General features: G+C 32.0%; 1 protein-coding gene across 1 annotated transcript; it reads left to right on the forward strand.

Annotated features, from left to right (window-relative positions):
• The first annotated feature begins 2733 nt into the window (after nucleotides 1-2733).
• On the forward strand, nucleotides 2734-51631 carry LOC121126142 (uncharacterized). The gene is made up of 9 exons (XM_040721443.2): nucleotides 2734-4789; nucleotides 7033-7345; nucleotides 7408-7686; nucleotides 18941-19079; nucleotides 39940-40039; nucleotides 46428-46795; nucleotides 46856-47247; nucleotides 48094-48323; nucleotides 49457-51631. The coding sequence occupies exons 1-9, from the start codon at nucleotides 3120-3122 to the stop codon at nucleotides 51333-51335; spliced, it is 5370 nt and encodes a 1789-aa protein (XP_040577377.1). The 5' UTR covers nucleotides 2734-3119; the 3' UTR covers nucleotides 51336-51631.
• Nucleotides 51632-72089: the final 20458 nt, after the last annotated feature.

Raw genomic sequence — 72089 nt, forward strand, 5'->3', positions numbered from 1 at the left:
AAATTACTTTCAACGCTGATTTTCAGAGTACAATTTAACAATTTGTACACGTTATTGTGGCGTATATCTTTCCATGAAGAATTGTAAAACAATACTGAGTCAAAAAGACGTATGAATTTGACACAACTTGCGCGCACTTGTCAAAAAATCCCTACTGGAAATAATCGTTCGTTTTGAATCCCCTTTATATTACTAGAATGTACCGTACTATTGATCTTATTACGAATTATTTTATTAATACATACTAAGGCAAACTCGCTAATGATCTTCGTAAATCCTTTTTTAATACGTATTAAATATATTTACTAGTGTTCAGACTAGTTCCTTAACCGAATTTTTTCTTAGGTTCATTCTTAAGTGATTTTTTTGAGACCAATTTGGAAGAATTTTTCGGTCCAGACTGTGGAACTATTTTTTTTTGTCTCACGTTATTTATTAATGTTTTGGTCTCAATTGATGGACCTATTTTTTTCGGTTTCCTTTATTCTGACAGACGGATTTATTTTTTGTTGATCAACTGTCATTCATTTTTTTCAAACAGAAATTCTCAATTATACAAGTTCTAGTTCAAATAATGTATACATATAAGAGATGGCCGGATCAAAATTAACACGAACTATCTCTGTTTAAACTTCGTATAACGTAATTCTACTTAATTAAAATAGATGACGTTTTAATAAATAGAAATAATCTGTAAAATCGGTCTAGACCGATTTTTTTGGGCTGAACTAGATCAAACTTTTCCTTTATACTGATTCAGACCAAATTTTTATATGAGACCGGCCCAGACCGAGCTCTTTTGTTGGACCGATTGGATTCTTGAGGAGGAAATATCTAAGTATTGAGTGAGTCTGTACGTGTGAGCGTGCTCATGAAAAACAGAGAGGAACACCATGGGTGTGTTAGGGATGTAATCTTCTATATTATTAAAGCAAAATTTGTATGTTTGTACACGCCTCATAACTCCGGGCAATGTCGGGAACTACTGATACTGATTAAGAATGAAAATAACGTACTTTTGCAAAGCACTGAATCAAATATTATAATAAACAAAGAAACTAAAACAGTCAAGGTTAACGAAATGAAAGAAAAGATGAAGAGCTGCGCTGTCCTGTTTTTAGATGTTCTTGTCCAGGGATACACATAGAGCCATTTAAAATTGTCGTTCTTTTATTGATGAAACACTCTCATAAACATTACGAATCGCCTTCAATTACAATGAGAAGCAGTGTAAGAAATGAAAGCAAAAAATGGAATTGTTATAATAAAATATTTAATAAGACATACAATTCAGCTTGCTTTAGTCAAGTTACGAGAGCAGTATATTAGTTTTATATACTTATATATTTAAGAGCGAATATGTAGAGTGAAGATTTAACATGTTTTGTATATGAAAAAGGGCTCAAAGATCCTCTCTTGCATTTAAAAAAAAAACAAAAACATAAAATCCATAATTTTTTTATATTTTTATTTCAAATAAAAAATAAGTCATTGTAGGGCATGTGTTTTGGAGCAATTATGTGCCCTCAGCCTCAATATGGGAGCAAACTTTGATGAAACATGGTCATGGATGCAAAGAGCTCCTTGATGGTCAAGGGCGTCCGCAGGATTATATACATATATATTTTTTTCGGAGTGGAAAAAATATCATTTTTTGAAAATAAATTTCCAAAATCCTATAGAAATTTACGAAAAATTTAAAAAATTATATTTTTTGGAAAAATAAATAATTAAACTTCCAATATAACATTTAAAAAAAAAAAAAAAAATCACAAATCCATAGCTCTTTACAATAAATTAAATTTTTTGTAAAAAATTTCAAAACACCGAGCTGTTTACAAAAACCTTTAATTGTGTGGGAAAATTTAAAAAAATCCATAGCTATTGACAGAAAATTAAATTTTTTGGGAAAAAATTTTCATAAATGGACCTTAAGATATAAAATTTTATGAAAAAAAAAAAAAATTCTAAAATCTATCGCTATTCGCAAAAAATTATTTTTTTTTCTAAAAATATATTTCTTGCTCTGCTACATTATTTGCCCGAATAAACAATTTAAACCCCCCTGCCCCCCTCCAATATCCAAATTTACAAAAATTAAATTTTCAAATTATTTTTTTTCCAAAAAGTTTAATTTCCTGTGAATAGCTATGGATTTAAAAAATTTTTTTTACAAATTTAACTTTTGTTTACAGTTGTGAATTTTGATTTTTTTTTTTTGTGAAAAGCTATTGATTTTTGAAATTTTGTTAACAAAATGTTAATTTTTGTTTATTTTTATTTTAAAAATCCAAAAAGCCTCTAAAAAATATATGTTCCCACGGATGCCCTTGAATATTTCACAATTGTACCCTTCAGAATTTGCCTTCTCTGCAAAATTATTCCGTGTGTTACAACGTTATTACAATTTAAATAAAAAACAGTGATATATTTGAAAAAAGTAATAACAATAAACTATTATGAGTCATTTTATCTTTAATTCAATTTGAAAAATGGGAAAAAGTATTTTTCCTATTAAATCTCACACTTCTATTTTTGCAAATGAAATAATAATACCCTCACACACTGCTTGAATCAAAGGTAGACTCACAGAACAACAGGGCATGACGGGAAGGAGAAGAAGGAACTACTTACAAGAACACATACTATCGACGACGTCTCTTTAAAATGAATTCCGCGTGTTGTGGAAAGGGGGTGAGCGCAAGAAGAAGTTTGTAAGGCGTGCGCTTTATTATTCTATTTCAAGTTCAGTCACGATTCAGTCATCGTCGTAGTCATTTGGGGAACGGTCAACGCATTGCCGTGTGACCGATTTTAATAAAATTATAGCTATCATACTAATTGCTAAATTTGTATGTAGAGTATAGAGACGATAGTCAATTTGTTAGCCATTGAAAATGAGTGAATGTTAATAGAAAGTGTGTCCGTAATTAGTGTGTTGTTCCTTTTGTGAATTAAATGTGACCTTTTTCAATATATAAATATATATTTTTTGAAGACCTGCATATGTATTTATAGAAACATAGATTAGAAACGAACGAACGTTCAAACGAACAAACATATCATTGTGATGATTGTATGAATGAAGATATGAAGAAACTGCCGCGTAGAATCTAATTATGATTTCCTTATTTTATTTGTTACTATTATTTTTCTTACCTCTTTCCACTCTCGGGGGCTTTAATTCCCCTTGCTCTTGGCTGCCTCATTCCTTAGAAAATGACATTGGCCCAACGTTAAAATGCATTCTGACCCTCGAAAACACGGAGCTTCTGAATCCTCGAATCTTTTCTCCCTTAGTCAAAGAAAAGAGACCTTCACTTCTTCTTAAATGTAAGCGATCCTCCAACTCTCGATCCAGGAATGAAGAAGAAGAAGACTTCCCACGACGTGTGGGAAAGGCTCTCAGCATCCTTAAAAAAATGAGGCCAACGGCCTCTGTGAGAGATGTTCTCATAGTGAATTGCAATCTACGTCGTATTCCTCCAGCCTCTGTTCTCCCAACGACTCTACATGGTCTTGCAGTTCGTCAATCCACAGGTATCAACTTCACACCGGATGATCTTGTTCCTCTCCAGTATTTAAAAACCTTTGATTTGTCGGATAATGCTCTCGGATCTATTCCGTCAGGAGCTGTCTGTCCAATTAAGGAGACTCTCTTACATCTCAATCTTGCTGGGAACCGTTTCTCTCGACTTGAGGACTCTGGTGTCGTTGGCAACAAAACGGAATGTAATTTAGATCATTTGATTACTCTTCAACTCTCCGGTAATCGCCTGCAAGAACTACCCTACAAATCCTTCAAAATGGCTGGACATGATCTGCGAACACTCAAATTGGATCATAATCAAGTCAACACTGTCACAGAGGATGCATTTGAGGGACTTGATAAACTAAGACTCCTGGATCTGTCTTACAATCGACTTAATCTCCTATCTGAAGGTTCCTTTGAAAGTTTACACAATTTGAGAGAGCTTAATCTGCAATACAATCGGCTTGCAGTCCTCAATTCTGGTCACTTTCGAGGACTTGATAACCTTTTACTTCTCAATTTGAGTTATAATGCCCTCGGAAGTAGTCGTGTTTTTGGATCTGGCGATTCCCTTGGAGGAGGTGGATGGGTTATAGGAGCTGGCGGTGGAGGCTCTGGAGGAGCATCCGGTGGAGGAGCTCAAGGAGGAGCTGTCGGTGGCGGTGGATGGATAATGGGAGCTGGCCAAGGATCATATAATGGCCAAGGAGTTGGCCATGGTCAGGGATCATCTGGAGGTAGTGGGCAAGGTGGAGGATTTGGGAGTGGTCAAGGATCTTACGGAGGTCATGGGCAAGGTGGAGGGTTTGGAGATGGCCATGGAGGTCATGGTCAAGGTGGAGGTGGTCAAGGGGTAGGAGGTGGACAAGGTGGAGGATATGGACATGGATCTTATGGAGGTGGCCAAGGGGCTGCTGGTGGATACTATGGGCAAGGTGGTTTTGTGTCTGGAAGCGGAGAGTTTAGCTTCTCCGCCTTTGATCATCTTCATCATCTGAGTACCCTGGATCTATCACATAATCACATTCAAACCATTCAATTGAGTGAAAAAACTAACATCACATCCCTCAAACATCTAGATTTATCCTATAATCGACTCTACAATCTTCCAGATGGAGTTTTTCGTCAATTACCTAACTTAGTCACTCTGATTCTCTCTGGAAACAATATGCATACAGTTTCTGCAGGCGCATTCTACGGTCTCAATCATTTAAATACACTCGTTATGAGCCATAATCAACTCAAAATCCTACCAAGGTAAGACATATGTCCATTTAATATTACTTCATGCCCCTCTCTCCTTCTTTCCTGCTCATATTTACGTAATGAACAATATACCTACATATTTGCAATAGGTTGCCCTTATAAGCAATCTTCATTTGCTGTAGTAGAACTGAGTCACAACCAAAAAATAGAAAAACTAGTTTTAAATCCATTTATAGGAAAAGAAAAAAAAAAGACAATATCCAATAAAAAAGTAGTTTGAATTGAAATGAAATATAGTTTCTACGTGGTGAGGACTAACTTCCTCTCATTGAGGGACAAGTGTTTTTGACACAATACACATGTAGATATCACTAATGATATGTAAATATAATTTGCCAACACATTGAACCTCTCTGCTAAATTGTACACAGGGAAACACATATGATACATAGACATCTGTAACTTATATAATGATGAGTAATTGGGGTGTAGAAAATACTCAAATTCCATTACAAAATCATTAAATATTTTTTGAAAAGATAATTGCTTTTTATTCGCGTCGCAATGTACATTAAGGCTTATGTAACAACCATATTTTGATCCTTTAAAGAATTAATGTCCCTTTTTAGAGAGCTCTAGATGGAGTAACATTTTGTATATGATTAATTTACATACAAAAAATATCATTTAAATTAGCGAGACACGTGATGCATGCGTGTAACTAATTATAATGCGGGTAACGAACTTTAGACGTGTATTTATAAAGGGGTTTCTATTATTGTGGGGTGACCTGTAAATTTGTGGCCTACATTTTTGCCGACGGTAATTTTGTCTCAATGATATATTCGCCGAAATTTTATGTTTTTCATATTATCGGTTAAAATTATAACCTTGCCCTCCGCTAATCCTGGTTTTTGGACTCGAGAAAAAATCCAGCTTAAATGAAATTCACAACTTTTTTTCTTCTAAAACCGTAAAATAGATGGAATTATTTTTCCACGTCCACTTTTTACTATTTTTAATTAGTTTTTTTTTTTTAAAGCATGGTTAGCACATTTTAAACATTTTAGTAATTGTAAATTATTTGAAATAATGTATGGCAGACAAGACACTTGCAAAATAATTGTAAAATTTAATCATAGTCGATACTTTACCTAATTTTTTTATAGGGTCAATTCAAAATTATATACTTTTGTGATATAAATACGTAAGCATGGTATGAACAAACTCATCAACAACTGCTGAAATTTTCAATATATAGTTTTTACCCAAACACCCAGATATACAAAATCTACAGTGTTTGAAACCGCTTTATGCGGGAGCCTCCTGTATCTCGATATGATTAATTATATAGCTAAGAAAAGAAGAAGGAAAAAAAACTAATGATGAAATTATTAATAACTAATAATAAAATAGGAAGACTCAATGAATTATAACTTCTAATACTATTTAGAGGAGAGCACATCACGTAAACTTCTGTAGTGAAAAACAGGATTTCTGACGAGAAATTCATATTAGTCAACAACTCGTATGAACTTTGTACAATTATAAAGGAATAATAATTGTCTTAGTTGTAATTTTATATAAGATCACACGGTACTTTAAGAAGCTCTAATATTTTGGGATATTATTTAAAATCAATCTCAAAAAATAAGGGATCTACAATATGTATACAATTCAAAATATAAAAAGAACGGCCAACTATTAAATTCATTGATATTTTCTGTTTTTTTTTTCTTAATTATCTTTTCAAATAAGTGGAAATGAAGCAACAATTTCATTTGTTCCTTGTCAATTATTGGAAAAAGACAGTCTACAGAAATATTTAGTCCACGCATTAAATGACCTAAAAATATCTTAGTTTTATTTTGTTTTTACAATTGTACTTAGTTTTTCTTACACCTTAGCACGATAACGTGGATATGATTTCCCCCTCTTTCAGTGTTATTAATATATGGAACAATAATAACTAATAATGGTATAATAGATTATCAAAAATTGTCCTATTTAATCATAAAGCAATTTATTTTATGGGAAATGAAGAGGAATACATAAATACATGTTATATTCAAACACAAATGTTATTGTTTTTCTTCCTGCTAAGAACTTTTTGGTTTGAAAGAGGACATACAGAGAGCCATTATATGCTTTAAACGTCTATGTTGTCCAATATGCATATCTTATTGAACAAAAATAGAATGACTCATTTAAAAATACTTTATCCATTTCAAGTCAAATAACTCAAATTCCCAAAGTAATACTTCAATTATCTACATAAAATTTTCCCTTTTCAGAGATTGTTTTGGATATGCTCCACGTCTTCAAGAACTTGAACTGGATTACAACTTATTCGAGTCCATTTCTGAGCTAAGAGCTCTGAATGAGCTCCGAACACTCAACTACAATCACAACCGAATTCGTTCTCTCAAACGTGAAAACTTTTTGCATATGCCGAATCTCCGTGGTCTCAAATTGTCACACAATTTGCTCACGGTTCTTCGTAATGATACCTTTACGGCTGTACCTAAGCTCAAGATGCTGAATCTCTCACATAATCAAATTGCGTCAATTCATCAATCCACGTTTGAGCTCCTCGTTAAATTAATGGTCAGTTTGCAAAATAAATTATTGATATCTCCAGGATTTTTAACTATTCATTATTATTTCAGTATTTGAGGTTAGATTCTAATAAATTAGACGAAATCAATGGATTACTCACGACTCAGCATCATTTGCAATGGCTTAATGTATCATCTAATCAGCTTCTATGGTTTGACTATGCCTTTATTCCTAAGAGTCTAGAATACTTGGACTTGTCGAATAATCGCGTGGAGGAAATCGGGAATTTCTATGATATGCAGACTGGCTATCATTTGAAAACATTGGATGCTTCTAACAACCATCTCCAAAAGTTGGATCGCCTTGGACTTCAGGGATCTCTTGAGGAGGTAAGTGAAATAACTATCTATCTAGATGTGAAATATGTTGAAATAGAACAACGAAAATACTTATGAAAAACTTATAGATAAAAAAACACAAACATTCACCCCAGTAAAATCCGTCAAATTCTCTGAATGCTTCTTCATTATTTTTAGTTGAAAAGTATTTTTAGATATTCACATTTAAACGCTGATAATAATACCTAATGCCCTTTGATATTGTGTCTATCAATATGTTTATTTATGTATGTTCTATATCTACCTATTTTCTTAGTGAGACATTGTTTTATGTCTTACAAAAACAAACAATCAACTATCAAACTTCTTTATTGATATATTATTCTATAAGTTCATAAGTCTTATCCTCTCCCTATATGTTCATCATCAGTTTTTTGCAAAAACTATTGATAGATTACTTATAATTATTGCATAACTTCGAAAAAAAAACCAAAAAAATCCAACTATTAAATAAACAACATTGGAAAGGTTGCGTGATTTTATAAAAATATCGATATGTACTTTTTATACTGGATACACTGATAAGAGATGTAACAGCCAAAATAAACATTAGTCATCTCAGTTAAAGTATTTTTAAAATTTGGAGCACTTTTCGAGAAATGAAATCAATAGTAATGAGGTTTAAATTTTTAACCAATAATTAAATATGAAAGATGATAATGAATTGGGAAAATTATATTACATGAAAATATATATTATCAAATAATATTAAACTTATCTTTAATAACTATACTAATGCAATGCACAATTAAATATTGATATATTTCTTAAATCAGAACTACAAATCTTTCTTATCTAAGATTTTCCGCTAGTTACATTGCCGAACATGATTAAATTTTGTCTGTAACAAAATTTACTATGAATACAGGCAATATTTTACAAGAAATAATATTTGCTTTGTTACGTAAACTATGACCAAATTAACCAGTGTTCTTTGATGTTATAATAATTATTTAGTATTCAAACTCTGTTTACTCAGTTATACTAGTAGAAAATAAGGATTAATTCCTAACCGAATTTTAATTAATTTTGGAAGGATATCTTTTTTCGAAATTTGGTCTTTGAAATTGCTTACAAATTAAAGCTACTATAGATTATATTTTTAATAGTGCAGAGGGACGTAATTAGATTTGATTTTTTAAAGAATTCAACATTGAAGGTTCCTTGGTATTTCAAGGATTAGTCTAATCGGCCGTAACTATTTTGATGTTTTTTATTCAATTTTTCTTCCATTGAGATTCGATGGGAACTAATGTAACCATAGTATACTAAACCGTTTAGTAAATTACGCGGATGACCTGTTTTATATCTCGGCCAATATAACACTATTACAAAAAAAAAAAAATACATTGTAAGATTGAAACTGCTCTTAAAAATAACTTATTACCTGATCCATTCATAGTACATTCCAAGAGACCATATTAAGTGATTGAATTCTAGATACAGGCAAGTCTACTCATGTCATTTTGATTGCCTTTTTTTCCCATTGAGTCATTGATCCTTCTTTTTATAGATACTTTATTGACTTATAGTACTGTGTGCTTAATTTGTATTCGGTTACATTTTACGTGTGTAATTATTTGAGAATAATATATCGAACAATATCTTTAATAGGTTTTTACTTAAAGTTATCAAAAGGAAAAAAAAACTCGAAATTATTGTTAAGATTAAAATTTGTGAATGAAAATTTTAAGAGGGAGACCAATCCTTGTAGAAAATTTTAGTTTGCATTTAAAAAAACGTTAACTATAATATATTAGTACCTTAATCCATAAGCTGAAATGGGCTGTGCTTAACTTATAGATGACAATATTTTTTTCAATTAGTACTAATTTTTAAAAGATTGCTCTCAAAATTGCATTTCCTTTACTTTGTAAGTTATTGTTCAAAGTCTGACTCAACTGCTGTTATTTCACAAACAATGAATCAAAAAACAATTTGGTGTTTTAATTTTAAACTACTCCTTGAAACTTTTTTGAACGTTTAGACCAAAATACAAAGTCTCCTTACTTTTTGAACACACCTCGAATAAGACAAAATGACTCTTTTGGGAAATGACAAAATGCTGTCCTTGTTCAAGGTATGCAGAGTGCCATGATTAAGTTATAGATTTTAGATAAGTAAAGTTGTGACGACTAATGTATAGCACGCAGAAAAATGTTTTTATACTTTTCTTTTATAATCCATGATAGTCTTTTATCCATTAGAAAGATCAAAAACTACAAAAAACAATCCAACAAGATTTCTGTCTGTTTCAGTCACGAATGTTTTGTTTAAAAAAAAAAAAAAAAAAAAAAGGATGTATTTTTTATTTATTTTTTGTCCGATTGAATAATAAAAAACAATAATAAAAAGATTTGGAAAGCAAGAAACTGTAGGAAATCGTTTTTTTTCTTCTTATAACTTTGTATATATCTATACTTCCATGCGTAGATATATACAAAATACATAATTTATGAGAGTGGTATTTTTCTCCAATTCCTGCGTCGATGGACAGAAATCACTTATATATCATTTAGCCAGAGAAGCAATGATCTAAAAAAAAAATGTCAGGGCATTTCATATTAATAAATAAAATAAACTTTGACTCTATATAATTAATTATAATATATAATTAATAATAATTTTAAAGTGTATAAGTCCACAATTCGAATCCACTATTTACAGGGTGCATGGACAAATCTGCCGCTTAAAAAAACAACAACAACTTCAATCTTATTTTATAATATTTATTGATAAAATAAGGACAAATATCTTTATTAGGATATAGAGAGTGGAGCTAACACAATCTTGCATCCCTAATTATATATATGGGCTTGAAAGACAATTCTTATGTCAGATGGAGGAATTGTCATATTATAATGTTTACATATATTGAATTGATGCAATTGATGCAATTCTATCTGACCAATTGATGGAACATTTAACCAGAAAACCAACTTATTATCAGTTGTTCTTGTTGCTGAAAAAGCAAATGGGCTAAAAAGTCCCTGCCTTAACAAAGAAAATTCAAGTTGGGCTTTTTTTAAATAATTATTTTTATTGATTTATTTTATTTATAGAGTAGAGTACCTATAAGGCCTTTCAAGTCATTACTTTAAAGGTATTTTTCCCGTTAGGGTGCAGTGTAAGATATAGCCACTAAACTTTTTTTGATCCATTGTTTTAGAAATAGCCAAAGCAGCGTCTCATTTAGAACAATAACTCACAAATTAAAGAACAGATTGTCATTATATTTTGGTAGTTGTCTTTTCAAGGTTGGCTCTTACTGACAATAAGAGAAAAAAATTAATTATAAAAAATATCGTGAATTTCCGTACTTGCAAGACTATGTTCTAGACGTCCTCAGGGGAAGGGCTGGAGGGCCTGTTGCCAACCCCAAATTAAGGATTTATGTTTCTTACTAGAAAATTTAATATTGGAAATATTTTTTACTAAAAATTTAACATTTGAAATATTTTCTTCAAAATATGTAATTTTGTGTGAATAGCTGTTGATTTTGAAAACTTTTTTACAATAAATATGATTATTGGAAAGTTTTGAATTTTTGAAATTCTTTTCCAAAAAATTTTATCTTTGTAATTTGATTATTAAAATTTTTTCAAAAAAATCTAATTTTTTGTCAATAGTTCTTTATTTTGAAATTTTTTCCAAAAAATCTAATTTTTTGTGAATAGTTCTTTATTTTTGACATTTTTTTGGCAAAAATTTTAATTTTTTGTGAATAATTCTTTATTTTTAACATTTTTTGGCAAAAATTTTAATATTTGAACTGTTTTTTTCAAAAAATTTATTTTTATGCAAATATATCTGGATTTTTGACAAAAAGAAAAATTCAAAAAATATAATTTTACTTTTTTTTCCAAAATGCTTTTAATTTTTGGATATTTTTAAATCCCCCCTTCTCCCATTTAAATTCTGCAGACGCCTCTGATGTTTTCATATATAGTTTATCAATTTCATAACCATTTTCCTGATTCATATGATTTTTTTTCTTTTTTGAAATATATAAAATATAATACTGTCAGGTAACTGTACAAAGTACATTCATATATTTATTCAAAGAAATATATACATACAAATATTGAATCGACTAATGTTTTTGACAGATATGATTTTGGTTTATTTTTCATTTTTAACTTTGATCGTTGAAATATGAAAGGGCTCCTCATACATCCATTCGTAGAAAAACTTTAAATATATATTTTAAGAATAAATTACCTTGTCTATGAAAGTAACAACCAATCAAAAAGTATTTTTTTCATGCAAGGATTTATAGATTGGTAGGTAGATTGGTTTGGTTACAAAAAATGCATTTAATTTCTTCCCTATTATTAATACATGTTAAATTATTTTTTTTAACTATATGTATGGATATTAAAAGATAATGTAAATACCTTCAGCAAAAACTGTCAAAAATGAAATTGTTATAGAAACCAAAGTGACAAGAAAATTATTTATTTGAATAGGCTAGTTATTTTGTAATAGTCTTTGCATGTTGGGAAAAATATATAAATATATTAATAATGTAATCTATGACCGTGTATCTGATAAATTTTTATAATTACTAGTTCAAAAATATCTTAAATATGCAAGAACTCTGCCTTGTAATTATTGCACTGTATAAATATGTAACACTGGACGTCTGCAGAATGTTGACTGGAGAGGCTGTAATCAACCCCCAGATAGACAAATTTTCAAAAAAAAAAAAAAAAAATTAACAATAATTCTCTAAATTTCCCCCAAAAAATGTAATATTTTAATTTTTTTTCGTTTCTTTATTCCCTTTTAAAATATGGCAATATATACATTTACTTTCTATATAATTAAAATAAAAACAATTTGTAATCGAAATCAATTTAAAACTATAAAATATAGTAAAAAATGATTTAATAAGTCAAACAAGAATCATTTGAAATAATTATTTTTTGGTATAACATTTCGTGTGAATAACTTTGTTTTCATTAATTTTTTTTCATCTACAACTGATAATTAAAAAAAATATTTTTTTTTCAGTATTTTTAAATCTTTTTCTAAAAAAATTTACATTTTTGTGAATAGATGTGGGTGTATAATTTTTTTTTTTTCCTCAAAATATGTAATATTTTTAATAATTGTCAACAGCTGATAATATGAAACTTAAAAAAAAAATTTTTTTTAAGAATAGCAAAGGAGTTTTGAAATTTTTTTCCAAAAATTTACATTTTGTAAAAAAATCTGTAGAATTTTTTTTTTGAAAATTTGGCTAGTTGAAGGTGGGATACAGCCCTTCCAGACAAACTTTGCCAAAAAAATAATATTTTAAATTTTTTATCAACAGCTGATAACTTTTGCGTAAAAATAAAGTAATAATTTTTGGAGAATTGCCATAGATTTTAAAATTTTTTTACAAAAAATTTACATTTTTGTGAATAGCTGTGGTTGTATAATTTTTTTTTTGAAAAAACATAAAATTTGATTTTTTTTCTCAAAAAATTTAATATTCAAATTGTTTGTCAACTGCTGATTATATGAGAATTTTTTTGAGAATAACAATAGATTTTTAAATTGTTTTCCAAAAAATTTACACTTTTGTGAATAGCTGTTGCCTTATTATTTTTTTGAAAAACATGACATTTGAATTTTTTTTTGCAATATATTTTAAATATAACTTTGTAAACCACCCTGGCGTGCTTAACGCACTTTACTCTCCATGTTTTTTAATTGAAAAAAAAAAGATTCTGAAAGATCTTTTTTTACGAAAAATTAATTTATTTTCCATTTAATAAGGATATAAAAAAAAGTCCCGAATTTCATTTGTATATACTTTATACATATGTGTATTTATATATCTTTCGAGTAGTTTTTTAAGAGCAGGGAAAACTGAAATGAAATTGGCATGTATTCATATATTATTGTTTTACATATATATTTTGAAGCTCAATGAAGAAACTACCGGGTTTTTATTGTTGAAACACATATAAATATAAAAAAGATGTAATAGAATATACAGAAAAAGTGTTCAAGCAATATTAAGAATAGAAAGAAAAAAAACTTAAAAAAAATTCTCATATATAACTATGGTGTTCTTGTTTTATTCCATTAGTTTACAGGGTGAGGATTTGAAATCCGGAATGAATTTGTACCTCAATAACTTGGCAACTCTGACATCCTTGTTTGTGGAAGTTTGCTCAACCGATTCATCTGATAAAATTGTATAAGGAAAAATACAAAATCCTTAAGATGTCTTTTGAATACAGACGCCGTACGGGGTTTATTGTTTCCCCCCCATACAAGGGCATGACAAGGAGCCAAATAACTCTTTAGATGATGATGCTAGAGAGCTCAAATTGATATTAACAGATGCGCCGTTATGCTAGATCCTTAGATCGGTGCAGTTTGTCCAAATTGGGTCATTAGCACCGGATTTATTCTGGAAACCCCCATTTTTGTAAGACGTTTATCATCTCTTGGGCAAAGGAAATGTGCCCTCTTACCTTCCCATATCTGACCCCAAGGGATTAACTACACTGTATGAGGGTCTTGGAAAAAGGTAGTGCTATAAACGTGCAAAATAAACTGTTGACTCCATGCAGGAGTCCATTGTCGGAGTAGTGATATAAATGTAGATGGATCGGAAAGTTCCTCAATGAAGACTCACTTTCGTTCTGAAAGCAAAAAATGCACTCCAGACTTCCTGAAGGCCCTGCAGCACATGCTCAAACGTAGCCTCATATCTACTCGGATCTGAAGCCTTTGTACTATCCTGTGAGGGGTATCTTGGAGAGAAATTCCAATAATCAAGCAATTAAGACTTTTGAATCCTTGTAGGCTTCCATTTTTGAGGCAGGGGGCAACATAGACAAATAGTTCTTCATCAAGGGCTGTGCCAGGCTCAGAACCATGCTGTGTTGCGCCCATTATTTTGTGCCGCGTGCACATCCAAGGAGATGTTAATGAAGCAGCCCAAATCAAATGTTAACGATGTTGCCAAGGCTTTCAAGGAGTCTGATGGCTTGGGAACACTTCCAAGAAGGACTCATGATAGTTCTGAAAGTAAAAAAAAAAACCAAAACACTCCAAACTTACTAAAAGAACTGCAGAACATGATTGAATGTGACCTTCTAACTAGCCGGATCTGATCCCTTTTGCCTACTGCTTGAGGCGTCTTGAATAGAGAGTCCAATCAACGTGCACATAATACTTTTGACTCTTTGGAGGCTTCCATTGTAAGGCACTGACCAACATGGACAACAAGTTCCTCACCAAGGCTACTACAAATATTCAGGGCTATGTTGAAGGCTGTGATTGAAGCTGAAAGTATTTGGTTTGAGTGATTCACTTACCTATGGATTAGTGAATTACTGAATTAATTTTGGGAAATAAGTTGTGCAGTACATAAGCCTTCAATTTTTCGGATTTAACATCACCACCCTGTATGTATACATATAGTTCTACTCTAAATAATATTACTTTATGAAAATGTTGAAAAATGATGGGTTTTTTCAGAATTTCATTTTCTATTTATTTTTAGCTATTTCGTTTTCATTTATATATATATTTTGAAAGCTTCAAAATGTTTGTTAGTTTTTTTTACCCCTCATATAAAACAATCTTTTCCTCTTAGAAATGACATCATTAGTTCCCTTCAAATCCTAAAACGAATACGTCTAATAGATATTTGAGTCATATAAAACTGTACTTTAAACTTTGTTTCTTTGTAACATGGATATCTACTACAGAGTGCGTGCAGCAAAATAAATCCCTTTTTTAAACCGCGTAGCAATTCAGCTGTTGAAGTAGTAGGGGTTTCGTTATAAAGGCAAGATTCTAAATTTTTCTTGAAAATGAATTATAGTCAGTCCAGGTCATCTGTTGGAGTATTGATGAACGTGCGTTTGCAATTATATATAAATACTGCCAAAAATTGGTTTGACTGATTATATCATAAGTTTAAATTGCAAGTTTTATTAGTGCGATTAATGAAAATCCGTTAATGGTTTTAATTTTTAATATACAACATACAATATTTTCACTATTTGAAATGTTTAAAATTATTTGATCGCAAATAACTCCACAGATAATGATACTAAAATAACTACAATGTGTGTAATCGAATTTGAGGTTTTGCAAGGAATCTTAATTGCTGCAATTTGTTCAAATCATGTAATTTAAAAGGGATTTATTTAGGAAAAACCATCATTTCCTAATTACTTAATCTGCTAATCATCCCTAACTATTAAATAAGATATGCTTGCAATTAAATTGTACATCTTTCTGTACAGCATTATCATCCTGTAAAACCGCGTAAGTTGGTCTATAAACAATGAGGGACGTCACCTATCTGATATGATATTCAAAAGTTCTAAAAACATAACTTTCAATGTGTGTTATCAATATATAAACAAAAAACCATTTTTTTATTCATATTGCATAACTCCATGACCACTAAGAAAAAATATCTACAACGAACCCCTGTATACACGGTCGATGCTTCATGCTGAAAGCCTGCGATACTTCATCAATATAACTATATTGTTAATTCTGAAATTAAAAAAATGGTGCACCCGTATCTCCTCAAGGTCACAGGCCTGTTTGACTTAAATTTTTATATGTTCATTTGTAATATATCATAAGCATCTACAATAATTTTTTAGAAATGCCTTCGATTCCACTTAATTACTACATGCAAAATACCAAGTATATATATAGCCAAAAATCGAGTATAATATTTAGTAGATATATTCAGAAATTTGCTCTACGGAAGCACACATTTTTATCATAAGTATTTAAGTGGAATTAAGAAGGAAAAAAAATGAAGATGGTGCTTTTTTTGAGTGATTAATTTGGCTTGAAATGACCCATACGTCTTTGGTGGTGTATACATATCCCAAGGAGGTAACAAAGTGTTGTTTCAGCCTCAAAGAAATAAAAATAGTGTATTTTTAAAGCAGATACTTAGGAATGCATCTCTTTGTCTTTTGTACCAATTAAATGCTTCATTAAGAAACATTTTACATCTGAAAAATATGTATCTTTTTCTGTGTATCTAAAAGCTTAAAACAGACCGTTTATTACTTCTACTTACATGGAGGTTTTTAAACGACAGACAAAGAAAAGGATTGTCAATGATTTTAAAGAGTTTTTTTTTTTTGTACATTACTTCCTCAAAATCAATTACTAAGTAGTCGTATTAATGCACATCGTTCACTTGTATGTAGGTGCCTATGTAGAGGTATACTTAGGTATAATACAACTAATCTGTTTACCTTTAAACATCTCTTGACATTTACTCAAATAAGTAATGAACGATTTTCTGTATGAGTCATATAATTTATATGTTGTATACAACATCGTTATAAAGAGTGGCCCATGAAACTTTTTTTTTTTTTGATATTGCTATAAAAAAAAAGACGGATGGATATTTTTCAATAGTTTTTTTTATTCGAAAGCCTCAACATTCCGGTTAATGATGGAATAACACTTCATTCATATGACGTTCGTGGCTGGCCTTACAGTAGCCCATTGTTTCGACCCACTTTTTCAATACATTTTCGATTGTGTGAGCTTCAATAGCTGCAATGGCGACTCCAATTTCGTGTTTCAAATCGTCAATCGTCTCTGGATGGTTGGCGTAACATTTATCCTTGACGGTTCCCAACAAAAAATAGTCCAACATAGTCAAATTGCAGCTACGAGGTGGCCAGTTGACGTTGCCGTTTCGGCTTATGATGTGATTGTTGAAGACGCAAAAGACCCACTGTAACGTTGGCTGTGTGGCATATAGACCCATCTTGTTGGAACCAAATGTCGTTGATGTCTTCTTTTTCCATTTGGGGAAACAAAAAATCTTCCAACAAGGCCCGACAACGCTCATTATTGACCGTAACAGCAGCTCCTTGCTTGTTTTCTCGTTTTTCCGCTTTCAGAAACAGGAGCAATGTTTTCGATTGAGTGCACTAGAACAACACAGGAACGCGTTGTTTTATCCATTAAAGAACCAGTTTTGTGGACACGCTTCACAAATTTATCCACAAACTGCCTGGAAGGCCCTTTATTTCGACCGACGTAATTTTTTTGCAGTTTCGTTTGAAGACTCTCCATTTTGGAAGTAAGTCTTCAGTATTTCCCAATTTTCTTCGAGCGTAAACTTAACCATTTCGAAAACCGGAGACCTTTTACAAAATATTAGACACAATAAGAATCTTACTACAGGTGTAGGATGTCGAAAAAGTGGTGTGAATAATGCAACCGCTAGATGGTCCCCCTGTACATATCTTACCCAAAGTTATACAGTGGTAAAACGCACCTGTTAGCTAGGAGAGATTTCCTTTGCCACAAACCAACTCTTTTTCTCGCGCAAGATGTCACTTTTAAGATACTACAGATTACGTTACTTTATCATCTCCCATGGTTACGTGCAAGGCATTAATGTCAAATCGGTGCTTACGTACACCTGGGATTTTGTTATGCTGCTTTGGCAGTCTTTATTTATTCGGCCCAGTCTAGTCTTAGGACCCTCGGTCCTTAATTTTTTTCCTAAAATGTGGATGGTTTTTTAAGACAAATAAGATAAATTTAATGGGATGAACGGACTTTAAGTCATCTATTTGCATAAAAAAACACATTCAAATTTTATATTCATCTTTCCATGAAAGGTGTTGTTGGGGTCATTCATTGTCCAGCAATATATTTTAAGGGTCAAACTCAAAAAAAGTTTGGGAACAACAACCTTACCATACCTAGACTTTCCTCACCTCTTGTTCAATTTTCCCATTCCTTTTTGATATCAAGTGGACAGAAAGAGGTTAGTATTGTGTAGCCCTTATTTAGGGATGAAGAGTCCAGTCCCAAAAATCAGTCCCGAAACTGATAAAGTTCGACTTTTGATGAAGTCACTCAACTTTATTTATTGATTTTTTATCAGTTTTAGTAGTACCAGTCCGAAGGACCGGTCTCAATGACTGATACACTACGACTGAACTGAATAAACAAGGATTGATACATGATTAATGGAGTTTATTTATAGGGTAATATTTATGGCAGTGCCCTTAACGCATAAAAACAAATATTGTGCACAAGTAAATTCGAAAAAAAACTTTTCCACGCAGTTACTGTTTCACAACGTGGTCTTAAAGCTTAGATTTTATTTATCTATTTCATTTAGATATATTTTTTTGTTAGTTTTTGATGTTTTTATTCTTTTAAATATATAAAAATTCTCTATGATAATATGAAATGTACTAATCCTTAAATAATTTTTCAGGTTAATTTCCAAAATAATGCCATCAATCAGATTGCACCCAACACATTCTCGGATCTAAACAACTTGACCAACGCGGATTTGAGTAATAATCAAATATCAAAAATGGCTATCAATTCTATGGCTCTCAAATTAAATGCAGGTAAGAACAGGTTTCTTTGTTACGTACATAGTTTGTGCTTTTATGGCAAAATGATTAAACATGGGCACAATAACCTTCACCCCCTCATTCATCCTCTGTAGTATACATTTTATTTTTAATCAAATAATTATAAAAAAACCTATTATCACTAAAAAAAAATCACACACTTATGTTTAAATCATGATCGAATATTCCTACGATACAACTGTTGTGGTCTAGTTCAGTCCCACTTGTCTATCCATAAGCAGGTTATATTGATCCTTCGTGACGTCATTGACGTTTTTCTTTTTTGTTTTTTAATGATTCCGTTATATAATAGAATAAAATTATATTTTTGATAAAAATATAATCATAATGTTTCATCAAATTAGCACAAATCCCACTATGTAATATGCAAGAACATAGGCAGGAAGTACTCCAAGCCCAATAACAAATCCTCAGCGTTACTTTCGGTCATTCATGATCCCACTTAGTCGGGGTCATTATTTATACTAAAATGTTCTCTCGTCAAAAACGGAAGAATAATGATAACAGCTTCAAAAAATACAATTTAGGTCGGCAACAATAAATTGTACGCTACAAAATACTTTGCGCTTACATGTCACCCGAATTGGCTCCAAAATTCAATTTTAAATTGACAATTTTTCATTAATTGAGTGGTTGTAGTACTATAAACTTTCAAAAGATTACAGCTTAGAGTCTACGTTCCATGGCTAGTCTGGTAAATCGTTAGCATTTTCGGTGTGTAAAAAAATAGAAAGTGTGAGATCTTGTTATATTTTTTAGAGGAAAGCTGTTCACCTGGAATGACAGCCGTCAAATTTGTATTAAACATTTGTGAGAGAAAAAAAGTAAGCACATATGCCACTCCGTAATAAGAAAAGGACGTAGGTAGAAATTACTCAGTTTTCCATCCTCAATTCCACTTTGAGTCTATCAGAGACTATATCTCCATTATGAAATCTTAGCGTTACTCTCTGTCCTATGAGCACACCGGCTTGTGGTTAGACTTTATACCTCAAGAATGAAATAATATAGATAACAGCTTTAGAAAATATAAAAAAAAACTGTCGAAATTGCCTAGAACAACAACCAACTTGCACCGTAAAAATACTTATAATTTACAATCATATCCATATCTCCCTAATTGGTCAAAATTGGTGATGAAAGTCGTCTGTAATTTGGGGAATGTAAAAAAACAACAACTAAAAACCTGATAATTTGAAGAATATTTTTGTAGGAGAGATATTTAGCTATCATGAAGTTGAATTGGATTATCTAAAATCAGCTTTGACGAGAGGGACAAATATAATTAAACAAGGACGACATTTGCAAGAATTACTTCTTTATCGATCCTCTATTCTACTCAGAGTTCAACGAGGTCTTACAATTAAAGTTATTCAACAAATCCCTAAGGTTACTTTTCATCTTTTAAGAGCACTTACGAATGTTCCATCAGGGTTGGAATATAGTTGAATGAAGTAGGAAAGGAAGCTTATTATTCAGGAATGGCATAATAATGACAAGCACCTAGGAAAATAAAGGTCATTCTTCTGTTTACCAATTGCAAAAAAACAGGCGAGCTATTAAATACAGAGTATTTATATCACTGGTCACAACCTGCAATGTTAGTTTTGCAATTTAAACTTTCAATTTTTCCTTTATTACAACTAATTTTTATTTTTTTCAACACTCAGCTGATTTGATTTAATCTGCCTACCATATGTAATAACATGTATGTTCTATTGGTATCCTGAAGGAAAAAAGAACTTTGAACATTACATGTACGGGTATATGATGTAGGACCTATCCATACCACTACAAAAATCGTTTAATTTTTCTTCTGCAACTTTATCCGAATCCAATAGTTCCTTCTTCACTCATTTTTTTGTACACAAAATACAAACATATACAAGGTTTTTTTCATTAGCAAATAGAAAAATTTACCTTTTCTTTTTTTTTGATTGTTAAACCTTTCTTTTAATAGATACAAATACAATATATTAGGTACAACTCAATTTGACAGCCTCTCCGTTTTAAAGTAAGCTATTATTTCTATCTGCAACTTTCTATTGGATAACTGTACATGTTCTAGTGTTGGGGATGGGCTTGGAAGCCCCATACCTGTTTTATTCAAAATTCAGTCCCACAATAAAGTCAAATGAAGTCGAACAAATCACGTAAGACCTAACCGAAATGAATAAAGTATCAGCTCTAGTAAATACGCATTTATGGAGCAAACTATCTCATAAGTATGTCACATGAATAGACATAAAAGTATTTTGCTTATATATTTGCTGTATAAATTTAATCATGATTCAAAAGTTAGACCCCCTTGTTGATGTTGTTAATAAAATACTATTATTTATGTAGAGTGCGTGTGCTCTTAGAGAAAGCCTTCTGAAGTCATTTCTATATATAGATAACCTTTATTTTTCATCATTGCAAATATTTATATTTTTATAGATGTTAATATGTTGCAGAATATTTCTGTGATATGTTTTATGACAGCGCGAAGTTGTTTATGAAAGATTTGACTGATAATATGAGGCAGTTATTTGTAGAAGGGCTGTATCGGCCTGAATATGGAACGTAAACTTCGCCTTACCCTGTAGTCAGTCTATGAAGAAACATAATCATTATCCAAAAATATGATTATTTCAAATTTTATTAATATATAACATGTATACAGTGTGCATGACCAAGCAAAGATGGCCTTTAGATGATAACTATCCTGAATAGATTGCATATTTTTTTGAACCGTTCTTGGTTCTCGCCCACCAAAGACATTCGATCGTACGTCAAGGATGACTGTATCGTTATTCTTGTTATCATTGTACAGTAGAGCGTTTTGTTCTGCAACTTTCTTCGAATTTTGATAACAGCTAGTTCGAAAAAAATGGAATTTGGTAAGGAAATAGCTTATTATAATTTCCATTGCTCTACAATGTCATATTTAAGTGGCACACCTAGTTCAAAGTTTGAAAGGAAACAAAACTTCCTTTTTTTCGTCAATAAAGATGGAAATAGTGTAATAAACATTCTTATGATGTAAAAAGTTATGCTAGACATAATTCTTAGCTATAAAATGAAATTTTTTTCTTAAGCTACCCTATGGAGTAAATAGAGATAATAAATATGAAAATTTGGATCTTTCGTTGCTGAAGATTTAAAAAAAGTATGCGCGATCTACGTGGATCATCAAATTTTTATAACGTTTTTCTCTGTTTTAATTTCTTTAAAATTTTGTAGAAAATTTTTACACTTTTTATAGGTTAAAAATGTTGCTATCAACATGATTTTATACTTTATTACTCAAATTATTATCTTAGTATATGTACAAATATTTACTATGTAAAGGGATTTTGTCTTTTTTCATAGTTTGATTGAGATGTGCGATCTTGAGATGACCTCGTAGGACAATGCAATATTGCATAGGTAATTTTTACAACATATTGCAACTTTTTAAAACTAGTCATAATCGAAATTCGACAAAAAGCAAAAACAAATAAAAAGCCCGCTCTACTGTACAGCTTTTTCTTATTTTCGTATTTGTTAGTCATGGAGCTTGATTGAAAAAAGAGTAAATTCATTTTTTTTTTTTACTGCATGTCCTTCAAGAGAGGAAATAATGATAAACAAGCAAAGCTGCATATGTAATTATTTAATGTGTCTAGATTTCCATCTACGGATTTATTGTTTCAGAATCTCTGCATTTTAAAACTGCATTTTGATTTTCTATTTTTTGTAAAAAAAAAGGAAAGAGAGAAAACAAAATTTACTTAGATGATCCTGCAATTGATTTTCTTTTAGAGCAGAGCAACTTAACTGTCATGACGTTTCATTTGTCAGTGCATAGTTAGTATTTACTCCGTTGTCGATCCTCAATTTTACTCTGAGTCCAACATGGACTAACAATTGTAATAAATCCCCTTCCCAATCTTCAGTGTTACTCCACGTTATTCATGATCAAAAACACTCTTTGTTACAATTTATACTTCGATATTTTCTCCTCAAGAATGAAATAATTATGACAATAGCTTCTGAAGATATAAAAAATACTGTTGAGGTTTTCATCAACTTCAAAACTAGCATGATAAAAAGTTGTGTAGAATTTACAAGCCTATTTTTATTACTATGAAATTATATTTTCAAATCTGAAACCCTCCGTCAGAATCCTATAAAATTAACACGCAGTCGTACGTAGAGTTTAGAAGACGTTGTGTGACAATACTTATTTATGAATGAATTGCATTCGAAAGACCTGTAATAATCAAACAGAATTTGTCTTCCCATATGAGGGGAATTTACAATGAGTGATGGGTTCAAATGAAAAGGGAACGAAGAGTTCACGTCATTTTTTCTTTATGTTTTTCAAGAAGAGAAATAAAGAAAAATTTGCCTGCACTCTGAATAATAGATAAAAATATTTAGCTAAAAGAATACCTTTTTAGTTTCAGAATCTCTGCATTTCAATACTCTATTTTGATTTTATAAAAGCCCTTCCTCTCCCATCAAACTGATCTCATATACTCTCGTTACGTAATACTGTTTCATCATTCGTTCTAAATAAGTAATTTACACCTACTTTTTTGGATAATATCCAAATAAAAAAAAAGTTTTTGCAGAGAGAATTGTAGCATTTGCCCTGTGTATGTTATGCGGAGAGTAGAAAATCTAGTGAGTAACTACCTACATACTATTCAAAAAATAATAGTAATTAATAGTTGGAACATAATTTTTTTACGACATTCATATATTTCCCTTGGGCTTACGTTGTAGCTATTCATGTTATAGACTTTTTTTTTTAAAGCAATTAAAACTACTAGCTTTTTTTTTCAAATTTACTCTACACACAAAATCTTTCTCCACACAGAAAACAAGGAGTTAATACTTTTATCAAAGGAATTTTCGTTCAAAACTAACATATGACTCATCAACAAAAAGCAAACTTTGATGATTTGCCTTCAAATTGAGAGTGAATTACATCTCTATCGTCAATTTCTATTGCTCCATCATTATTTTTAACCCGTTGCCTTTGTCATAAAATTTCACTTCAAAATGATAAAATTTATCGTCAAAATAAAAAAGAGAAATTGACAGTTACTATTAAAAATGGACCGTATCGTCTCCAACATAAGTCTTTTAAATAAAATGAAGGTTTCAAAATATAGCTTAAATTCCAAGGGTATTTCAACTCCTCCCAGAGATTTGAATAATAGGCATATAATTGACTCTAATGTCTAATAAAATATTGGAATGTATGTGACAATTGAGAATGCCATACATTTGTGTTCTTAAACGAATTATTATCACTTTCTATAAACTAAATAGGTTCATTTACCCTCTGGGTGTGTTGCAAATTAAACTTTAATCCGCCAAATTTGATCATATTAATATGTCATATTTAAAAAAGGCCATATCAGGGGCAATATTAGTTTTCTAAATTAGAATATAGATTATAAACTGTAGCTAAAGTACATGGATATCTCTACTCATCACAGTAATTTGAGTACCAAGACTATAATTGACTTAAATATTATACTGTTTGTATATGAAGTAAAAAAAAAAAAAATATTTTTTTCCTTTTCTTGATCTTTGTTCAAGATTGTTTTTATATTCATTCACTACATGTACAATATATAATACGTCATTATTTATATTTATTTCTTAGAGGGCTTAATAATGAGCACGGTCATGACGTTATATGAAGGATAAATAAAATGACTCACATGTTTTTTAATTGAATAAATGACCCAGTAATATAACAACAATTTGTGAATCATTTGTACAAAATTGCTTGTTTATTCGAATTAAAGCAATTAATGACACTGGATATATACATACATATATTTTTTGCGTTTTATAGCAAAGGGGCAAAGTGTCGTGCATTATGTATTTACTAAAGACCTTGATACTATCATGTAGTCTTATAAACTCTATTTAAGTGATTGTTTAATTTGTGCAAAAAATAAAAATCATTTATACATATAGATTTATACGCGAACTTCTGTGCTTAATTACGTATATTTTTTGCGAAAATTACACATAAAATACGACATAAAGTTGAGTGTTATAGGACCCTATAGAGCACAACTGCACCCAAGGAGCATATAGGGTGTTCCATGAAAATTAAAACACTTTTTTATTATAATTTCAATAATATAAATTATATATTTCTTGAACAAATGGGTGGAGCACATAGAAAGAAAATAAATATATATATTTATAATAGACCATCGTTCAAGTAAATCCGGACCGTCTTTAACTATATCCTGAACAGTAAGGAAAGGATTTAGCTCTGTTATTTTAAAGTTAAAGGGAGATGGTAAGTTAGTTGCACAACTTTCAATTCAAAACAAGTATTTACGATAGAGGAGCCCCAGCAATGTTGGGACTGAGGATAGAGCCGACCCTTGCCTCTACAATGGGTTTGAAAGTAAAGTCAAACTGGTTCAAGTTAAGCCTGTAGTGGGTCCCATTTATGGCTCACACGACAACTTTTTACCCACCCTAATGCCGGTTTTGCATCTGAGAGGTTATTCTTCATTCAACCCGTTATTTGAGGAGGTAGACTATGTTCTTGGACTCTCTGAGCTGGTCAAAAATATCTGTGGAAGTTATTTTTCTCCGGATAGTTGCAGATATATTTATCGCAACGTCTCTTTCTGAGCTCCTTTTGACCATGTGAGGGAACTGCGATGCAATAAAACACACATTTACTCCTCAGTTTCTGTTTCAATTGAAGGCTTTGAAATTGGGATATACAACCTTGAGTTATGTGAGTGAATGGACGTGGTATAGTTTTCATGCAACACTCCGTACATAATCCTGTGAATATGATTAACTTTGCATTATCAATAGCAATTAAGATTGCATAGTTTATAATAGTAATATATTTTAATAAGGAAAAAATGGAGCTAACATGAATGAAAACAAAAAACGGTGTGCAAAAAAAATATATATATTTGAAAGGAGGTGAAACTTAGTTCATTTATGAGTGGAAAAAACAACTATAACATGTAATACAATATGTAAAGAGCGCAAAATTATAAAATACTACTTGAAACTTGATTATATACATTTGATACCCAAGTATGTAATTATATGTTATATGTAATGTTTACAATTACCCATTCTGCATAAAGGTTAATGGTTTCATTTTGCACTAGTTGATGTGGGTTGTGTACTAATTTCCACACTCAATTAATCCCCCCTCACACGCACACTTTTACGATGAGCCAATCTTTTATTGAAATCTGATATGTATTATATAATTTGGATTTCTTTATTTATGCTGTGCACAAGTTCTTACAATTTGTGTAAGCAAATTGTACAAGTTGCACTTCTCCCCCTCCCCCTACCAAAAAAACAAACCAGGATGAATAATTTGCAATACACTTGTAGTGTTGTGTCGGTCCTTACTTACAACTGAAGATTATAGTACCGTCCACTTCAGTCTCAGCCAAGTTTTGTCTACGTCCAATCTCAGGCCAGCGCCTCGAAGATCAGGCTCAGCCCACTTCAGTTTTAGTCAAGTTGATTACTGTTCAGTTTCAGTCAGTCCAGTTAATTACAGTTAAGTCTCAGTTCGGTTCAGTCTAAGTCCAGTCTAGGACCATTTTACTCTTTTTCTAGTACAGTTCAGTCCTATAAACTTATATAGTTTGCTCCTTGATGACGTCATTCAACTTTATTTTATTCAGTTTTGTAGAGTATGGCCCCAAAACTTGCAATATCATTTAGTTACTATTTCATCCATGTTGTTTTTAATTCCGATATTTCCGTAAACAACCAAAAGACACCCCCCTAAAAAAAAAAAATGGCGTTGTCTTGATAATGTCTTGTTGTCTCCTTTAAACCAATGCAAGTCATTTCTGTTCGATGACTTACTTCAAGACAGCAGAATGGAGGAAAAAAGAAAAAAAATAGCTCTTACCACTGTTGTGTAAAACGAACCGAAGGAGTGTCGGCCCCTTATAGATTGCAATTTTTCTTGGTTTCTCTCGAAGCGTTTATCCCTTTCAAGTAGTAAAAATGTAAAATATGCCGAATTTCTTCCTTTGAGTCCTCCATAATTGACGCACGATATTTCACGACTGCACCAGCCGGTACTTTATTGCCGAATAAGTGTCTGTAGTAGATACTCACACCTGTACAACACCTTATCTTATGATCCAATGTGAACAATATAACACTTATTTAAAAAAGGGCGGGAAATACGAAATTACATTTTTCCCAACCTTTTAAATTAAATATAATGTAGTTCCCACAAAATTTTCACAGCCCCCTCTACTTTATTTTATATTAAATAATAATATCCTTTATAGAGTTGTATTGGTTTACCGCAAGATGGTGTCAAGCCCTGTCGCTTTGTTTACAAACTTAGTAGACAAGGAAACAACAAACATAATACTTCATGAATATTTTGTAATTAAAATGATGGATGTTGTAACTCGTACTCATTTCTACCTACAGAGTTCGATTAAAAAAAGTAGCTATTCTTTTAATAATGAATATATATAATCATTAATCCCTTTTGAAAAAGCAGAAATTTCATTATGTAATAAATTAAGGGGCTTTAGGGGATAAATTATATGCAGAGGGTCCTAATTAAAAATGTAAAAGGTATAGCAAGTATACATAATTTGAATAAAGTCAAATTGTGTATTTTCAAACTTTATTCACAGTCAACTGATCTTCTTTGAGAGTTCTGTCACAAAAAGGGAATTCTCAAGGTGTAAGGAAATTAATAACTCGCTCAGAGTCCATCTTTTCCGACAACGTCAATAATTTTGTACGACCCCGAATCCTCTTTTTTCATACATTTTTTGAAAGTACATCATTTATTATGTCAAAACTTAATTCATGCATTAATCATTATCATCTTTAACTTCTAATACACAAAAAATATGTCAAGTTAGAGGCCTTTTTGAAAATCTGCAATGCTACATTACATCAGGATAATATGGACCCATGAAGTTGTACTATTATAAATGAAACTAAGTGGGTTTATTGTTGTTATTTATCTACTAATTTGTAATCATGCATAAATAATCATAGCTCATAGGACAATGCACTCGGGAGAAATTATTCACGAACTCAAGGTGTGTAGGTTCATGCCCAGGAGATTCTGAGAAGAAAAAATACTTTATTTATAGAACGACTTCACACAGGATTCCTAGGTTATTTGGAGCAATTGTAATACTATAATGTTTAGTCATACTCAATCAGCGCAGCTCCATCTAGCAAATGCAAGGAACATTAAATAAAGTTATAAACTGTATTATATGATTGAAAAAAACGACTTAGCCAGCGTATATCATGTGAGCAACAAGTGTTTGTAAGGCTTCATATCCTATTTTGTCCAGTTGGACAAATCTATGCTTGCATTCATAGCTGTGTCATCTCTGAGTACACTTCCTACAATTAGAGGATTTTAAAGCCTTATGAGACTATCAGAAACATCTACATAACCATGCCCAATATTTCCTTAATTAGTGTGTCTCATATTAGACACACAGATACATTTCATAGGTATTCTTATGTTACTAAAGATATAATCATTTTAGAAACGAATGCTGAGAGCCACATTACTTTCATCCTTGTATTTATTCTATTTTATATTTGCTAGCACAGCAAATATATTCGACTTATAGAGTGCAATCAAAAACTAAAAAAATATGTTGAGGGAAAAAGGGTAAAAATAATCAATTCATAACTTCTTCACAATGTTGCTACAATTGCCTTGAATGCAATGATGTAGTGTACTAGATAAAGGCCAAAGAAAGTAGCTCTTGAATGAATAGCAAAGAGTATATTAGGGCGTCTTATATTACCCCATTTACTCGCACTCAAAAATTGTTTTCCCATATTTATAACCCTCTAATTTCTGCGGAACCACCTGTGAAAAACCAATGCTCTAGGTAGATTAATATCTAATAATATTGTAACTAGTAAATAATGACAAGGGTAATTCGGACTTATTGTCAAGGTTGTGAGCCCATGAAGAGCATTTCAGTGCTCATTTAAAGTTTTTTAGAATGATGATTAAAAAGACTTGATCATTAATGAAATAATTATAAGCAACAGTTACTACTCAAATATATTTTACTTTGTTGTTGTACTGAATAATTTTTGATTTAAAGTTGATCTCTGATTAATTACTTATTCTCACAGCGTTTTGTTATTTCTATATGATTAATACTTCATTCATATATATATACTTATATGATATAAGGAAATGATAAGTAAAAACTCTGAGTACCAGTTAGATGTTAGCTCATTTATTTAAAAGTCTCTTGTAAAAGAAAAAAAAAAGTATATATAATGTATTCATCTGTTTTTACAATTTCTTATATAAGAAATACTCAATTAAAAATATTATCTACTGACCAAGTTATATAATAGTAGAAATTTGCTCCCCTTAATATTATGTAGTTTTTTTTTGTTTTTTTTGCAAAATTGTAATAGATTCCTATATGAATATTGTATATATAAATTAGTGTTGAGACTCGGTACGAGACTGATTTTTTATTTCAATTCAGTCTTTAGTGATTTATTCTAGACGGATATAGAGCGATATTTCGGTACAGACCGCGATCTCAGACTATGAAGTGAAATTTAATTGTTTTCAAATCTTGAGCCCAATTTTTTCGGTGACAATCTAAAGACCGATTTTCTCCACATTCTTTGTTTTATTTGTCAAACAAATATGATTTAGCCAACATATTTAACTTCAAATGGCGTTAAAGTATGTCGATGCTCACACTTTTAAAACACAACTGACGTCATTGACAATCTGAAGAATCCGTTCAAAGCGAATTTTAAATGAGACCGAACTTGTCTTTTTGGTTTGGTAATAAGGGATTTTTTTTCTAGACAAATTTGAACTAATATTTGGGCCAGACTTCTATCTCCAACTTTTTACTGAAATTTAATTGTTTTCAAATCCTGGACCGATTTTTCTCCATCCTTTTGATTTACGTGTGGTACAAATATGATTTAAAAAGTCACTTAACTTTATTTCAGTGGGGTGTTCACCATTTTAAAAAGTAACTGACGTCATCAACCATTTATCTATAGAATTGGTCTATACCAAACTTTAAATGCAACCAATATTTTTTGTTAGACCGGTCTATGATTATCAAACATAAACCTCTTCACTAATATATACATAAATATGTATATGTATAGTTTAATTTTATTCTACGATATTATTTGAAATGTACAAAAACGTTCAAATAACAAAATATTAAATTAAAAAAGAAAAAAGATTGTCAAAATTTGGATAAACAATGTTTCTTTTGTTATACCCCTAAAATGTAAATAAATACAGAGGTCATTCCATTGAAAATCCGTTTTGAATTAAATTTAGTATGTCACATAAACTATTATTTTGAAACTAGAAGAAAAGGTTTTAATCCGGCTCTGCCCTCTTTTTTATGATGAATTTGATCAAAATTGTCTAAAAGACCCAATAGTTTGGTTCAATCATTCGTTCTATTTTAGTATTATTCTCAATGTTTTCTGGATGCATCAAAGCAATTCCCTTTGGTAGCTCTACGTTCCACGATGGTATTGTATTGGGAAATGTTACCTAAGGGTGTCCGTTCCCCTTTAAAAGGCATCTTTTTTACAATGGGAAAAGTTTTTTTCAAATGCTCCTTTCTTTGAAAAATGTCGTATAAAGGTTTTTTCTTTTACTCTAGGTATTGTTCTAACTTTCTGCTTGGTGCTTTATATCTCTTGATTATGAATTAATCCTTCATTATATGACAATCTAATGGATGTATCATTCAATGGTCTATGTTTGCAGGTGAAGCAAATGCGTCAACCTTAATGGGCTCCTCAATACTATTATGAGACCTATGACCTTCTTTTCGATGTTTTTTTCCAATGGGCAAATCTCTTGGTTGGATTTTTTCAGCAACACAGTCAACCTGAACCACCATTCAAAAGTGCTCAGCATGCCTTAATCTCTCCCCCATCCTCATAGCTTAAAACCCTTAAATAATGAAACTAAGCTATCATTTTTATAGCTTAACAATTCTAGTGGTATATTTTGAAGATTGACCATAATATACACATTAGCAAATTATACCTCTCATATTGATTATGAAGTACCTTCAATCTTCAAATTACTCTGTATAAATTGATTACTTTTAAAGATAGTAGTTAAGTTTATGTTCTTTTTCGATCAAAAGCAATGAAATTATAGTATTGTGTAATTGTTATTTACCTGTTGATATTCATACTTGATGTCAAATAGGTTTAATTGTTTTCTTAATACAATCAATAGTTTAGTTAAACCATTGGTCTTGTTTAATAAATAAACTATTACTATAACTATGAAAATGAATATTACATGTGAATTGGTTTAAAATCTCTGGATTTGCTTCACTTTATCGGTATTATACCTTTAAAAACCACTTTATGCGGTATATAAGCTTATATATATATATGAAAAAATTAAAACTCTTCTATTTTCCTAAGCCTTTCCCCTTCAATCTTTTTTTTATGTAAATGATATATTGATTTCACCTTGCTCTGATACAAATTTTATCAAAATAAGATGTTTGAGATATTTAATGCCAAAAAATTATGGTAATGGTGATCAACCATACTTTTTTATAAGTCAACTAAAAAAAAAGTTTATTACATTTTTTTTTCATAATTCAACAGCTATCATATAATGAGTGATATGAATCTTTCAGTTGAGTGGTTAACAAACTACATTACAAAATACAAGGGTCTTCAACATTATTTTTTTATAAAGTTTATTATAAAAAGGTGCTCATAACACAGAGCTAGATTGAGTTACAGGCCTGAAACTTAATTTTAGACTTGTCAAATAGTAGTTTATTTGACATATTAAATTTGATCCAAATCAGATTTCAAAAAATGAAGGAAGTGTAGACTTTCTATAGAATGCCCAATTTAACTATAATATATTATAGATTAACACTTGTTTAGCGTAACAAGTGTAGGCTATTTTAACATAGGCAGTCGCCTTTCTATTTCGGCTTTTAATAATAAACTATTCAATGTGTACTTCTAAGTGTTATGATACATACTATTGTTTACTTCAAGCATTTATTCAGGGTAGAAATTAATATATTATATTTAGGGAGTTAACTTTTGTACATTTTTGGTTATTATGGGGACAGTTGCTCTCGATATTTACAGAGGAGGAACGGCGTTGTTCCGTGACGATCATTTTTGTTCAGAACAACATTGACATATCAACTTGCATCCGTATATGGACCGTACAAAAGGTTCTTAGGGCTCTTCTGGAGACTGATAATCCAAATCCCAGATCCGTGCCTGAGTGAGCATTGTACTTCATTAAGTAGGAAATATGATTATTTTGTCTGGGGCTAAGTTGAATCTAAAACAACTTGAACATTTCATGCCATCAACAGATTGCCTCCATCAAGGAAACAATGACTCAGGGACTACCTAGTCAACGCCTGCTCCTTCCAGCCTCGAATACAATCCGTGATTAATTATGGAAGGGTTACATGAAATGAGCTGTTTTTCAACATTTATATGTACAGTTTAAGCCAATATTTTAGTAAATCCACCCTAAAAATGTAGCTTCAATGACAATTTAAAGATTTTTTGAAAAATGCGCCGATTTGATCTAAACAAATTGTATATTTACATATCTTTTTGTGAAAGAACTTATTGGTATTTTGACTTACAATGTTCATTTTCTAGTTTCTCCAATGGTTTTATACTTGTTTCATTATGTGACTCTTTGGGGGCTTTTAGTTAAAATAGTTAGCAAATATATGTACGTATGAATGTTTATATGGCTTTTATTAAATTATTATAGCCAAGGGATATATATACCTAAATGGTATAAATCCCTTGTGTTAAATTATTTTTGGATTAAGATTATTGGTATATATTTATTCTAATGTTTTTTTTTCTTCTTATTTTCCAAACTTTCTTTATTTCTTACTTTTCATAAGTCGTAGATTACCAATTTAATGAACATTTAATGATTTGTTTTTCTTTTTTTTTTTAAAAATATCTACTGTGAAGGGAACAAGTCTTGCACCTAGTTTAAAAGATTTGAGAAAAGGCCATTTTTGACTCTAAATTATCAATAACTCCCTATGAAACATTGTGAGAGTCCTCTTAGTTAACTTCTGACCACCCCAGAGCCCGTAGCACAACCCATTGAGAAACAACTTTTGATGAAAAGTGGAGTATCAAGCCTAGTGAGCTCCGCCCAGCAATGAACTCAAGTCATCCATGAATTAGGAGTAAAAGATTATGAGACGTAGCTGCATCCTTCCAATACTACTTGGAGACTGTCATTACCGCCAGCAGTGGACAAGATCCCAAATAATGCTACTGTATATGTTACAGGAAAACTTGGAGTAGCATTTAATTACAATTTTACTCCCATTATCTTTAATTACTTTTTGATTGCACAACCAAACGACAGCTGCAACAAAAATAAAATTATGTTTGTATCTATGGTATCTCAGTGTAAAAGTCAGAGTAACAACAGAAAGGGCAACGCGTCCTCTGCTCCGGCGGCAGTGCCTAGAAGGCTGTAGATACCGTTCTCATCATCTTCTGGGCTATCCAGAACATCAATAGGTTCATTAAGGATGGAAATGTTCTTGAAATCCAAGAAGAACCAAAACTTCTACATCTATTATATGGGTAACTTCTAGCCGGCCTCTGTGTGGGACTCATCCAGTCTTGACCTTAGCCCTGTGGACTTTGCAGTTTGGGCCATCTTCGGGGATAATAATTGCCCCACCTTTTTTAAATTGAAATTCACCCTTAGCTGCCGTCATAATAGCCTGGTACGCCATTGTTGTCAAGAGCAGCCAATCTGTTCGCCAAAGTTATATAATTTCTAAACGCATGGAATAATCCCGCATTTAGGTTAGCTTGTTTTTCTTTATTTGTTCTCTTGAAGGAATGCTGCGTAAAATGACGTTGACTCTTATTTTCCCCTTTTCTTTTTGACGAATTATAGTAATGAGGGGTTAATTAGTGACTTTCAGTGTCCATCAACTACCAATGCTCCTAGTTCAATAAACTTGACTACTTTAACTTACACTAAATAATTTATAAATATGTATTGAAATTGAAGTACTTATAATACTGATTATATAGCTTACTAACAAAGGCTTCCCAGGTTGATGGGCTGAATAGGAGGGAATAGAAACAAAGAATGAAGGTAGAAGAAAAGAGACTGAGTGGTGTTGAAAGATGTAGAGGTAACAAAAGAAAAGGGAAGAGAGAAGGGGAATGATGTTGTATTTGAGTCAAAACCAGCCTTTCAAAGACCTTGGAAGCTCAAAAACTTATTATAAAAAATATGTTTGTTCATTTTATACGTCTACTTCCTAAATTCGAGACTGTTTTACAGTTTTGGATTCTATGTGCTATAACACCTAAGCTGTTCTCCTTACAAACCTTCAAGGATTCTGTGTGTGTTTTTGTTTCTTTTTTACATACACAAAATGCTCCTGATTAGCATCCATATGTACAAACCCATATAACCAAATGGTTGTAAGGTACATGAATCCATAAAAGATGCATCGAATCCCCCTCCTGCTACGTCTTCTTATATACCTTCTTTTTGTTTTTTAAGAGGACCAAACATGACTCATCACAAAACAAGGAAGTTGTATATTTATTCAAGTACATATAATATTTAGGGGTTGCAAATATTTGGGCAAGTCGTAGTATTTTGCAAATAGGGAAGGATAAAGGAGCTGCATGAGTGTAGTAACAGACACATGAATATATCTCTTCTTTGTATATTTCGACCTCTGCGTGCATAGTTACATATGTACTTCCGCATCCTTTGCCCTCATGATTGTATAGGGCTCACAACATGACTCATTCTTTTATCGAAATATATACGAGAGGGGTATGAAAAGTGTCCCACCTAACAAAAATACGATACATTTTTTCGTCATTTTATATCATATTGTTCCACGTAGCCTCATCTCTGTAACCCACCCAAATAGTACTCGGCGTTTTCCTCTGCAAACTATTTGTTCACGAGATCATTTTTGTTTTTGGCTCAATTACTCCGAGATGGATTGACTTAGATGCGTCAAATTTTAACAGAACAATCCTTTATATGTCTGTTATTGTTTGAATCTAATTAAAGGTGACATTTTCAAAAACAAATATTTACTCCTAGCTAAATACTCCATTTTTGTGTATTTTGGCGAAAACACTCACATCAACATCCTCTAAATAAAAACATCTGACTTTGGAATGTCATATTTTATACAACTCCACTAATAAATAGTACCTAAATATTTTAACCACCTGAGATTTTTCAATTACTTTATATATCCCCCCCCCCCTTTTGTCATTCGGGACAATGACGTACGTTGATTAAGGATCTAATCAAAGACACAAAAAAAATAAATGACTCCCCATTTGTCTATTAAACCCATTTAAAATACCAAAAAATGACTACATAGACTATTTACACAATGAACAGATGTGTCACTGAATAGATAGTATGCTTAATAATAAAGAGTAAGATATTGCGTGATTTCCCGCCTCCCCCATATTTTTTCCACCATGTTTTATAATGTTCAATTACATAATAGTCTTGTATTTCTACATGTTCATGTCGTAGTTTACTCACTTTCTGATAGTAACAAGTATGTTTGTATATATAAATACGTGGGCACTTGTGCAAATCTACACATGTGACAACATTATTTTTGTCTTTTTCATGTTTGGCCTGCCTGAAACTACAATATTGTATATTCCTAATATTTTCTCTGAGGTTCTATTTTTTACATTGACTTATCAAGGTTTTTTGCTTCGTATATACAATGTGAATACATACTATAAACATTTCATTCAAGATTTTATCTGACAGATGAGTGCAAAAATATGTAATTTTTACTATGTGTATATATTTTCATGTATAGGTTATTCTTGATTCCAGTCCAAGTTAATAATACAAGCAGGATATTAGATACAGAACAAGTTTAAACCTCAATATCTTGGAAACTTGGATATCCTTGCTTATGAAAGTGTACTTACCAGATTCAAATGACAACATTCTATAAGAATAAATACAAAATCCTGTTGATGTTCTTCGAATACGAACGTCGTGCAGGCATTATCGTGTGCCTCCGTGTCGGGTACACTCCCAAAGATAATATTACTACAGAGATGTTATTCATCTTAATAGATCCTGATTCATGATTAGAACCAGAGTTAGTCCAGAAAAACCAACATTTTTAAGACTTGTACTTTTTGGTCAAAGGAAATGTAGTTTCTAGCTACCCGTATCTGAACCCCTTTGAGCATTTGTAGAGAGAGTTCCACAAATGCTCAATTAAGAATGTTGACTCCATGGGGGCTTCCATTCTTGAAGCAGTGGAAAAACTTTCAAAATTCATAGCTATTCCCAAAAAATTTCAAATAATTTATTTTTTGGGGGGAAAAATTTTTGCCCCAATTTTTGTATAATCATTTTTGGCAAATTTTGGGCAAAAGATTTGCCCACCCCCTGCACACGCCCCTGACACGACTTCAATATTCATCTATAATTCATTGAAACAGGTGAAAAGTTGCTTCTTCTTTGGCTTGGAGAGGGAAAAAATGACTGTAGGTCTCTTAGAGACCTGTGTCAAAAATTAATCTCACAGACGGATCGGTTGATAATGTCTTCTATAAAAGCATAAGCAAAATCGAATTTATTCATTTAAAAAAAGTCCTACTTATCCTTTAACGTTTAAATAAGTCCACGATTCGACAAGTTAGTGGAAACATAACCACATCTTTAGGAGAAGTTTATGGTTAAAGGGAACCCTTATTTTGTCTACGGATAGACTCAACATTATCTACAAATAAAAATTAATTTCTCAGAATTTTCTATTGTTTTTTAAAGAAACTACTTTCATTCCTGTGTTTTTAATCTTTTTTTTTTTTTCAACATGTTCAAAAGTATGTCACTTTAGAAGTGTTGAATTAAATCATTTTTGATTGAGAAAAACAAACCCTTCATAGAGCAGGGGAAGAAGCTCTTTACAACTCTATATAGAAGTGAGAGCTCTTAAGATTCTTTTTGCAAAAATATTATATGAATAACAAGCTTGCCAAATGTCCTTGTTGTATGGTGGGAGGGTAAACACTTTGCTTTAGTTTTGCATATACCTTCCTTTCTTGCATTTGTTGGGCTTACGTGCCTCACACAAAGTACTTCATTATAAATTGTCATAATAACAAGCTAACTTTTGAGGAATTATTTTAAGAAGAAGAGAAGTAATTAAATTCTGTTTGTCTAGTAGTGAGTAGCATAAAGAAGGAAAATGAAGGAAAAATATAGACATGGAATTATTCCTCTGGGAATCATTTTAAGTAACTCTCTTTGATCATTTAGAAAACAACCGGAGAGTGAGGTAGCTTTTACATGTTGTACATTCCCCTTTATTTCACTAGAACCTCCCACCCACCCTCTCAGTTTCTTAGAGTCGCTCGTTTTCTTTGAAGAAACTCTATTGATTGCTTCTAATTATTCCTTAGAGCATTCATGGTGTATATATATGTAATAAGACATTTGTAGACACAACCCACAGGTGATATAAATTTATATATGTTGTTGGTATAACACAAATTGATTTAGGATCTTTGTGTTGGTACTTTCATTGATCATTTCCAGGGTTTCCTTTTTAGTTAGCCATCTACTTATACCTGATCATTTTTGACAACATGTTTGCTGTAAATATCCTTTCTAAATACTATGAAATGAACAGCCTCTTGATTACATAAGACCATATGCCATATGGAGAACGTAGGTCAGCGGAGAAATTATTTGCTTCAACTCAATGGCCGTAGCCTTGATTCTTATTCGTTCTAGAGTAATAAACTTAAGTTCTTGGTGGACTCAGAATAGATTTGACGCTCAAAAACAGAGTAATTCTTGTTTATTACTATCATTGTTTATTTTCAGTTCGCTATATTCTAATACCTGATAATTTTTGACAACATTTTTGCTCTAAATGTTCTGTTAAAATATTATGAAATACCTGGCCTCTTGATTAGATAAGTCAACATTTTATGTAGAGTGACGTAGCTTAGTGGACGATACACTTGCTAAAAAATGAGCTCAGTGACCGTAGGTTCGATTCACGGTCGCTTCTAGAAAAGGAAATGTACATTATCTGATGGTAGTGATGTAAATCGTTTGAATTTTTAGCTGACCTACATTTTTTTTGGAATTGGCAATTTTTAACTTTTGTCAATATTTTTTAACTTCTGAGTAGTTAACTTCCTTTTCTATAACATTCTATGATATTAAAACTCTAATGGAACATTCTTGTATGCCCATAAAAGACAGAGCGTAACCTTGAAGATTTGTTGTGGAGTTTTAATTGTAAGTCCTTGGTGGACTCAGAGTAGAATTGGGAGTTGATATCGGTGATAATTCTTACCAATGTCATGTCCTTCCTCCCTTGTCACGGACACATCAGGAGGGATAAGTACTCTCCTCTAAATCATTCTTCATAATGGCATGGTTACCATGTTAGTTTTTTTTTTTAAACATGCCCAAAATACACACAACTTTATCACTAACTATAATGCTCCTATTTCGCTTGTAAACTTTGAATTGCCCACATAGAAAGAAAAATTAAGACGATGAATAATATTTTAACCTACTTTTCTTTAAATGTATGCTTACAAGGATTTTAACAATTTTCATATAACTAATCGTTTTAATGTAATTAAGTACGATGTACATTAAAAAAAAAGTTTACATGTCTTCTGTTTAAAGCACATTGACTCTAATAAGTAAATTTGATTTATTAATTAAATTTCGGTCATATCGTCAAGTGCAGACCTGAGAATTTTGTCAATAATTAATTGTAAGGTCTATAGTTGATACAAATACTTTGCCAGATCAACAATAACTCAGTTTTGTGAATTATCTTCATCAACAAATATATTTATATATTTCTTATAACTGGAGATGTGAAATGGGTCAAAATCCCGATAAGCGTAAATTTTTAATAAGTAATATATACATTATGCATATGTCGGTAACCTGGAGACTTTTATTGTTATTATTAACTATTTCTCCATATTAGTAAAATCTAAGCGTATCAACAAGCAATGAACACTATTATACAAAGATCTCTGCTAGCAAATATGTCGTTTCTCAAATATAACATATTTCCATGGTTTGTAGGACAATTTGCAATTTGCTGCTGCAATTTTGTGTAATTATCTTCAAGACTACTCCAATCACAAACACATCTTTAATAATTATAGAACCTGAGATAGCTGATATCTGAGTAGAGAGGAACTCCAACACATGTTATCTAAATGGTTGTTTCATTTGCTATGTCCATTCAATATCAATCAATGATTAATTTTCCCTTTTCTCGTTGAACATTTTTCCTCGTTTTATTTTATTCATTGGGTAGTTTGTCATGATTTTTGTTACAACGGTTCTAAGAGCGGTTCGAGTCAAATGTTAAAATATCATCATATTTAAATAAATCAATTATTAATTTATCTATACTTAAATAATAATAATAATTACATAATTTATCATAATTTTATTACTTTTCCTATACGTTATTTTCAAGCTTACAGGGATTCCAACCTTTTTCACGTCTTTACTCATAACTAGTATTTGCGATGTTGGAAATGAATAATAATATTATATTTTATACAAGACCTTTATGCCAAACTTTTGTTCAACAGCTGAATCCCTCTCCGTCAATATCTGATCCTGTGCCCTGTTTTTATCATTGTAATAGTAAACATTCTGTATATAATACTAGCTAATTGTTTGAAGATAAGATAATTAATATAAACTTCTTTATTTTTTGTATAGGTAAATCTGCAACGTTAAGATTAGCAAACAACCCCTTAGTTTGCGATTGTGACATGGAATGGCTTCAACGTATTAATGACTTAAGTCAATCCTCTCCCAGGTAAGCTACTACAAACATACTTAATTTTACTCTCTAATAATTTTTGATAAAATGTGTGTTTAATTATATTTATACACACGTACTAGCTGTAGACCTAATTAAAAATCTAGGTCAGAGTTTATTTCAATTCTCTCATTTCTTATATATATATATATACTATGTGCATATATATTATGAAAATAAATCAAAACGTCTTAATCCTAAAGTTGTGGACCCCTGTGATGTGTTGGTCCACATTATACTGGGTGCTGAAAAAGTCTTGCAATGTTAGTAAAATGAAAATGTAAGAGTTTTTGCAGTCATTTACTCTGGAAACATTTGCTTCGAACTTTTTGACTTCATAGTTTTGCAAAGTGAGGTCAGCTGATTTTGAGTTCCGATTCAATACTCTGAAGGGAAAAATATAAGCCAAAAGAAAGGAGTTTGGCACTTTACTCTGCGCCGGTCACACCAACATTATACCTTTAGTAAAAAAAGACTGTGATTTAATTTAAATTACCCGCGCTGAAGGGTTTTAAAATATTTTTGGTTCTAGGTCGGCAACACTGTCTTTCATTGTGATCCCAAGTTTGAGCGCGATCTGTATACCAGTTTGCTTGCAACAGCTGGATAAGCCAGTCTACTTAAATAGTGCTCCACAATTTTTACAATAAATGAAGTTATTCATACAAAAATCGTTACATTGCCTTAACATCTCTTACAAGTCAGTTCGTACCATACTGGGTGAAATTTTGTGCATGACACGCGTCGCCGCACAGCTTGTTCCAAAACAGTACCGTGAACCAGTCTCAAAGAACATGCTTGCTCATGCAAATTTCAAACCAATGTTTATGGAACACATCATAACTGGTGATGAGACGTGGGTCTACGATTATGACAGGAAAAAAAGTTACAATAATCCCAATGGAGGGAGAAAATATTCATCGTTAAAATCGTGGAGCACTAGTCAAGTAGACTGACTTATCTAGATATTGCAAGCAAATTGGTATACATCATACTGTTATAATCTTAAGCATAATAAAAGCAGGGTCATTTTCTTAAGTGATAAAAAAAATCTACTGTTGATCCTGTTTTTAATAAAAACAAAATAATTTATCTGAAGCCCTTGTCAGGAAAAGAGGATCCCAATGTATAAGCCTGTTTTCTCACCATCCTGACCTTCATGTTATTGACTAAGAGCATGTTCATTAGTGATGGAAATTCTGGCTCTTTGGCTCGGCTCCTAAACAGCTCATTAGATTTTTTGTTGCTTTAATAGATATACTAAAATTACAAAGGCGTCCGCACAGGGGTGTCCGCAAGGAGATGGGCTGGAGGGACTGTAGCCCCTTCAAATATCAAAATTTCCAAACATTTTAACTCTTCAAAAAATATTTCCCAAAAAAATAATAGTCTGTGAATAGCTATGAATTTTTGACCAGGAAATTTGATTATTCTTAAATAATTAGAAATTTGTGAATTTTTATTTCAAAAAATGAAATATTTACAAAATAATTTTTGTTATTGAAATTGTAAATATATTCAATTTTGTGTAAACTGATCGAGATTTTTGATTTTTTCCCAAAAAACTTAATATTTGTAATTTTTTTTTTGAATTTTTTTTTCAAAATTTTTCCAAAAAATATAATCTAGCTGACGCCCATGTTGCAGTATAATATTTCTCAAAAAAATCATTTTGGAGCATAATTTGCTTATCAAAAATTTCGTCCTGTTTTGCTTCAATTTTTGTCATCCTGAGGATTTTTTGAATAAAAAGCAAAATTCCTTGATTTGGGGGGGGGGGTTAAAGCCCCTTTAGCCAACCCTGCGGACACTGTGGGCCGGCTCCTGATTGGTGGTGAGCCAGTTTCCGTCTTTCACTTAGATGAACCGCCTCATAGAACCGTTATGTTCGCGAAGGGCACATCACTAATCTTCATGATATTGGTAAGCCTGGATCAGAATATAACAGCAACTTATTTTCTTTTGGGTTCCATTTTCTACTTTCAAATATTTTATCTCAAAAATTAAATTAAATCTCCACTACACATTTGACCCATCCTGTATTCATAAAAAAACACAACATTGCTATTATCTTAGACAGACGCTTTTTAGAGTATATTATCTCATTAATTATAATTAAAAGAACTCTTTTTGTTTTCCTTCTACTCATTTTTAAATTTGAAAGTCTGTGCATTTTTATCGTTTCGGTTGTTTAAGTCATATATATTAATAGTAATATTATGTATAACTTATTTAACTTGTTCCATCCCTCATTAATTTTTAATTGCCGTAAATAATTACTTTAAAAATTGGTATGAAAAGATGACTACAAGATATGTGGTCGTATTGGCTCCAATTGATTTAGTTCAGTCCACCTTTAGGATTGGTCCTTGGAAGGATTATAACTGTTGGTTCTTCAATTTTCCCTATATGTTTTGATAGCTAATTAAGCCAAATAAGACATGTCAGATATGATACATATCTTATAACAAATATTTATATTTTGAATACAAACATATTATATTCTTACCTAGTTATATAATTGACAGGGTTCCTCAACCTTTTTTCAGTGATGTACTAACTATAAATTTTCTTATATAAATCTCAAGTAACCCTTGTAGTGCCTCAAAATACCCCAAAGATGTATGAGTACCCCTAATTGAGAACTATGGCTCTATTTATACAGATGAAGAAAGAAGTATTTGATTCCTTTGCCGATTTTGTTAGTTTGCCCACATATTAAGACTTTCTATGGGATTCAAGTCCAGAGACTTGCTGTGACATATCCTTGAGCTTAACGTGCCCCTTTCTGATCCATTCCTTTGTTGCCTTTGTTTTGAGTCATTGTCATGCTAGAAGATCTATAACTAATGTTGTCTCGGTTGCGCCCGGTTGTTCCCAGAAAAGGAAATATACATTATGTGTATGGACTTCAAAAAAGATTCCTTGGTCCCATGGAGTAAGTGTAATACTATAATGTTTATTTATACTTAATCAGTGCAACTCCATCTGACCAATTAAAGAAACATTACAAAAATAAAAAATAAAACACACAACAACTGGAGCCCTCCTCCCAAAAAAAAAATCATGAGGAATCCCCAGATGACGTCACCAGTATGTAATTTACCCCCCACTTGAAAATACATTCTACCACTGGTGGATCAAATACTTAATTTATCCACTGTATAACCAAAAAATTGACAAAGGAAAAATACCTTCAATAACATCACGAAGAATCAATTTTACCTTTTTCAAGGCCTGACAAGTTGGACTCTAGTTGATGAAACCAAAGAAGAATGATTCTCAGTCCTTGATAAAAACTGACACTGTCATATTCCTGTGTTGTCTATATTTATCCGTGATATTTTATTCAAACCCTGCCAAAAAATGTTTAATTCCTTATAATAAAATTTATTTATTTGCAAAAACAATAAATAATTAAATTGACTTTAAGTATTGTATTTATAATATTTTTAAATATATATACATTCATATAAATCCAAATTTTATATGGATCATAACTGCCAAAAGGTTTTTCTAGTATTAATGAACACAAAAAGAAGAAAAAAAGTAAATTTAGTTTTATTTCTATAATTAAAATATTTTGGCATCCTTTTAAAACGAAAATAAACATTTCATTTTTGACATTGTTCAATTTATTGATGAAGAAAGTTATTTAATGTGATTTTTTTTGTCTCTCTTATCCTTTTCTTCGAAAAAAAGACAAAAATCAAGGATAAATAAGTCTTGAAATAATTAGTTTACTCATTACACCTCGTTCTTCCCACATCTATTTTTTTTAATGTAGGGATATCGATAAAAATCCTACAATTTGTACAGTAGTTTATCGAATTCTCCTTAGAATTAGCGTGAAAAAGTTATAATATGGTAAGGCAATAAATAACCTATGCAAAATTGTATTGTTCAATAATGTCACCTCTGTAGTCTAGAAATAGTTCAAAGTTTGAAAAGAGACACAATTTATTTAGATCGCCAATAAAGATTAAAAATACGGCATTAATCCTTATTATTTACATTTTTACAATGATAGACACTGTTCGAATCTATTAAAAATATGATTATAATTTGATAGAGATGTGTAATGATCTCGTAGGACATTTTGCTTAGGTAATTTTCATACCCAAGGCAACTTTTTCGCTCTCTCTGAGGTTGAAATTCGAAAAAAGTTAAAAAATTTGCTTATAAAAATATCATACTTTCATGGCTGTATGTAGATTTAAAGTTTTAATATAATACAGCCTGACTATACACGATTGCCAATCAAAATCCCTTTGTTGTCTCTATTTATTTATTTTTCAATGAGCTATACCTATGTTATGTACACGCTCCGATATCTATACAGGTTGCAACTTGTATCAGCAAATTGTACTAGTTGCAATTTATTTGTTTAAAATGCATTATTTAATTTACTACCATTGTATTTTGATCTATTAAAATGACAGGGTTATTATGCATTTATGAGTAATATAAGTATGGGTATTTGAACTTTACCTTGAATTATAATTATATTTTGGTAGTATTTATTAAAATAATTAAAAATTTCACCATCTTCACGATCCTTCATTGAGTAGTATTTAATTTTTGCATTATCCCGAATCGAAGTTGTGTAAATTCTTCATTTAAAACTAATTATTCCATTTTTTTGTTCCAATTTGTACACAACACGAGTATAGAATGGGCATATTAAAAAAAATCAAATGAAAATTAACATTGTAACCCTGAGTATTTGAAGAATGTTTTATGAGCACACACGAATGTTCAATCAGATTTTGAATATTATTAAATCTATTTAGGAAAGGAAGTTCACTACTCAGGAATTAAATAATAAATTGATCCATATAATCCATTTTTGTTCTAAATTTTGTCAATTGTTTGAATAAAGGAATGAAAACACCCTCCCATCTACTCAAAAGATAAAACTACTATCCATTGTTTCACTTCAATCTATTTGCATAAAACTAATATTGCAAATATAAATATATATATATATTTTAATTCAAGCAAAAAAAAAATATTGAATCCTTTTGTTCCATTCAAGAACATTGTTTAAAAATTCAATAGTCAATAAGTCTCATTGTTTCATTAATTAATATAGTCAACGATTCGCCAATTATCTGTCTGCGTAAGATTGACTGGGGTTTTATGGAATGGAATATAACGGGTGCGTAGTTGAAATCGGTACACTTATAAAAGAGGGGAATAAGAAAAACACATAATAGGAGTTGAAAAGTTAACATACTGTGTGTTGTTAGACCCGATCAAAAAAATAAAAATTAATAAATAACAGAATGAATCGAAAAATGGCCATAGAATGAGACATTAATATAGCTTACTGCTCTATTTAGTGCAATACATAGAACAACAGAGATCTGGAACATGACTTAGTCAAGCAGGCAGACTATTTACAGTTTATAGAAGGCCATTATTGACAGTATTGAAATCGATACTATCTTTAACAAGACGGTGTGCACAGTCCTTTATGGAGACCAACATTCCATTCTGGCCCAATACAATGTAGCCACCATTCTGCCAAGATACAAACCCACTCCACTTTTCCTTCTGGAATGTTCGTCTCCAAAGAGACTTTTCTGTGTACCGTTGCACCATCTTTTCTATGCCCCTTCTCAAAGCCAATACTGTCATAATTAGCCTTGTTGACGTTGTCTGCCGGACAAGAGTCCCGAATCTCAAAGGATTATAAATAGGTTCTACACATGTACTAACCATTACGAAATTAAACTTGGTAAAATTCTATATTTAAAATGCCTAGCTAACAATTACACACCCGGTAATTACATGTTGTCATTGGAGGGGGAAATAGATTGAGGATAATATTTTATTTCCCTGCACTACATACATAATCCCTCTTCTGATTATACCATAACTAATTCATGACTTCGACTGGCTCGCAATTATCCCAACTTTGGTCTTTTTTTTTTTTGGGGGAAGTGTCATAAATCAAAAAGAATGTGTGGTTTTTTTTTCAAGTCCCATTATTTTGCTAGAACATACATATGCAAATAATATTTATTATTTAAAGGTATGACAAAGAAGCTTGCATATTTATTAGGCCATTTGAAACCGTTTACGTCCATTAGTATAATTGATTTTCTTTCCTCTTTACCTTTTTCAAGACACTAAATTGTCATATAAAGAAATATCTTTATAAACACCTATAATATATATATATATATATATATATGAATACTCTTCTTCAAAAGTATGCATAATTTTCTCATAACTCGAAGAAGTAGATTATAGATTGCTTAGGCAATAAAAAGGAGGACTCTCCTTTTTTCTGTGCTCTCTATATAATCAATAATTTTGATGATATACCACTTAAATATAATCTAATGTAAACTATTCTCCGGATTTCTTTATTTAGGCAATACCCGCAAGTTCTTGATCTCGAGAACTTAAGTTGTACTTTGATCAACAAGCATAGTAAACCGGGAGATGGAAATGAGAAACCCCTTGTACCTTTACTCAGCGTCAGACCGGATCAATTCATCTGTGAATATGACGTTCATTGCTTTGCGTTATGTCTGTGCTGTGAATTCTTTGCCTGTGATTGTCGGATGCGTTGCTCTGAGGGATGTTCGTGCTATCATGATCAAACTTGGAGTGACAATATAATCAACTGTGGAAATAGAAATCATTCCAAAGTACCGGATATGATTCCGATGGACGCTACTTCTATTTATCTGGATGGAAATCCTCAATTAACGGACATTTCAGGGGATACTTTCATCGGTAAGAGGATTCTTTCGCATTAATGATGTCGTATAATCTATTTTAATTTTCTCTCAATAGGTCGGAAGCATCTGACTTCTCTCTATCTGAACAATTCTGGGATTACGGAAATAAGTAATCGGACTTTCAGTGGACTAGCTGAGCTCCTTATCCTTCGTTTGGATGGGAATGAATTAGAAACTCTCACTGGAGGTGAATTTACGGACTTGCAGTCCTTAAAGGAACTTTATTTGCACGATAACATGCTCACATCCGTCTCTGGAGAAACGTTTAAACCCCTTACAGACCTTGAAATCTTAACTCTGCATGGCAACAAATTGAATACTCTTGCAGTTGGTAACATTATTCCAGCTGATGCATCTGCTCAAGCAGGTATACAGCAGTTAAGTATGACTGGGAATCCCTGGACCTGCTCTTGTGACTTTGTTCAAGATGTTCAACAAGTGCTTAAGGTATGTGACTACTTTCATTCATACAGGCTCCCCTCTCTAATATAATACACTTAATAAATACAATTAAGGGGTGCCATATTCACATTGTGACGGGTTCTAGCCTGCTGTGGAACTTAGCACAACAGTTCTTTTCAAGGCATTGCTCTATGTTGGTTGAAGTAGTGTTGATGGCGGCCTTCGGTTTGACCTTGATTCTGTATTGTACTCCCCTAAAGCTTCCCATTGAGGTGCCCCAAATACCCGAAACAAGGGGGCTGTCAGGGCTAAGGGGAGGCCAAGAATATTGCTGTTCAAGCTAGTTGAAGAGGATTTGTTACCAAGTAGACACGCTGCACTCGATCCAAAGGCTTCTCTTGTAGGTGTTAAGATTTAAGTCTTGCTTCACAAAGTATTGCATGGTGGTCTAGTTCCTGTCAAATTTACGAGATTGCCACTGACGGCCACCTAGCCTCTTCTACATTCAATTGTGCCATTAACTCCAATAACTCAACCAATACTTTTAGCCTCTTTGGGTTTCATTTGCACCTAGTGGAAGCTTTTGGTGTGCTTCCTGCCGTCACCCAGTACAGAATTGTACGGTTACTGCTTATAACTTTAGATATCTCTGATAATGATTTCTTACGCCTGAATAGATGTAGATTTACTGCTCTACGTTGCTCCATGTTTTTGGGCATAAAGCTTTTATTCACAGTTTCTTAAGACAATTATTTAAAATGAGTAATTAGTGTTAAACATCCAAGTATAACAAATAGGAGTAAGGCGTGCCAATTAAATATGTGTAGCATTTAGACAGAGGGCCCAGTATTGTGAATAAATTGACTTATCATTTTTTTTTATTATATATAGGAACATCGTGATAGGATTGTGGATGTGGATAAGCTGGAGTGTGAAACTGAAGGGGAGATCGTGAATATTGGAAAGTACAATGTTACTTGTGCAGATGTGATGGCTGTTCGCTCTGTTGATGGACTAGTCATTGGTCTCATTCCACTCATCATAATCGCATTTCTCTTTATGCTTGCTCTCCTTACACTTTGCTGTTTAGCTCTTTGCTGTCGTAATCAGCTCTATGCCTGGTAAGAAAAATTTACTCTTTTTAAGCCTTCTTCACTGAGTTAAAAACTCCCAGATCCTTCTTCTTACTTTGATGACGACGTATCTTATTTTCAAACTTTAAATAAGCCTTCTTCATTTTAAAGTCTATGAGATATATAATTCTCTTTTATCTTTTTGATCACTACCAATAAAATTGCAAAATCTTCAAAAGAATATAGAGAAGGCGAAAAAAAACATCGATAAATCTTTCTGAAAAATAAATAAATAAATAAAATATAGAGTTGATGACTTTAATCAAGGCTAGAGATGAAAAGATCATATTGATAATCTTGTTCCAATCTCTTTCCGTATTTGCTTTTTATTTTATCTTTCTATTATCGACTTTTGAAATCCTCAAATTGTGTGTTTATTCAAATAAATGACTCTCATGAAACTTTGATTACACTCCCTTATCAGAATAAGGAAAATGAAATACAATAATGAAGTTTCTTAATATTTCATTTCCACCTTACTTCTTATTTTTCTCCTTGTATTTCTTAAATGAAACTAATTCATTTTTTACTTTTACATATGTACAGGGTGGTTCACATAAAGTAGGAAAATCTTGAAAGGCTGATAACGAACGAACAATATGGCATATAATTATATGAAACTATATAGGTACATGCTCCCCCAGATATATAAATTGCATGGCTTCAGGTCAAAGCTGTTTGCAGACCCAAAAATCGGATTCCAAATGGGATAACATTTTTTGGTTAAGACATCCTTCACTTTTTAGACTTGTGAGCTAGTGCTCTGTCTTATTGAAAGGTGTTATTTCTTCCTTGGGCTATTCAATCAATTCAGGGAATTATAAATCAAAAGTGCAGAACCAGTTCAAGGGCAATGCTTGAGCTGCATCAGGTAGCCCGGCCCTTGCAAAACTTTGGATGCCATGTGGCTAAGGTTAAATATAATTCAGAATCTCATTATGAATATCTGAATGTCATTAAATGTAGCTTTTTTAATCAAAAAATATCGTTATATCCCATCTGGTTCCTTTGTTATCAGCCTTTATAGATTGACCAATTTATCTGGACAAACCTCTACTGGAAGATTTTGCAAAAACAAGTATACTTTATTGCTTCATACCCTTTTATTTTTTATTTTTCAGGATGAATTCCAAGTATGGTTTCCGACTAACTGGGCCAATTGATGCTCATGATAAAGAACGGAAATATGATGCATATATTCACTATGCTCCAAGTGATGATCAATTTACACGTCAACTCCTAACTCGCAACCTGGATGAATATCGTCTCTGCTTACGTCATCGTGATATTGATGAAAAGTCCGCTTCTGCCCTTGCCTCAGCTGCTAAATCCTCTGGACGTGTTGTTCTCCTTGGAACGCCTGCTTATCTAGCTGATAAGGCTGCTCAATCAGAGATGGCAACTGTCGTGGATGCTGTTGCTCCTAGAAAACGTCCTGATCAAATTTTGGTTATTTTGAAGGAAGATGTTCTTGGTGCAGGAATGTCAGGAGGAGGTCCACGCCGGCAAGAAGAACTAAAAAGGAAACTTCAAGAGTCTTCACTTCTCAAGGATGCCACCTTCATGACATGGGGTTCTGAATCCTTCTGGAATAGATTCCGATATAACTTACCTGAGCATCCACTTGATGCAGACATCAACAAGAAAAATCAACAGTTTTCAAATATCTCTAGTCATACGAATGGAGTTAAAACAACGACCAGTACCCTCTCACCTGCTTCGAATCCCTTTTTGGATGAGGAAGATTCAAAAACAGCCACCAATGTGTCGAATACTTATACGTCATCTCTTGCAGCTCCTACTTTGGGCACTGCTGCTACTGCGGCCGCACACAGGTCCTCAAGCACGACATTATCAAGGAACATTGAAAATATATCTTCCTCTCATCATCAGTCCTCGCACGTGGTTAACAATTCCTCTGCTTCCACTATGAGAATTAATGAAAAGTCTTCGCACAATGAGGACTATGATGACATGTGGACTTATCTTAAAGGAGGGGGAACGACAAATGTGCAAGGAAGTGGAGGTTCCTCGCTAAGCACACGATCCACCACAGATGGCATGGCTGAAAATACTGGAGTCATTTTAACTACAAATAATGTATCTAATAACGCTTATAGTGGCAGCAGTCAAACTAACCGAACTAGCGCCAGTAATCGCTTTGTTAACTTGTCCTCCAGTTCTGCTGGATTACCTCCCAGCCATGCCGCTGCCACTGCTTCCTCTTCTGCCATTAATAATAATAATACGCTTAGTAGTAACGCTGGAGCCATGATACTTAGAGATGGTGGACAATATGGTACGATTGGGAGTGGTGGTGGCCTTGAAGGTGGTGGTCATACAACCACCACTACTACCACGACCACTGTTATTAAACGCCATATTGTTGAAAACCCTTTCGATAATTTCCTTGACCTCCCTCCAAACTCTTCCTCAACGAAGCACCTTCTTCCACATTCTCATTTATCAGACTCGGACTACATGTCTGTAAGTGAGCCCATTTACCACACACTCGACGCCAGGGGGCGACTCATTGAAGAGGGATGCTCAAAAGTTAAAAAACAATCCACAGTCTACATGGACAACGATTTGAAAGTGGTATACCCATCAAAAGTAGGCGGTGGAAAGGGAGGAGGATCAGGGATCATCAGTAGTAGTGGACTTAGTTCCTCAGGACTAATTGGAAGCATTACGAATGCAGCGGGAGAGGGGAATGATGACGAAGAGGAACGTCTTTTAGGAGGTGATCGACGCGAATATTTTAGTAGTAGTAGTAGTAATTATGTGCCTTCCCCTGCTCCAGGAAGCTTATCAAGGAGTAGTAATAATCATCATCAACGATCAACGACGACTCGATTTGGTGGAACCTCTGATTATGATAAATTCAGAACCACAGATCGCCATGATTCTTCTGCTACAAATGAAAGAGGCTTTGGAAATGGAGGAACTTCTACCACGTCCACAACTTATCGGACTCGTAATGACTCCTATTACATATAAGGAATAATATATAACCATATAATTATTATTTTTTGATCCTTTCATACTTGTTATTCGCCATAATATTTTTTGACAATTTTAATATATATATATAAAAGTCTATATTTAAAATTTGTATTAATTTTAGTAACAATATTAATAATTTGATGACTATTTCCTTAATGGCCCATTGTCCCTCTTTCTCTCTCTATCCGTTTAAAAAAAGCTTTTTTTATATTGATAAATATCTCCCTGATATATATTTATAAATAATATTTGCCCTTCTGAGAAATATATGTAGAGTATATTGCCAAAAAGTGTAATGAATTTAATAACACAAATGTTCGGGGCTCCTTTGTTTGTGGGGGCTCTTTTGAGAAAAAAAGAAAAAGAATTATTGTTAAAGGCAGATAGAGTCGCCAAGGATATGTGAGACTCCTGAGACAACCAGTTTTATCTTAATGTTGGACACACACAGACATTACTACAAAAAACCGAGGTATGTATATTAGGGTGGTTTGCTTTTCAACTTTTTTTTTATCCTTGATTATAACGGTTAGGGTTAAAAAGTCTTGAAACGGTAAAAAAATAAACTTTGCAACCCCGCATTGTCCTACGACGTCATCTTTAAGCAGCACATCTCGATCAAATTATGAAAAAACAAACAAAAGGAACAACATAAACACCTTCTTAATAAATATAGATACTAAAAAAACATTTTTAGTTACGTTGTATCAAAAAAAAAAATTTGATACAAAATCGCTCAACCTATAGAAAGTGTACACAAATTTTTCCTCTAAAATTGTTGTAGGAAGAAAACAAAAAAGAAGAGAAACAAGTTTTGGAAGATTTGATGATCGTGTATATAAATTTTTTTATTTTTACATTTTCTGAAAGATGAATATTTTCTAACGTGGTTCTCACTTTTTGCTCTACAGAGTAGTAGCCGTAGACAACTTAATTAATATATTTTTGTATATATTAATGTTGTATTTTAATCTTAATTGACAAAGCAAAGACCTTTTTTTGCTTTTCAAACTTTGAGCTAGATGTAAATGCTAAAAATGACATCAAAGGACAATTGAATTTTGCGTTGGGGTTTTTTTTAACCATATCACAGCTTTTCCAAACAAGGCGTAATCGAATTTCGAAAAAAGTTGGAATTTAAACCGGCCTAATTTATGTATAGATATAAGTACAAACGCCGAGTTTTCTCAAGGGACTCAAGATACGAGTATAAAAAGGTAGAATGTAAAATATACACACACCTAATGGAACCATCTAATGAAGTAGGTTTTAAAAGAGACGAACTTTGGGCTACGCAGAATTAATTTATAAGAAAAGTTTTTCCTTATTTTCTTTTCCTGGGCAATTAAGAAAAAAACTTAAGAGGCCATTTGAATTAATGTTTCCAAAAGGACTTTTTTTAAAACAAAAATACGTTCATTGATATTGTGACAGGGAGCAAAGGTTATTATTTAGTCTCTTTGCAAGAGTGTATAATAAATTGTGTGAAAATAAATCAATGATTTTTAATGTATTTTCTATTAAAAAAATTCCATTAATATGCGCCTCCTTGAAAAACAAAACAGTACTTACATGACGGTGGTACTCTACGATTTCCATTATTTGACATCAAAATTACCAGAACGGAGTCAAATAAACCAAAATGTCATACGATTGGCTTTTACAGTATTAGGACCCTAAACACTCTTCACATTTCAGCCACCTTTGACATCCATTTTTACCTTGCTTGAAAAAAAATAATAATTGTAAAATACCCCCTATTTTCTCTTTTCTATTGCCCATCTTTGACGAACGCCTAACCAATACTGAGACAAACAGTCACAAAACTTTCCTTGAAGTTTTTTAAGATGATATTTTGGCATCCTAACGCCATCTAGTGTACACCCATTGTTCTTATATAATGCAAGAGACATGTTACTTAACCCATCTATTGAAAAATATTGAATATCTTTTTATTAAACCTATTATGAATTATTGCAGAATTGGTAGGCATTTTGGGCATATAAAAAAGCCCAAAAATCCACATTTTAACCATGGCAATTTGAAGAATGTTTGGAAGGAGAGCAGTTTAGCTGTTATGACGCTTCGTTAGAGTAGCAGCAAGCCTTCTTTTGAGAGAAAGAAAATAAACATAAATTTTATTGTGTATCCAGCAATTATGTAGGATGGAATTACTTGGAGGTCGATCTTCAATCATGGGTTTTCGCAAGATGATTTTTGAGGGTATTGTAAGGTTCTAATTTTTTCAAAAAAAAAAATGAAACTTTAAGTAATAAATTTCAACCAATTACCTTTCTATGCCAAAAAAAAATGAAAGTGTCCACCTTGACAATTTGAAGAAATTTTGGGTGAAGATCAGCTTAGCTATCATGAAGCTTCATTAGATCAGCTACAGTCAGGTGTAAGGAGGGTAAAGAAAGAACAAACAAGATCCACGGAATTCTATAGACCTGGAAAAATCACACATAATTTATATTCCCACATAAGGGGAATAAAAAAGATTGAAAGGTATAAAAAAAGGAAAAAAAATAAAATAATAATGTTGTTTTTTGCTAAATTATTGTGAGAGGGGAAATAATGAAAAATGAGCTAAGCTGCATGCACAATTACTCCATGTGTCTTGAATACAAGAACATATGCACAAATGAATTATCAATCCTCGATAAGGAATTAAATCTCTGCAACCCGTTTATGAGCACACCCTAACGTTTACTTTAGTATCATATACATCAATGATAGTTTGTATAAACGATAGTTTAGTCCTCATGAAATAAATAATAATAGCAGCTGAGTGGGAAAAAATCACTGTTCAAGTTGTCAAAGCCAAAAAAGTAAAAATATATTTACAATTTGACTTTATATTTTCATTCAACGAGAATAAAAATTGTTATGTGAAATAATCTATTATTGGGAAAATCAAAATGTCAGATCCGTAACTTAATCCTGCTCAATTACAATGTGCAATGACACTGTAATTTTTTTGTTAGTGACATCAGTTTTTGTTTAATGAAAAATAATTAAATAAAGCTTGTAAATCACTAATCAATCATTGTATTTTGCATAATTCACATTTGTATGAAACTGCATAATGATTTAGTATGATGTTTCGAAATGACTGACTAAATTATATATTTGTAAAAATTGACTCATGTGGGATTTATTGAATAATACAGGATATAATGGGAACAAACTTTGGCGTCATCCAGACCCTAAATTGTGACAATATTTTTGGTTTTATTCAATTGTACATATGGTAATAGAATATTAATTTTCAGTATGACCTTCATGGACTCAATAAATGCCTGAATTCTCCCACAGAATGCTCGAATGGCTTTGATGATGTCTGCAAAGGGGATCTTTGGAGCTATGCACATGAATGTGCTCTTCAGATACTCCACAAAATTGACTTAGGTGGCACAGGTGTACCTCTCCAACTCCCCCTAGACATAGAAATCTAAGCCGTTTAGGTCTGTAGAGACTTGTTGGATTTATTAAACCCTGTCGTCTTCTTGACCTATGACCTGTCTTGAACTTTTCTGGAGATGATGCAAGAGGTCTCCAGCTTTTTAACGATCCTATAGACTGTGTTAATGGGGTACCCAAACAGCTTGAATTTTTTTTGGTGGCTTGCGCTGAATAACTCGGGGGGTCGTGTTTCTTCTAAGGTGCTCCATTTAGAATATTTACTCATTAAAATGAAAACGAATAAAAAAAAAATCATTTTATTTGTTACCTAAACTCGAGCAGGAAACAACTCGGATGTAATGCATTCATACGGAATCTGAACTCGGATGTAATGCATTTATACCTAATCTGGATGACATCAAAGTTTGTTTCAATTTTAGTGCAGGACCCTGTATATACGATATAAAAATCTTTTCCCCTAAAACTCAAAGAAAAATATCGATGCTAAGTACAAAAATCAATTCTCATTTAGTTTGGATGTAGTTTATGAAAAGTTATCGTGAGTAACTTTATTCCTAATTATCTAAGTAAATATTAGTTTCAATTGTTTTTCTATTCTGATATTGACAGAGAGTAATTTTGTTCCTTGATTTATGAAAGTCATAATTGTATACATTATTTATAATCACCACTACTAAAATTAAGTAAAAACTAGCATACCTTCACTCATCTTGAAATTATACACTTTAGCGCCACTAATATTTTCTCTAAAATCCTAGTTTTAAACATTACAGACAAAGCAATTTCATTCGCCCGTGCTCAGGTCTGGGATTTTCCTTAGTAAAGATATTTTTATATACTTTAAGTCATACCTTCTCTAAATAAATTATTGTGTTTTTATTTTGATCCTATTAATCATACGCTTAGCTCTTTGGTGACCGTTTTAATTCGTGTTGTAATTAATTAGTTATTTAGGACGAAAGACTACAGTCCAGTTCAGTCTCGGTCCAGTCCGTTCAGTCCTGTATATAATTCCTAAAACTTTAAAGTTGTGTCCTTTTTGATGTCAATCAACTTCATTTCTTCTTTTTTTAATCAGTACCGAAAAATATATAGTGTCATAGCATTAATTTTCAACTTTTAGACTTCCATGTAAGAGTTCAACTCCCTCTGTGGAAGAATTTTTTTACCTGATTTAAATTGATAGTTTGTTCTCTAGAGTTGATCTGGATAAATAAATATCCCGATATTTGTTGAAGATTTATGTACTCTAAGAAGGAGAACGTGTTTTTTTTTTTTCAATCTAGATCATAATTTTTACATCTATCTCCATAATTTATGCGTTGAAATATGAATTTGATTTATCTACCCTTCGAACAGTTTCCATTAGAGTATTAAAGAAGCTTTTTCTTGGGATTGGGCTAGGGTTAGTTGATGAAGGGATCATTAAAAATCCCCCAATACTTGCATTGTCCAATAAGGGTTTGTTTTTGAAATTTATTTTGGATACAATTACTCAATTTAGTAGCAGAATGACCAAACGTCTTGTTTTTGGAGGTGGGTCCACGGTTGTACGTGCATCAGATGTCCCTACTATAAATGGGAAAGTCAGCCTTACTCATTTGCCCTTTAGTTTAGGAATGACTTAATGCATAGAAAATTCTTCCAAATACTGTTTATGGATTCCTAGTTAGTTCGACTCTAAGTAAGTATATTGGTTCCGATGTGAACAAAGCGTGGGAAATGGTAGTGCCTTCGAGTCCGGGGCTGTATATATAGATGGCGCTTTTTTCGCCTAATTTCACCATGTACCAGCCTTCAAAAGACAACTGTCAAAATTTCATGACAATCGGGTTTTTATTTTGTGAGTTATTGTTCTAAGTGTGAGGTACTGTTGCTATTTCCAAAACAGTTGATCAAAAAAAAGCAACCACTCTGTTTTAATTTTATAGTGTCTCTTGATGGGAAATAATTCTGTGTAAGCTAAGGTACGCACGGAAAAGTATAGAAAAGTGATCCTAAGTCCTAGTTTTAAGAGCCAATTTTGAACAAAAAAAAAACTCTAATCACTTCTGCCAGCGATGGTTCCATTTTGTAATCCATCCAAATAATACTCGCGTTTTTCTCTGCAAAATAATTGTTTCTTTGTTTTAGGCTCAATTATTCTAAGTTTGAAGGACTTAGACACGTCAACTTTTAACACAACAAGTCTTTATATGTTTGTTATTGTTCAAATCTATTTAAAAGTTGCATTTTCAAAAAAAAAAAAATTATAAATATATATGTAATAAAAGCTCGATCCTTGATTTAGTCGATTTTTACAAAAATACTCGCACAACTCATTCAAACGACTGTTACATGAGAAACTACACATACAAAATTGCTGAAACTTTGGTGCGTAGTTTTCAATAGATGTGACTAGCTTTTACATACACGTCCTGCCATCTGCAAGTTGAGATCAGAAGCTACACAGACAATCCTCGTTTATCTATATTTAAAGGCAAAAGTTCCCAGGCCGAAAATTCGGTAGGGACAAAGTTCCTAGGGGGAAATTGCTGGGACAAAACATCCTAGAACCATGTGTACCAGAGGTTGCAAATAATTAAATTTCAACATTTCCCTGTCGCTTTCTCCAATTTTATGTTAGAAAGATAAGCTACGACGTGCGGTCATCCTTACCAATAAGGATTTTCCACGAGGTTCTACGTAGTAGAACAACTTAATCATACATTCATTTAATATGAGTATTGAAGGAAAATAAAGAAAATTATATTAAAATTAATTAAATAAAAAGGTTGATCAAGTTGTACTCATTAAAAATTGAATTAGGAATTAATATATCTTATATAAAGGGCTCTAATACCATTTATTTTATTTCGTGTATGTATTTAATAATCAAACTTTAAAATAAGTATTAGAAAACCTTACCTATAAATATATTGACTATATTTTTCTTTTTCTTGATAAACTTTATCATTCTCCCTAGAGGTGATACCCCCCTCTCTCTCTCTCCTTACTAAACGTTCAAATATACTTATTCAAGCAAATTTAATCATAGCTTTATGTATAAAATAGGCATACCTATCTATAAGAGAATATATATATATTTGATAAGGAGAGAGGTGTGTAAATTATGGGCATAGGAATTCAAGAACGATCCATTTTTCTTCAATATGAAGATATAAAATATGAAAATGATACTTATCTATTTAAACATGAAAAAAAAAGGATAAGAAGGAGCCCAGCTTAGAAAGAACTTAGAAAACATTATATTTTTTGTACTTACTTGCAAATTTTGCTAAAATTATACAGTGGTAGTTGTGTGGGATCCCTCAAAAAACAAACTACAAAGACTACAGTTCCATCAGTTATCTCTTTATAAAATTTGTCAATCATAAGACCGGTCATTATGGGTCTTTCATAGTAACTACAACCGCTAAAATGATGAAATTACTAACTATGTCTTTTCAACTCTTCACTTCAGAGAAACAATATACTTGAGTTTTAAGGTAATTGGTTAGAACTTATTACACTACGTTCTACCTATATTATATTATTTTCTTTGTTTTTATATAATGCAATTCTAACTAGGAGTGAAGAAAATAAAAAGATTATTAAGACTGTAGCCCAAAGGGACGACGTATTGGTCATTAGGACCGTTCATTGGTAAAAATGATCCGATCTATAAATAAAAAGAAGACTATTTTAGAAACCAGTCCTAATACCGATCCAACATACCTAAAGTTTAAATTAGGAGGTGTGTGGCTAGAATTTATTACTATACGTTCTAGCTACCATTAATGCTTTTCTTTGTTTTTATATTATTCAATCCTAGCTAGCAGTGAATAAATTACAAACATAGCTAGAACTGTAGAACTGAAAGACAACCGTATCGGTCATTAAAACCACTGAATGTTAAGAAAAAGAAAAAAGACTGATTAGGAAACCAGTCCTAGAACAGATCCAACACTAATTGATAGTAGAGTTGAGGCGAGTGTTATGTCAGTCCTGTTTTAAAAGCAAGTACCGTGTTCCAGTTCAGTACTACTTGTCTATCCTTTAAGAAGGTAAAATCGACCCCTTGTAACGTCATTTAAGATGCTTCACCTTTTTGCTAATTATTCTGTCAAATGATGTATTACATTATATAACTAAGTAAAAAATAAGAGGATCATTTTATATTGTACAGGATGGAAGGATCGAGTTGTTAGCATAGAAAAGATGACATAATTTCTGTTCTATTTGATGAAAACTGGCTTGGTTTTTTTGGAAAGGTAACTTATGAGTTGACCAGTTTCGTACGACTCCCAAGAGGGATAAGAGCTTTTTATCATTTCTAAAAGTTACATAAGGTTCAACACGTGAGATTATAGATACGTCGTTTACAAATCATGTTGTCTATCGATCCAAGTTATGACAATAGGACCATTGCCAGCACACTCCAAATGCAAATCAGGATGGTTCAACGCTTGAGGTCACAGTTCAGAGTGATTAAAACAAAGTTTCCACCCACGGTTATGGTCTTTGCCGTCGTTTCAAGTGATGGCTTCATGATGCCACCTCATATCTTCGCACATGGCTGGAGAGTCCAGTGTACCTATATGTGCAGAAGATTGTGGTGATTCCCTGGTCCAATCAGGTGGACGCTGTCATACCCTGGATGTGGCAGCAGGACTATGCAAACAGACCCAGGCTTGCCTTCAAAAAGAGTGGTACGAAATTTTAACCTTCTCTCTGTGCTCTCACCTGAACCCACTGGACACTTCGTGTGGTCATACGTCGAGAACATCACAAAAATGACCTCCCACAACAAGGAAGCATTTATCAAGTATGATTAAATTATATGGAAATATTAAAGCTAATTTCTTATACAAGATTCCCTCCTATCCCTTTCAGATTTAACTTTTAATCTGACATCGCTTCATTAGTGAATCCAGAGGAATAATCTCTTATTAACGTCATCGAAGGAATATACTTTTTCAAGAAATATATGACATAGCAATGAGATTGTTAGTTCCTTCGTATTTCATCATATTTATCTTTTATTGGAAAAAAAGACTCTTGATGAACCTGTTTTCATTTACAGTGATTCATGTCTCATCTCTAGTCAAATTGATTGTATCTCCATTATCGAATTGATTAAAAGTGCTCCTCATTTGATTTCCAAAATGACTATCTGTTTGAGGTTCATTTTTAAAGTATTTATTATGAAAGATGCCTCTTTCTCCTCTGTACATTATATAGAGGATATCTGTTTAAATATTTATCTTTAATCTCTCGAATTTTAAACTTATATTATGGATTAAGAACTTAAGTGTGGATTATTCAATATGTTAAGCATGAATTAGTCCATCTATTGCCTATTTTAATGGAAAAAAAATACTATTATTGCAATTACTTAAACTGAAAACATGGCACAAAATTAAGTTGGGTTGATATTTCTTTCATTTCAAATTGATTTTGATAATTTATTGTGACAGCAAGTTCAACTTTTCCTTCCTGATATTTATGTATTACGTTATATTTAGATATGACTGCAATGAATCTTCTTCAAATGAAATTACTCATGATTATATTGATCAATGACCACTCGATGTATAATAATTCACCTAGAAAATAACATATTAGAATAAACTTATAGTTAATAATGTTTATAATAGGAAAGGTTGGTGGATTTTAAAAGTGAACATTTTATTCAGATGTTAAGTAAGTCCATCTACATTTTTAGGAAAAATTCCAAGGACCAATAAGACCTATCCTAATATTGAGCTGGGCTGGACTGAATGAATAAGAACCGACCTAACACTAGTTGAAACTTTGTCAATTCGATCCAGTCTTAAGTGATTTTTTCTAGAACGATTGTTACGAACATTTAGGCCTAAATAATGGAAAAAAATTTATCGTTTTTATTTAATGTGAACCATAAAGTTAGATCTTTGATGCTGTCAATTAACTCCATTTCTTCTTCTTTTTTATTTAGTTCTTGTACTGACAGTCTTAAAGCCCAGTCTTGAAGTAAAAGATGTCTTTCATTAGCTTGATACTTTGAGTTCACTCTAATTTGCACACTCGAACGACTGCAAGGTCAACAAAGGAAAACTTGCTTTAAGTAATTTATTTGATAAAAAATTCAAAGATTTAAATTTTTGAAGAAAAAATTCAAAAATTTAAATTTTTGAGAGAAAAAAATCAAAAATTTACAGTTATTAAAAAAAATATAAATTTTTGAAAAATATTATGACTAAATAATTGTAAGTTAACATGTAAAGGCATAATTTTTATAGATCACCCGTAATTAAAAAAGTTTTTGAAATTTTTTCCATATTATTTTGAATAATAGTTAAAAAATGTCATTTAGCTATATTGGCTATTCTCAAAATAATCCGAAATCCACAGATGAATTTTGGGGAAAAAAAATTCGAAAATCTTCATCTGTTCTCAAAAAAGTAATTTTTTTGAAAAATAAACTCAAAAATTAGATTTCAAATACTTAAAATTAATACTTTTTATGATACAACTACAAATAGCGTGCAATCTTCCATTATCATATTTTTTCAACTATATTTTTGTTCCGAGGAGGGGGGGATCTGGATTTTTAATTAAATTTTTTGGGAAAAAAAATAAAAAAATTGTTTTTTTTTTTTTGGTGGGGTGGACAAAAACCTTTCAACGTTAAACTATACAGATGCTAATTAAAATTATGCCTCCATTTGTTAACTTACAACTATATTTGTCATATTTTGAACAATATACTTAAAAATAAATATTTTAAAGAAATTCTTAAATTTCAAATCTTCTTCGGTGTCAAATATTGGATAGATTTTCTCCCCACTCCTGATTTGATTTATGCAATACTATAATATATATATATGATATTATTGGAGGTCAATAATCACAATTTAAAAACACAAATGACGCCATTAAGAATTTGGCCTGTAAAATCGATCTAGACCGATTTTTAACATGAGACCTATCCAGAGCAATTTTTTGTTTGTGATCAGTCAAGACCGAACTTCGTTTAAGGACTAAGTTTGTCAAGTCCACTAAAAATGATTAATTTTCCATTGAAAGGGATTTTTAGATAGGACTATTAATTCGAATTGGAGAATTGGGAAGGTGCATATGAAAAATAATGTTTTATTCTGCGATAAAAATTTTTATTTATCACTGTTAATTACCTATTTATTACTTTTCTAAGTTATGAAAAAAATATATATATACTGGTAGTTGCATAAATACGTGGACTAATTTTTAAACGCTTATATGTCGAGGTTCCATGACCGGAAATAAAAAATTCTAGCACAAGTAACTCGGTAAATCCTTTGGCTTTGTTTTTGTTTTTCTTACTCACATCAAATAAAGTCATTTACGATGAATGACGAGGCCAAACGTCATATAGTTGCCACTCTCTTCCGCGCCAATAGGTCTGTCAAGGAGATAATCAAGGACACTGGACTATGCAGGACTACTGTGTTCAAGGTCCAGAGGCTTGTCAAGGAGGGAAAAGATCTGAAGGAGGGTGTTCGGACCGGCAGACCATGGAAAATCAATGGGGATGAGGTGAAGGAGGCCTTCACAAAAACATATGGCCACCTCAATCACCTGATTTGAATCCCCTTGACTACAGTGTGTGGTGGCAAATTGAGAAAAAAGCCTGTGCTACCTACCACCCGAATTTAGACTCATTGAAGGCCTGCGTCAATGAGCAATGGACATCCTTGGAAGACCATTACATCATCAATGTGTGAAAGGCCTTCCACAGGCGCTTTGAGTGTGTCATAGCAGCTGATGGCGGTTATATTCAGTAATTATATTAAATTTTATACCAGAATAAATTGTCTATTATATAGTTCTCAAAAAAAATACGTCATACGAATTTTATTACACATTTAATTATTTGTCCACATAGTCCGTGTATTTATGCATTCCGCATCAAAATGGATCACTTGTCAGACAGCAGCATCTCCAATTTTTTTGTAATTTTGAATATAGCTTAATGTTGAATAGAAATTCAAAAATCTAAAATTTTAGTCTTCTTTGACCTCCATCTCAGGAGTTAGAGGCTAATAAATTTCTGGGCCCACGGCCAGAACCTATGTTTTTAAACATCTATTACTCTTGTGGTTTTAATGATTTCAATCTATTTTAAACGTGATTACATAGATATTTACACATTCATTGTTCTGTATTGATCTTTTTACCCAATAAAATAATGCCTTTTTGATCTTGAGGTCAGAAGGTCAAATTTTTGATCTTAAAAATTTCAAACATAGCATACTTCAATTTTTCTCAAACTTTCATAAAATGGCTGTCAACAGATATTAAATAATTACAAAAAAGTTTTGGGGGTGCATTCAAATTTGGGTTCAGGCAATACTCGAAATACCAAGAAGGGGATGTAAAAAACTTGGTTAAAATATTAGAAAAGAGAATTAATATAGAATTGTGGTAATACAAATTTACACTCATTCCAGTATTTTTTTAGTTCCAGTTTAAATAAAAAAAGTACCAACATTAATTAGAACTGTCTGTAATGATACATGATGTAATGATATCATAAGCCTTTTTTTACTACAATTTTTAGTAACTATTTCAAAAATAAAGCTTATTCACCAAATTGAATAGTTATATGTGTATAAGTTGAAATATGTTTTATATTCATATATACTGTAGGAATACACGGGGGTGGGGGGGGGAGCATGTAGCAAGATCAAGATCAAAGAGTTAGAAAAATAAACATTCTATTGCAACTAATGATTTGGAATACTTTATTTCCTTATTTACAGACAACTTATTTAGTTTCAATACAGCAAATAGTTTTCAAAATAGAACATCAGTGTTACAGTTTTTTATATGAATTAAAGGTTTGCAATGATCCATTTAATCCACATAAAAGACGAATCAGGGAAAATATCGATTACTTCCTGAGGACCTTGCTAAAAAAATGGTTCTTAACATTACGAAATATTTGTCACCCACCCAAGGAGAGACTAAAAATTTTAAAAACCTACACAAATAGATATTGTCATTGAAAAAGACAGAATGTACATAAATTCTTCCACCAAAAATGATTCAGACGAACCTAGGAATCCCAAACTTATAGATTTTGATTTCGAGGAATATTTTTCTGCATTAAAATAAATTCCTACTAAAAAGGTTAGTCATATGTCTTCCAAATATATCCTACAAAAGGCACAAAAAACATCGTAATCCATTCTAAACAAATTAATAAATATTTTTGGAGGGATGGATTTAGTTATGGATATAAATTTTGACAAAGAAATTATAAACGCATTAAAAGCTCTAGAGTTTGATCAACTGATCATACACCTACCGGATAAATTTACCTATTCACATATTTGGCCTATAAGGAAAATCCAATATACTTTCAAAACAACATAGCATTTAACCCAATTTGCCAAAAAGTTAACCATTAAAAAATGAAATTTGATGGATCCTAATCCAAAAAGGGACTCCAGAAATGATGAATATGCTACTCAAGACATGATCAACTTTAATAAATCCGAAGATGTGAGCAGGATAATGCTAGGATAAAAAGATACCTTGAATGTTTACAAGAATAGAGGCCGAGATCAAACAGCAAAATCACCTCATATTATGTAACCAACAAGAAACTCATCACCTCTTCAAACAAACATATCCACACTACAAAATTGGTTTTCGAAGTTTGTAGAGTTTAGACCTATGGAATGTGTGTTAGTCGGAAGTTATGGGATACATTCTGTATTTGTGTATTTCTCAAAAATATGATCCATACAGCTAAATTTGATAAATTGTGTTGGATGGACAACTCAGAATATCATAATGTTAAACTGCAATCACTCTATAATTTCCTCATTATTTTCCAATGTAATCCTCTTTCTATAGAATTGTGTCTCCATCAATGTGCAATGTGTGTTGAGGAAAAATTTAAATTCAAAATATAATGTCCTACATTTTCGAAGATAATATGATTAATGAATTAATCTATAGAATATGAATTTATACAGATAGATTACAACTGGAAACATTAGTGAAATGTAGTCAAGATTTCTTCAAAGGTTTTACAAAATGTATTCAAAAATATCAACCCCATGCTTTCATTACCAAAATGCAATCCTCCAGCTCTGAAAGAGTGGAAGAAAAAGTTACAAGATGTTGAAATGGTAGTGGTTTCTGACTTTGCCGAATTTTTTTTTTTTCATTCTTCAAGACAAGGTGCAAAGTTTTTATTGGAGCAATTCTATAATAACACTTAGCCCTGTCGTTGGATATTTTCAGCAAAACGCCAGCTTAAAACATGTTAACTAAGTAGTGATATATGCGTGTTATACTCACGATACTGTGAGAGTCCACTTATAAATAAAAAAAACGATCCAATTTCTTCAAAAAACCTTGCCCTTCATTAATTAAATAAAATATTTCTTTGACGGTTTTTTTTTTGCAAAAAGTCAGGGAAAAGGACCAAGTGCCGGTTTAGGAAGTACAATTAAACGGTTAGTGAGTAATACAAGTCTACAGAGTTGTTCACAACAAAATAACTCAGAACCACTTTTTTGCTTCCTAAAGCCAATGTAGTGTACTAAATCTATATAAACTGGAACTAAAAACTACATAAATGAGTGTAAATTTGTATTGCCACAATTCTATATTAATTCTCTTTTTAATATTCTAACCAAGTTTTTTACATCCCCTTCTTGGTATTTCGAGTATAGCCTGAACACAAATTTGAATGCACCCCCAAAAATTTTTTGTAATTATTTAATATCTGTTGACGGCCATTTCATGAAAATTTGAGAAAAATTGAAGTATATCATGTTTGAAATTTTTAAGATTAAAAATTTGACCTTCTGACCTCAAGATCAAAAAGGCGTTTTATTGGGTAAAAAGATCAAAACAGAAAAATAAATGTGTAAATGTCTATCCAATCACGTTTAAAATAGATCGATATCATGCAAAACACAAGAGCAGTAGCTGTTTAAAAACATGGGTGCTGGCCTCAAGGCTAGAAATTTAGGAGCCTCTTACTCCTGAGATGGAGGTCAAAGAAGACTAAAATTTAATATTTTTGAATTTCTATTAAATATTAAGCTATACGGAAATTTTCAAAAAAGTGGAGTGGAGAATGGGCATTTGGTAAAGCCCAAAATTCCAACTAAATTTAACCTCCCCCCTCCCCTGCCGAACAAAAACAAAAAACTCATTTGTAATGGTTAATTGTAAATTTTTAATATTATTTTTTTCGTCTAATCATAATCTATGAAAATTTAATGGCCTTAATCTGTTTACATATATAACTTTCCCACGATTTCTTAGTACAATTGAGTTTTATTCTTTTGACAAAATTTCGTTTTGTGTCATCTTGACTTCTCAAAAATGAAATGGCTCTTATTGTTAACATATAAAACCTTTCCACAAAGTTTCACCAAAATCAGTATGTAACTTTTTCAGTTATCTTGCTTACAAACAAACAAATCTTGACCATGAAGAGGGGTGTCCATGGGGACATGATGACAGCTTGGAGCTAATCCAAATTTACAGCAGGGTTACAGCATATATTGTTTTTCCCAAGAAGTCTCAAAATGCAAAGTCCAGGGGGTTGGCTGCGCCAGAGGAAGGGAACACAGGCCAGAAATACGTCATATTGTTGCTTTTGAAGTTTTGGGATTTCGTGGCTGTATGGGCCTTTATAGACTTCTTGATTGATGTAGATCCCAAGTCTCTGCAGCTTTCTCGTCACTGGAGACACAAGATAAAAACAATGTTGTTTAACATTATTGTTAGATGCCCTTTGGTGACGTAATGAAACCTCGTAAGTAGAAATAAAAGAGATACAATCGTATTTAAATGCTTCAGTAGGGGTTTGGGTCCCCACTTTGTACTTCATAAAGAAACATTATTTGTGAGGTTGTCCACTATTGACAGTAATGTAGGCCTCCAAGCGGGGGGTAAGAGGGCTGCCTACACATGTGATATGTGGATTATTCACGGAGGCCTTGAAGTATGTAACGTTGCTAAGGTGGACCCAGAATGCTTTGTACTGTACTTGCCACCAGATGCTACAGTCTAGCAGCGTGTCTGCTCAGAGATATGGGATAAATACATAACTTTTTTTTTCAGCTGTTTTTCGCAGATTGTGTAAGTAAACTTTGTAAAAAAAAATAACGGGGATAAAATTGTAATTATGTAAGATTTGCTTCCCCACTTTTAATATCTTGTACAAAAAGAGTCATGTATAAATTTATTTTTCCTCTACGTATCAGGGGCGTCTTCAGGGTGTGGACTGGAGGGTCTGTAGACCTCTCCAAATTACTGAATTGTTGCTGTTTACCTATAAAATTGGACATTGATTTTTGTATTTTGAAAATAGCTGTGGATTTTGAAATTCTTTTCAAAAAATTGAATTTTGGTGTGTAAAGCTGTAGATTTAAAAAAAATGGATTTTAAAAATTTGATTTTCAGCCCCTCCCTCCCGCCAAAAAAAATAGAATATATATATAATTCTGTGGATTGTGCATGATTGATTATTGATTTCCATACAAACTCCGTTACAAAAGTTTGTATCTAGGTAGAATATTAAACAACCACTTATGCATTTACTATAAGTCTGTTTATATATACATATGTATATATTTTGCTTAAGAAACTCAAAAGTATTTTTTGACAGTTGTGCGCCTAAATGAATACATACATTGAGCATTTCCATATTTATATTCAATTTTCAAGTAGTTAATAGACTTGAAGTGGGTACTTATAGAAATGGAACAAAAAAGAAATGCATATTTTTTTAATTTAAAGTATATTTTGAATCAACTTTTCTTTTGCATACAAGAATATGATACTCATTAGTAGTGATGAAACGATAAAAAAATATCGATGCGATTCTATTATAAAATTTTGATGCCGATGTCTAGTCTGAGATTTTTTAATGTTTTAAATAATAATTAAAGAATAATATTTGGCTATAAATTTGTATGAATTACAATCCACCAAATCAAATGCCTTCCTTTAATTAATCAAAATATTATTTCCATTAATTAAGGGAAAGTGATTCGATAGCCTGGTACGCTTTTTCCATGGCTAATTTTCCTAGAACTAGTATTTCCACGGCAAACTTCCAAAGGTGAGCTTTCCTAGATTCCTTTAGAAAACTTATCCCCCTAAAAATAACAATATCTGCACCAACCACGTGTCCAATCGTCCAATCACTATTTATTAGTGATGAAGATCGTAAGTTTTTGGGCATTTAAAAAAAAAGAGGAATCCAAAAATAAACATGGCAATCCTGACAATTTGAAGGATGATTCGGAGAAGAGCAGCCTTGACAAGGAAGGATAGGAAGAAAGGAAACAAACAGGGGATTTGGCTCTGATGTTGATCCTCAGTTCTACTCTTAGTACAACAAGGATTTACAACTATAACTCAGCAGCAAATCCTCAAAATTACTCTCCAGCTTTTATGGACGCATATTAATGTTGAATCAGGGTTGGAATTTAATTGAATGTAGTAGGACAGGAAGTTCACTTCTCAGGAGTTAAATAATAATGACGATAACGGAGGAAAATAAAAATCATTCTTTAGATTAAATCATTCCAAAAAAATGGGTGACCTAAAGAATACAGCGGATTTTTATCACTAATCTTCATGTACGTTCCAGGAGAATTTATTTGTGCTCTAAGATTATTTAATGTATCTAGGAAGATTGCCCGACAGTATAGTACAAAGAGGAGTTAATTGTTTCTTCTACCAATCTGTCCCATCTACTAATGGGGCTAGCCAATCTAAGAATCTACAGATGGGAAAAACATAAAAGAATCCTACGAATTTCCCGAATGAATCAAGTCATCTAAAACAAATAATGAACTCAATATATTTTTTTTTTACCATGACAAATTCGACTGGTGCTATCCATGTTCAATGGTATTTATTTAGATGATAAAATTATCTACGGATCCTTATATGAGGTAGTCTCATCTGTAGATGGTAATGATGGATTGTGAGGACTGAAGACCTGGCACCCGATACAGATGTAGTCATCTGTCATGGTGTCTCAGTGCTGGCTGATAGTAGTTTTGAGAGCTTAGTAGTTTTGTGTGTGGATGACGAACACTGCAGGCCTTCACCTCGACATTTACACAAAATGTGTAATAAAGGGGATTGGTATCAGAGCTGTACGAGGCTAAAAGTGTCAAAAAAGAGTTCAAAAGAACATCAAGATCTCTTGCATGGGCCCGCATGGACTTAAGGGGATTAGCCATTTTCGTTAAATCCAGTTTGGCATTTTCGAAAGAGCCCTTCTTTCTTGAAGATGGCTTAGACGATAGTCCTGGAGACGCCCAGTGTCAAGAACCGCGCATGGAAATTCGTTGATTACCTTTAATTGTCATTTTTTCAACTTGTACGTAAGCTAGAGAGCTTTTTTTTTTCTGTAATTATTTGTTTATCCCTTTATATATCGAAATATGAAGCAATTTCAAGCACTCAGCCTGAATTAATTATTGAATTAGTAAGTGTTTATATTTCAATTAACCACTTCATAATATAAAACAATCTAGTCATATTATTGAAATCTGGCAGGCGTTTTGCATGTAGTATTGAGCGTGCGTTATATTTAAAAAAAAAGGAAAGTATATATATATAAAGTTGTAGTTGTATAAGCTTGTTTGTTCCACGTACACATGAGGGGGGGGGGAGAGGGGACTTATTTGGACACATAATGATGGTGGTCCAATAATTTAAAAATTCAAATAAATAATGCTATTCATACCTTATGTTTGTGTATTTGAATCGAAAATAAAAGTTCCTTTATTTATTCCAGAACAATAATTAAAAACACAAAAAAAAAAAAAAAAATTAGTAAGCCCCTGGGTTTGATAAACAAAAAGGGTTATGTTCGTCAGAATTACTCCTACAATGGTATTATTACTCCCACAGTTACGCATGTTTTGAAAAGAAACCAACAAAATTGCTAAGATAATAAATATTTACTAACAATAAACAATCAACAGATTGCTACGTAATAATCCTCTCAGTATGTAGCTAAACAAAATTAATGATGAAATTTTTTTTGTTGATGTTTTTTTATATGGGTCGTTCCACGTCAAGTGTGCACACCCTCACGGCATGACCATCACCGATTTTGATGATTATCGGTGAGCTGGCTTTTCTATATGACATAAGAGAGTTTGTGAAATATTAGAGTTCCGTGACAACAGCTCGACCATTCTCGATCCTATACTCATAAGTTATTTAAAGTATCATTTTTATTGTGATTTTATCAAATATATAAATTTTCAATTATATTGTACTAACCTAAATAGGAATAATAATTAATTAATTTTATTAATCAACAGAAAATATGTATATTATATAAAATACGAGTTTAAATATAAAAGAATATTACTTATGTAATATAAAAGCGGCTTTACCTCCCCTAGTTCATGCCCTCATTGAAAGTAATCCCATTAAGATCTCACTTTAAACTTTGAATATGCTTTGAAGCATATACTGATACATGTTCTACGAAAAATTAAAACAAAATCGGCTTTGCTGCTTGGTAGGGGCGCCATTTTGAAGGCTATTTTAGAGTCCCAAACTTTTGTTTTTAATTCAAATAAGGTTATGAGATTATATAAATTATAGTATGTGTTCTTGTGCATCTTTTGACATAGTTTTTGTTAAAATCGATCCACTATAAAAGTAATTATGGTCTTCTGAACAACACTGGTCCAAGGTATTGACCCAATTTCGAGTCTATAGCGGCGCAGGTGAGTCACAGAAGCCTACCATTTCATACCCTCTCTTCTTTCATATAGAAAAGCCTGCTCACCAAAAAATCATCAAACTCGCTAATGATCATGCTGTAAATTGCAAAAAAGTGTGTATACTTGACGTGGAACGTCAATATCACCAAATAAAAAGTTTATTATAATAACTTTTGTAAGTTAAACCCTGTTTAACCCCATGTCAATTAACTAACCTACTCCTATCTTTCCTAAATAAAAGATCGCTTAATACATGCATCAACTAATTAATAACTTTAAAATTACTTCACCTAAAAATTATTTAGTATCTTTCGTAATATCCAATGCTTATAGGTCATAGGCACAACAAAATATTACCAAAATAATGTGTCAAATTAGTTAGACAATGCCACTATTCTGCTTTATCGAATAGATTAAATTCTTGTTTGTATTCTTTTGAATTGCAGCAATAAGTGTTGATTATTAGTATTGCAACAATCCAAGACAAATTAACTCGCTAATGCAATCTCCTCTTCCCTTCAAATTTTTAATAGAAGAATGAAGAAAATAAAAACTGTTGCCCGGCAGAAAAAAAACGGAGGAGGAGGAGGAGGATTGAAAAAGTTTATTTTGTGTATATTAGATAAGAACGTGGCGTCAAAATGAATGAAATCTTGCAGATGTTTAGGTCAACTCATATTTTGATCAACTCTGTACAATAAAATATGAGTGGAAAACAATGAGAGTGTATAACCAAGACTCACCTAGGCCAGGTTGCCCTATAAAGACCTAAGTACTCCCTGGTTCATCATGCCATATTAATCTTCTGCATATAGGAAAACTCTCTACGGGTTCTTATATGGGTCAAAACCACCTGTAGGTTGGACATATCGGTACAGATGTAGAATAATTATCCTGAGAGGATTACTGGGTGTTCCTTGTTTATTATTGCGATAAAAAGGTGTTTGAATAGATTTTATTAGTATCTCTACTTTGCAATATTTTTAGCACTCTACCAAAATAGATACAATTTGCATATTTCAAGCTATTTTTAGAAGGCAATAAATAACAAAAAACCCATTTTTCCTGTTATAGCATACATTTCAGTTGCTAACTAACTATAGAACGAATTAGATTCGTCTTATATAGACTTAATGGACTATAATACTTTACTAATTGATTAATATTTAATAAATGGGTCTTCTATAATGTTCTTTGTCCCATTTTCTAAAAATAAATATGTCAATAATGGCTTCAAAATCCATTTTTTTATAATGTTTAGTAACTTTGAACATGACTTTACTTTCGAATGAATCTTTCAATTAAAACATTGATGAAATATGTCGTATGAATTGCAATTCTCTTTTCTTCGTATATACTAAAGGGTACTTAAAAAGTGTAAATTTCTTTGTTCATCAATATTTATATAGGACCGTTTGTCGATCTGTATGTTTGTTTGTTTGATTGTCGGGTGAGAACTCAAATTTTATGAGAAGGTTCTGTAGTAGAAAGCACTTTTTTAAAAGACAAGCATGGGTTAGCATGTAAGCATCCGCATTCAGAGGCCCTTTCCCTCCACAAAAATAGAACGGCAATCTCC

The sequence above is a fragment of the Lepeophtheirus salmonis genome, chromosome 11 (assembly GCF_016086655.4).
Source record: "Lepeophtheirus salmonis chromosome 11, UVic_Lsal_1.4, whole genome shotgun sequence".
Taxonomy (NCBI): Eukaryota; Metazoa; Arthropoda; class Copepoda; order Siphonostomatoida; family Caligidae; genus Lepeophtheirus; species Lepeophtheirus salmonis.

What these genes read in the sequence shown, in the direction of transcription:
- LOC121126142 (XM_040721443.2), top strand. Translation starts at nt 3,120, where the DNA reads ATGATTTCCTTATTTTATTTGTTACTATTATTTTTCTTACCTCTTTCC. An exon ending in GGCTCTCAAATTAAATGCAG is followed by an intron (nt 19,080 to 39,939) that starts GTAAGAACAGGT and finishes TTTTTTGTATAG; the next exon opens with GTAAATCTGCAACGTTAAGA. An exon ending in CGTAATCAGCTCTATGCCTG is followed by an intron (nt 48,324 to 49,456) that starts GTAAGAAAAATT and finishes TTTATTTTTCAG; the next exon opens with GATGAATTCCAAGTATGGTT.